The following is a 72,089-nucleotide window of genomic DNA, read 5'->3' as shown; positions in this document are numbered from 1 at the left end:
CAACTTGGGTATCGACATGACACTGAATTTGTATGTCAGCTATTCCTTAGCGGCTGCAACTGGTACTGAGTATGAGGAATATCTATGGGATTTGCCTTCTGTCAATACTACAATTAGCTGGACGATGTGGAGTTCATGTCACTGTTGTACATAGTCTCTGTCCAATTTCAATAAAAATGTGCATTCATCAATGTCAAGTCCGAATTTTGTTGCTTCTTTACTATTTGGTCTGGCACTGAAAAAGCCAGAGATGGTACAATGATGGCTTAACTAGCCATTTCAATTGTTGCAGGATATTGCATGCTTTTGACATTGGATTGAATTGATCTTGGTCGAGTTCCTTTACTGATATTTTTGCTGCCTTGAAGCTTTGATGACACCACATGCACAACCCATTTTTGGTTCCCCTCGGGTTGGCTTAGTGTGGATTAATCTTGTTATCTCATATCTAGATGAGCATTTGCTAGGAACAATGTGGCTTTTGATTTTGTGTGCTTGGTGTGTTTGCGCATCAGCAATCAACAAGCACGCCTAAGCTTGTAAGAGAAGTAGAAGCCAAAGAGAAAGAAGCAGAACATCGACAACAACTTGAGATGCAATCACTGGAGAAGTAAACCACAACAATGATGAATGATGAGTAGAGAATCGAACGTTTCCATGAAAGGAGAATTGTTACATATGTATGTTTCTCATTTTCTTGTCTGCAACTGCAGGATATTTCAACAGATTGTAATGGTAGGTGGCATTCTCATCCGTGGGTTGTACCAAGCCTCCGTCACATAAGATGGTCTAATATTGAAAAAAAAGAAAGAAGAAGAGGTGAAAACCCATAAACCCGACCCGACCCAAACCGACCCGACCTGAAACACATTCGATATTCGATGTGTTTCGGGTCGGGACCCTTATGTTTTGGGTCGGGTCGGGTCGGGTCATAATGCGTGACCCTTATGTTTGGGTCGGGTCGGGTAACATCAAGACCCGACCCAACCCGACCCATTTACACCCCTACTTTTACTAATTAAGTCATAAACCTTTCGATTTTGCTAATTAAGCCGTAAATATTTTCACTTTTGCCGATTAAGTTCATCCAGCTAATTTTGGTTAGAAATCACTAATATATGTGTTGATTGTCCTCTATGGCGCAACCAATGGTGACGTGAACAAATTTTATAATCTATTGATTTTTTTTTCATATTTTTATTAATTTTTCTTTTTCTTTTCTTCTCTTTTTCCTTCTTTACTTTCTTTTTCTCTTCTTTTCTTTTTTCTTTTTCTTTTTCCCTTCGATTAACATCGTTGCCCTCATCAATGGCCCACAACCTTTGCCGCCTCGGGAGAAGGCCACCCTCACCTAGGCTACGAGGGCAGCCCTTTGCTAGATTGGGTGAGGGTAAACCATCGCCCGAGGCCAATGACCTCCACGGCCATGTGATGGCCAATGAAGGGAAAAGGGACAAAAAAAAAGAAGAGAAAATGAAAAACAAAAAAAAAAAAAAGGAAATAAGGAAAAGAGAAAAAGGAAAAATAAAATAATAAATACAAAAAAAATATTATTAAAAATTATTCATATCAACGTTGGTTGTCACTTGTCCTACATATCGGCTGTCCCATGTAAAACGGTCGGTATCGACATTAGAGATTTCCGATCAAAATTAATCAGATAGATTCAATTGGTAAAAAATAAAATAATTTATAACTCAATTGGTAAAATTAAAAAGTTTAGTACTGAATTGACAAAAAGTATAATAGATATAGAACTTTTTAAATAATTTTTCCTAATATGAGCTTTGTTGGCATGATATTCTGGCTTCGCCATTCGATCCGATCTTTTGCTAGCAAGTACATCAACCTTTTATGCTGTCTACACGGACGAGAGCCACGCTAAAAGAACTTGCTACCCACTTCCCTACTGCTATTATGAGTGGAAGGAGCAGAGACATGGTACATTCCCAAATATATATATTCTTTTTCTTTTTTCTGTTTTTTCCATTGGTTAGAAAATATTTGGCTTGTAATCAGCTGTTTGCCGCATAAAAGAGAAAGAGCCAAGTCATATGCTTTTATGTCACATTTATCTACAGGGTTAATACCCTAAAAAACCCAAAACTGATATATTTGTGACAAATTTACCCCAAAACTATTTTTTTGATCATGAAAAATCCCAAACTGGTAAATTTGTGACAAATTTACCCCGACTGACTATAAAAAACCCTACACTAGTACATTTATGACAAATTTACCCCAAGCTAATTTATTCGACTGTAAAAAACCCTAAACTGGTAAATTTGTGACAAATATACACTTTGCTAAATTGGATTAATATCACAAAAAAATCATAAAAATTGTAAACTGTGACAAATGGAGCATAAAATCTTAAATTGGTGTACCGGTTAACTGTCACGTGTCATTTAACTTAATAATTTGAGAATAAAATTTAACAAAAACTAACATAGGGTAAATTTGTCACAAGTGTACCAATTTGAGTTTTTCAGGATTTAACCCTTATCTATATGGCAACGTTGGCTCAATTATTATTATTTAGAATTTTTATTATGATCTTGTGAATGGATTATTCATTAGGTGTACGGTTTTGTGCGGTTGGCTGAGTTTTACTACGGCGGAAGCGATGGCATGGACATTAAAAGGCCCAGCGAAAGGCCCAAAATACGAGAAGGTGACTGCATATCAATATGCTTTATTATGAAAACAATTTTTTCCCCTTCCATTATTTTCAGCTGGGAAATATTGAAATTTGATGTTCACTTTCCTTAGGGGAATCCAGCCATTCTCGATCAGCCGGCCAGCGAATTTCTTCCGATGATAGTAACTATTTCTCTTAGTTTCTCCTTTATATATATATATAACAACCAAAAACCTCCACAATATATGCGGAAATTGACTGTATTGGCAGGGTGTTCTCAAGAAGTACCCAAAGCTTGGGCTGACTCAAGGAAGGAAGGTTGGTCTAACTTTGCCGTCTTGTAGTTAATCAGTAATTTAGGGCTTTTTTTTTCAGTCGTCAAATATACGGGTTTATGTGTTTTTTTTCAATAATATCAGGTACTAGAAATTCGACCAATCACCGAGCGGAACAAAGGGAAGGCCATCGAATTCTTATTAGAGTCACTTGGTAAGTCCACGTATATCTAGGACTTCATTTTCTAAATAGTGTCATTTGGTAGACCTTGAAAAGTTTTGAAGTCCTAATTGACATTGAGATGATTGGTGTTACTAACTATTTTTACTGAATTTTAATGAAAAGGGTTCGTGAATTTCTCTAATGTATTTCCGATTTACATGGGTGATGATCGGACGGATGAGGGCTCGTTCAAGATATGTAACTTTTAATCCTTCCCAATTTTCTTTTAGACGTTATGATTCTTTTATAGAGTAAAATGCTATTTTTCTTTGTCGTGGACAGTTGAGAGACGGGACAAGGTTTTGGGATTCTTGTCTCCAAATTTCCAGAGGACACCGATGCATCTTGTACTGTACAAGAACCAGCAGAGGCAAGTACAAGTCACCCGTTTCAATTCAACTTAATTTATTTAAATTTAATGACCTACAGTTTGAGTGCTCTCCTGGCTAAAGTAATCTGATCCGATTTTGTCTTGTTTATTATTTTCATGTCATGTTTTTCGGACGATTGATAGGGATAAATTTACGTAGGCAACCAAAGGTATATATTAAGGAGGGGAATTTGAAAAATCGCCCGCACAACCTTAAGAATTTGCATGGGCGTGTGGCATCATGTTCATAATATCGGAACGAAGAAATTGAACAAAAAAATTTCTAAGTACATGTTTTTTTTTTAAAACTGTTTTTGTCTTGGCTTTAAGGCCCTGTACATCTTGTGATTGGTATTCTACGAGGTTAAAGTTCGTAATTCCATCTCTCTCTCTCTCTCTCTCTCTCTCTCTCTCTCTCTCTCTCTCTCTCATGGCATTAGTCTTGGATTGAACCTAAATTGTACAGGAAATAATTATGGACTGGAAACAAGGGAACTTCATATTAAACCCACATAAGAGCATGGATTTAAAGTCCTCAGAATTATCATTAATATTGTCATCCATATATCTTATTTTGACAATATACCTATATCTATCTAGAAATATAATGATAACCTCTTCCCTTATTGTTGCCTTGTTGACTACATATGATAATCTAATTGGTAACGGATTGATCATTTTCTTTTGCGAATTTTCTTACATTCTCCACTCATTTTACAACCTATTTATTACCCTTATCTCTCTCCCTCCCCTCCCCTCTCTCTTTACTATTTCTTAATTTTGATTGTAACTTCTTTATGTATTCTCATGAGCTGTGAAGTCCTCATTATGTCAAAGATAAAAATTAACTTGAAATCGCACCTTCTCTATACAAGGGACTCTTGTCGAATAGAAAATTGAGAATTTTATTAAAATTGCACAGATCCTGAACCATCATGCCTTCAGTCTAATAATATTAGAGGTAATAATATTTCACAAATCATTTTTTTATTATAATTTTTTCAATGACACTATTATTAACAGAATAGATAAATCCATATGATAATATGATAACTAATACTGAGGCCTCTATAGTTTAGTTTTAAAAATGAAAATATTCCCATGTACGATTGTTGCAACACCTTTTCCGACTTGGTCGTCGGAAAAAAAGATGTTTTAGAGGTAATGCCCAAAGGATGAGCCAATGATCCTCAATTAGGCAAGGTCTCTTCTAAGCTCTTACCTTGCTGGCGTTGGATTCATTTTAAGTGCAAATTAATCCTAAAGAATTTTATGTGAGACAAAAGTCACCACAAGTCTTTAAAGTCGGTTAGAAACCAAGCGAGGCACGAGAAATTGCCTAACTTTTTATATAGTTGTAGTTTTTTAGGTTTAGGAACTTGATTACACTAATAGTTTTTATTAATGTCCTTTCAATACCTCTAGCTTGGTCGGGCTATTAATCTAAATGATTAAATGGCCTTTATTACCAATTATGAGCCCTAAAAGTCATCCAATTTTGCTAAGTGCTGATGCAATATTTTTCAAGAGTTTAATATGAAGCTAAGGTCTATCCTAACTGTGCTAAAAAAGGAAAAGAATTATCAACGTATTGAAAGTATGGGAATGTATTTAAAAATGCTTAAAATAAAGTATGAGAAATAACCTTGTTCTAAGCCTCAGGACATGATCCCCATGAGCTTGATCCAATACCAAGTCTGGTAAAGAATATTACATCGTCTTACTTTAACCCTTGAGATATGAACCCCATAAACTTGATGCTAAAGATTAAGTTTTTTTATTTTAAATTTGAGCTAGATTAAGGCAAGCATAAATTATACTCATTTTATTAGGAATGATGGTATTTTTCTAAACTACTTATTTATGAAGAGGGTGATTCTAAGTCTATTTTTATTTTTAATTTTCCAGCTACACTGTATCAACTCGAATGATGGCTGTTTTGATAATTAATTCACAGTGACTAAACTAGCCTAATTGATACTTAGCTAAGTTAGTGATCCTAAATCTAACCACCACCTCGGACTCCCACCATGGACCGCCACTTCGAGCTTCTTGACCGCCGGTCTTTGATTAAAATCACATTATTCATTCATGCATTCACTCGATCCACATTAGCAAGTTCACTCAATTAATCATTCTCCAAAAAATCGATTTTGATTTGTGAATTTATTGTCGATCATACAATTCGAGCACCCATCAACCTCGTAATCAACTAGGGGTTAATTAATTAATGTTGAATGATTATGAAACCCCACTTGCCGATTCCTCAAGCAGTGGACTAACTCTCTAAGCACCTAATTAAGCACTAATCACCTTCTTGATTTTTTTACCGATGGGTCATGTATCACTATCAAGATTAAAGCAAGCAATCATCAGTAAGCAAAGCCAAATAGACATGCGTTAAGGCTAATTAGCTGAACTATTTTTAAGTGATCCTAAACTAAACTAAGAATCCACAGTCTAATTTAACATGAACACACATCATCAATCAATCAATCAAGTAAATGAACAAATTACACTAACAATCAAGAAATAGAATTTCCCTAACTCTATGAATTCAAATGAAATGAAACTAAGCTAAATCAAATGTTAAAATCGAACAATTTAATCAAAACCTATTTTTCTAATCAATTTTTCAATTTTTTATATTCGAATTGTTTATTATTTTACTTAATTTTTTTTCTTTGGAAATAGGGACTCAGCCCGGCCCTTGGGCCTAGTCTGAATACGTTCTAAGTTTCACAGGCCTGGGTCGAAGGACACGATCGGGCTTTTGTACAGAGCCCCTTTTAATTCTAACCCCTCAAAGCCTATTTTAAAAAATTCCCCCCTCGAGCCCCTTTTATTTGGCCCATATTTACCACACTAACGCCAGCCCTCACACCAAGCCTTTACTCACATTAAGGGCCTTTTTGGTAAAAACTATTTTTGTTCCTCGGAATAATTATTTATAACTTTTTATGCCAGGAAACGAAAAAAAGAATACAAATGTGTTTGGTAAAATTTTTGTTCCTAATAGATTTGGAATAGAAATAAGAAGTAGAAAAAAAGTAACTTCTTGTTTTTGGGAACAATTTTTCTTTTCTTTTCTCTTCTTTTCTTTCCTTTCCTTCTTCTTCCTTTTGGCCGGTTGCCAACAACCTCGTTGGCCCCCGGTGACGCTGAGCCATGGCGAGGCTTGTCGGCTTGCCACGACGAGGCTTGGCCTTGTGTGGGGACTGCCAGGTTGGTGTCACTTAGCAATGGCTTGGAGAGGTCGAGCCTCACAAGTGGCTCGACGAGCTCGACCTTGCTAGATTGGGTGAGCTTGGCCTCACCAAGCCAGGGTGAGGCCGACCTCGCGTCGCCTGGGCGAGGTCGAGCCTCGAGGTGAGCTCGTTGGCCTTGGCCCATCTAGTCACCGGCCGCCATCGTGGTTGGCGACCAGCCACAAAGGGGGAAGAATGAGAAAAAAGAAAAAAAAAAAAAAAAAAAAAAAAAAGGAAAAATATAATGAAAATATTAAAAATTAAAAGAAACAATAAAATTATACAATTCTACTAAATGTATTTTTATCCCGGGAGAAATTTTGTACAATTATTAAGCACGTTCTTATACTCATAAATTGTTCCCGAGAATAGAAATAGAAAAAACCATTTTTGATAAAAAATTGTTCTTGACAACATAATCATTACCAAATGCACCGTAAGCCTACTTTTTCAATACAATCAAATTGAACTTTCACCAAATTCGTGTTGAATCCTATTATGGTGAAGAACATTCTATTTTATTCCCTTTTCTCTATCATTTTTTTTTCTTTTTCCTTTTTTTTTTTTGACTACTGAGTGGTCTTTGCCAAGTTTATCGTCTTCCCTATCTTACTAAAAGCTCACCAAAAATCTACAAAGCTAGGAGAACACAAACATATATTCCACTATCAGTCAAGCATATTGGTTCCAGCCCTTCATCATTGTCTACGCCCAACTATCAGACAACAGCCTCATTCATTCGCAATTTGCTAAGCAAACATCCATCTTCGGTCACCATTGATTACTACTCTCTAACTTAAAAGGACAACTGACCGAGACAAGCAAGAGAGAAATATGTACAGTGAAACCACCGCACGGAAGCCGATTCAAAGCTGCTCGGTGAAAGGGGAATCCATAAATGTGACCTCAACTCCAGCCATTTTCTCGCAAATAATCAACGTTTCACACCATTGGTTCATGGAACACAAAACAGAGAAACGTAGTGATTTAGAAACAAGTTCAAGTATCATCAAATGGCTAAAATCATGCTTACATGATCGAGTGACATCATTTAATCCAAGTTATGATACTTTCTAATTAGCCAAAAATGAAGCTGGCTTGTTCCAAGTTTTCAGGGACGTTTCATTAAAAACAAATCATGTGCTAGGGGAACAAATCTTTTCTGAAATCTCAAAGGTAATCCATTGAATAGATGATAATCACCTCAAATTACAACCCTGTACGCAATGCCTAGGCTTTTGACATTTAAATCTAGACTAAGATGTCAAGAATTGGGGGAGGGGGCTCGCCTGGGGGCGGGGGACTTAACCAACAGACAATTAATGTTAGGTGAAATGAACATTGGATCAAGACAACTTAACCAATACTCAATGTTAGGTGAGACAAATATTAGATTAAGGGAATTCGAAATGCCTATATCTAGACCAATGTAGTCTAATGAAAAATATCAAAGAACATTTATATCTAGAATGAAATATTTAACGAAAAGATTTGTGGCATTCAAATACAAACTGAGATGTCAAGAATTGATTGAAAGTTATTGGGTGAGATATCCGAATCATGGACTCTCAATTTTTGAAAATTGGTTGAGATGCTCAAATTTTACTTGGGTACTCATATCTAAAATTAGAAAATGAGTTACTTGAGTTTTATCTCTTGTACTTGAAGAGATTTGATACTTACATACGGTTTCTTACCTAAAGGCCTGATTGGATTGCTTGAAGGTTACTTGCTTGTAGTACTTTAGGAATCTAAGAGTGTTTGGACACGTCATAATGCTTCAGAGAGAGAATTGAGTATCATAGCTTCATGAGAACTTCACCTATTGAATATGGTCAGCAACAATATGTATATGCATTCATCACAGGCAATTAGTGTTATTTAAAACACACATTTCATTCCATTTGTGATTCATGCATCAAGATTTTATCAAGCCTACTTTGCCGAATCTCCACTAGAAGAATTTTAGGAGAATAATCCATTTCGAACGCATGGGTGTCATGGATGTGTCAAATAAGGGATCTTTCGGTTTGAAAGGCCTTTCACCTTTTGGTAGAAAGAAATTTTGGAATATGTAAGGCATACCCTAGATATCCATAAATTTCTCTCACCTCCTAGTAGAAAGAAGTTTTGGAACATCGAGGACTTACCCTAAATGTACGTGAAAGTCTCTCACCTCCTTGTAAAAAAAATGGAATATCGAGGACACAACTCAAATATTTGTGAAAGTCTCTCCCTTCTTAGTAGAAAGAAATTTTGGAATATCTAGGATGTACCTTATATATCCATGAAAGGTTCTAACCTCCTAGAATTTTGAGTGTATCCCAAGACTTTTGAAAGCAACTTGAATGTCAGGAGCTCTTAGGTCTTCAAGGAAACATTACCTATCAGACATGATTAGAGCAAAAATACATGCATTCACTAAAGAAATAAGCAATTAAGACTATATTAGAATGCACACTTCAAATTTTGCTAATTTTTTTTTATCAATTCAATCAATTTTTATGTAAAATGATTTTACCATATTTGCATCACCAAATTTTCATTGGGTAGAATCATCATCAAGACAATTTTCGTTCATAATGTAGACTTGTTAAGAATGATAAATGAGAGACTTTCGGTTGAAAAGTACTTTCACTTACTCTCTGTAATATCCCGATATGAAATTGTTATTTCAATCGATACACTTATTGTTATTTTACTCTGAACTGATCACTTACGAGTTAACTAATCTACTGGATAAGGCTGTAAAATGTTAAAACGAGAAAGACCAGAGAATTCGATTAAGGATTGATTGCTCGATCATAAGGATTGACAATGGTCAATACTACATTGTTATAAGTCAATTAGCGAATGGATATAAATCAATTCGATGAAAGTACGTAATCGGTTCACAAGTGATTTTGCACGATTATGATATTCACATTGAATGACAATAAACTGATTTTATATTGATATTTTATATAGAGTATATAATTGAATCCTCGCGATTAGATGACAATCAATGATCGTCCACAATTTGAGGAGGCACAAACGTTGATCGAAAATTATCGACCATGGGCCATTACGTGAGAAATCCTAAAAACCACTCGATAGTTTAGATCGTACTAAAACCATGAAATTTAATTTGATTTCGAGTATCGAACTTTCAAGAGTCGCAAGACTAATTTATTGGACATCACCTCATTGTCCGTTGAATTATTGGCAAGTTTGAAATTTTCAGAAAAGGAATTATCGGACAGAAAATTGAAAGTCGGAAATGAAAACCGAACTCTATGGAAAGGTTGTAATTTTTTTGGACCAAAAAACTTGTTTTTAAGAAATTAGAAATAAGAGAAAATAGATGGGACAAGAGACTTGGTAATGAGGGATTTAGGGGGAGTTGGTGTGAGGAAAATGATGATTTTTTGGGGAAAGATCTTCCCAAAATCCTCTCTCTCTCCCCCACGTTCTTTTTCCTCCTTCCCTTCTTCTTTCCCCCCCCTCCATTTTTTCCTCTAGTCACCATCTTCTTCTTCTTTCTTGTTTATCCTCCTCAAGCCGCCCATCTCCACCACCACACCACCACACCACACCATCCACCACTGCCACACCACCCCCATCACCACCAACACACCATCTCATCACCACTATCCCTCAATCGCAAGCCACCACCACTACCACTACCTCCGTCTTCACCCAAACTGAGCCCAAGGAAGCCATGAACTTGGAGGAGTCACCATCGCCATCTCCATTGCCACCACCATGCCACCTATTAGACCACCCACGTCACCACCACCGTTCCCAAGCCACCGTCACCGCCACCATCTGCCCGAACTGCGACCATCAAACGCCCAAGCTCAAGCCATGAGCTTGAGCTGCCGCCGCCGTCAACCTCCATTAGAGTCACAAGCGTCATGTTCTCGACATTGTCATGCCTCCGTTGCCACAAGCTCGCCGTTGCCGGAAAACCGGTGAGTTAAGTCCTAATCCATTATTAGGTAGTTAATTACGTTTAGGGGATAGGTTAGCTAAGGTTAATGACGGTTAGTATTAGTTAATTTTAGTTTAGCCTTAATTGCGATGAAGTATGGTTTAATTTAAAGTTTAAGTGAGATTAATTTAAGTAATTGCAGTCAGTCTTGATTAACCATGGTTAGATTAATTAATCATGGTTAGATCATTAATAGGATTTATTTTAATTAATCATACTTATTTTAAGTAACATTGATTAATTTTAATTAATTATAGTTAGATTAATTAATCAAATTAGTTTCATTAATTACAATTAGCCTAATTAATCACGATTAACTTAATTAATCTCGATTAGTGTATTTAATGATAGATTAGTCATTAAGTAGAATTTTATACTTGTTATATTGGATGGATTTATGCATAATTCCGATTGATTAAACTTGTTATGCCATGCTATTGATATGTCCAATGTATGTACATCATTTACTATTTCCAAAGAAGGTTTTCATGGACAAGAAAATAACAAATTTTGAGGTGTCGGGTTTGGATGCCGAATTTTATGTATGAAATGGAGCAATGGGGTTTTAAAATAGAGGTGGGTAAATTTTGACGGGTTGATTTGAAAATACGTGACCACGTATGAATATTTTCTTGGAAATTTAAGTGTAAAAATTTTCCAAAGTTGGTTTTAGGAATGCAAACTCTTTGTACTAGGCTAATTAATGACAATAAAAATTGATTTGATTGTTGATGTGCTTGAGTAGTCATTTAATCGAATCCCTCACCCAACGGGAGTTTGGGGGCAATGCCTGATTTTTATCGTATGTCCGGCGGGGGTCCGGATGCCAAGTTGCGGTTGAGGCTGATCGATACTCCTTTATGAAATGTCGTCTAGGCGGGGGTTCTAGATGATGCCGCACCTGATGGGACAGGATGATGCCCGATCATGCCAAAAGACTATCAACTTGTATGTTGGCCATGGCCAGAGAGGTCATAATAATTGAAACGCTTATTGTGATATCTGGATTTCACCGGACTTCAAGACCGTAACGCTCGTGTCGGGTTGATGAAAGTGTCGTTGGACTGCATCATTGGCACCATTTACGGATGCAGTTTCATCATCATCATCGCTGGACCAAGACGTTAGGTTTAGTGATGGTCCGATCATCGAATAAATTGTAGTCTCGTTGAAGATCTTCCCTACGTAACACTACCCAAGAGATCGAGGTTAATTCCAAATGATGTGTCGACAAGTTTCCTATCACACTAACTTCAGCCGTCCCTCATCGCATATGTACACACGACGAAGGGGCCGAGAGACTTCATTTTATGCACACATGCTGAGGAAGGATCGGAGACTTCCCCGCACGCTGGCGCCAAACGGCTTCTCCCGTTGATCACCCTTCGGACTTCTTCAGTAGACTTGGGCAGTCAACTAAATGGGGCATGTCCGCGCATGGGGAGGTGGCAGCTCACGTCTTCCCCAGCAATTGTCGCCCCCCTGCTGCCACCAAACCCTCTTCAGTTGCCTATGAGAGTCAACTAATGCAGATACGTCTCTGCATGGAGAGACAAGTTGTCTCGGCGAGAGAGAGAGCCCAGCATGCAGAAGCCACATTTCCCCCCAGCTGTTGGTTCGTCCATCTTCCCACCGAAGCACGCTGAGGGAGATGGCCTCCACTTCCCCTCTCGACACCCGTTTTTCCTCCCTCTCGGTGCTCATTTCTCGGTCATCCTCAGCAGAAATTGCATCAAGAATCCAGAAACTTTCACACCCTCTTTCTCGCTCGCATTTTTGTCCCCGTCCAGCTGCATTTCTGCCCCACCATTTTCATAGTCCAGCTCGACTTAGTGGCATGCGTGACCAGCGAGCTCCTAGATTTCCCCTCACCGTTGACACCACCGGACCTAAGGCAAGCCGAAGTCTACTAATCTATACAGTGCATTGCTGTTGTTACCTGAGGAAATGTATTACTAGATTGCATTGTTTGAGTTCTTGTGTTGAACAGTGGATTCGGGATGACTGAATTGGCTTGGGGCTAGCCTATTGAGGGAGCTTCATATTTCTCATGAGTAAATGCGATTTTGGCCTTCAAATATGCATCAAACTTTGCTGTTGCAAAGCTCTGGAAATTTTACTTGTGAACTGTTTTGGAAATCTCCTGATTTGTGTTGAAATTTCTATGTACCGAGGTGCTGCTCGCAAATGTTTCAAGAAATGTTTGGTGTCCTCGAAATTCCGAACTTTTATATGAACCGTTTTAAAACCTTGAAGTCGGGATTGAGATTTGGATTTGCCGATGTGCTGATTTCAAATTTACTTACAGTTTTGACAAATCGTTACATCTCGAGTAGTGAGGCGCGAATATACTCAAGGCTTTACATGTGGATTTCAAAAAACATTTGAGGTTAATCGTGAAAGTGGATTTTATGGATTTGGTATCGTGTTTTTGATTTTGTGAATTGATTTCATCAATATGAGAATGACATATTTTTAAAGACTATTGATGTTGTATTGGTGTGTTTTTGAAATCTTTACTTCGCATTACTTGATATCATAAATTAGAATTTTCGAAAAACTTGAGATTTTTCATGTTGGTGATTCGAAAACGTTTTGGCATTAAATTGATTTGATTACTACACCATGGTTGAAATGTTATTGATGCCGTCGGACCCTTGGGTCGATGATGCCCCGAGCGTCAGGTTGCCTGAAGGATCATAGTGGCATTGCCTCTGGAAGTCTAGGGACTGGTGAGGCCTGGAGGTTCCTTGGGTGTTGGGATGCTTGGAAGTGTGACACAACACGTTCTGGATGCTTGTGGGACATCATTGACATGGTGAGCCTCGGAGGTTCCTCGTGATGCTAGGTGAGGTGCGAGATGCCTGGAGGTGTAATGTAACATGCTTCGAATGCCCAGTGACTGAAATATGGAACCGGAGGCCTTTATGATGCCAGGTTCTGTGCGATATGCCTGGAGTGATGCAAACATTAGTCCTTCGGAAGATGGTGGTAGTGAATCAAAATCTATTGAGTCTAAAGCTTGATTGTTCTACTGTGTTATGCTATTTCGTTAGAAAATTCTATTGGTTTAATGCATATCTATTTCTCCAGTTATGTGTTTTGTTTATTTTGCATGAAATCAAGTAATGGTAGTTTTACATAATATAGTTTAGTAGAACTTTGATTGTTGAGTAGTTGTACTCACCCCTCGTGGGACTAACATATTTCAGAATAAGAAAGATGCCATTATTGCCCGTGCCTCCTGGTCTTTCTATGGGATCCCCATTGATTTGCAATGGGAACAATCGGAGCATCATGATCTTGATCTACTAGGACTAACTTTTATTCTGGTGAAAGTGATACTGACGATCGAAACGGGCCTCCTCTTGGGTCCCGTGCATCAGGAGTTTGTCATTTTGTATGTCTGGAGGAATGGACGTACTCTAGGGCCGTTACCATTGTCACCAAAGGACGATGACGGGGGCTCGAGTGGAATAAAGTGACCGAGGATGTGCGGACAACAGGGAATTTTTGGACGCCGGCACTTGATGATGGATGACATGTGAATAGCCGCTGGAAATGTTGGTCAAATTTTTGGATGTAGCCAAGTATAGAAAACTTCAGCTTTTGATGTACCGACGAACAATGTCCATCCAGTATATGTAAATAAAAAGTGCCGGGTTGTTATCTATGTGCGTATCTCGTGTGCATCATTTCAGTGTTTAGGAAGGGAGTTGTTGGATCCGTTTTCGCCATATAAATTGTGTAGGGACTAAGGAAAAATATGATAGAGACCCCTAGACTTGTGGATTCATTGAAATCCAAGGGTATCGAAACAAAGGACATCCTGGATAAGGAAAGAAGTGTGGTGACCCTAATGAATCGGGGCCATTGTGGGGGGGGGGGGGCACACTTATGTTTGATAGTGCGCCTAGTCATTGTGAATGTGTTTTGATTATTATTTGTGTTTGTTGCACTAATATTGCCATGTATGATGTATTAATGTGAAGGAGTGTGCCAAGGCGAGGTAAGTTCGTATAGTGTGCATGTTTAGGCTATCTTCGAGACAAATTCACGTCCAAATCGAGGCTTAGGTTGTTTATTCACTGAGATTCTATCTTACCCCACTATTGTTAATTATTTTCAAGCCTGTAGCATGAAATGTCATCACCTACGGTTTGGGGTCTTGATGAACCAAGACGCAAGCGTGCCTATCGTCGCTTTTGGTTAGGCTCTCGTTAGAGATGTTAGGTTAACCTTAACCCCAGCAGATTTTTGAGTTGTTCAAGAGGAAGTCACCCTTTGAAATGGGCTTGTAATTATTAAACTTCTTGGGGTTAATTAGTTAATGAATAAAGGTTGTGCCTTTGAAAATGTTTGTAGTGTTTACAATCCCTGTTCTTTATTGATTGACTAGGTGTTGTTTATATTATGCTTCTGCTTATGTCTAATCAAAATATAAAAAGAATGAGTTGGCGATGTATCCTGGGACATCGCAAATTAATCAACTACTATGGGATGTCTGTGCACTCAGAGGTTTGAGGCATGACACTCTCATTTTGAAGGGCTATTTTACGGGAATCACTTCATTTACTATCATCATATTGACAATGGTCCGAGTATTTTGGCAAATGGTACGACCTTACTAATCTAAGAGGTCTTTAACATGGACTATAATGTGGGCTTGGTCAACGACTTAATAAGGAGACTCTTTGAGCCATAGCTATTGAAAGAACAATTTATCAATCATCTATGAGTTTACAAGTCAAGGAACCTACGAAATGAAATAGAACTAATTTTTCTCGCACTTTTTCAAGCGATGCTTTTAAACAAATGGGCTCCTATGTTAATTCAAGTGTCCTAATCTAAAAATACTTTATGAAGGACATAACATATGTCAAGTTCAAGGGTTGAGAAAAGAAGGACATAACAAATGAGAGCTAATGATCATCTAGGCATTGTCGCCGGTCTTCTCCTTCACTGGGCATTGTCTTTGTAGATGCATTATTGGTCTTGACTCTTCGAGTATTGCTCCATAGGGGATATACTTTTCATAATCGATAATTATCTATTTGACTTTTTTGTTTCATTTTCTTCTATGGGCATTGGCCTTACTTTTACTAGACACACTACTTTTTTGAGCCCTTAATTTTATTTTATTTTTTTACTCTATAGTTATGGGTATCGGCCTTGCTTTTACTAGGCACATCTTTTCATGACCCCTAGTTCTATTTATCTTTTTCATTTTTGACATACTATCTACAATGCATACATTGAAGAACCACACTTCGATTTGTTTTTACTAAATGGTTCAAAATTTGGAGTTTACGAGGTCTTCATCTTCTGTCGGCACTCTTGACTATGCTACTTAAATAATTACCTTTTGCCTTGGCCCAATACGGGAAATGATCACTAACTAGGTTTAAAGAAATGAAATTTGCAAGGTCAAGTGGGCTACGCAATTGATATAAGTGTGTAGGATAAAGAAAGAAATGATCTCATCATCCTAAGCACTTGGATTATCATTTGAGTTCATCCACAATAGGATATCCAAAGAGTAATGTAAGTGAGAGCAAGAAAATTTCTATCTATTTTTCTCACCACCTAATACTGACTTACCTCTAGTTCGCCACGATGTGAGGTGGTTCTTTTTTTTTTTTTTTGATGACCTAGGGAAACCCGTAAGCCGACGGCCGGCGGGCAAACCCTAGGGCCCACAGAGGAACCCACCACCCCCGTGAAGCGGGTAAGTCCACCTGTGACGTGTTGGGGATTCGAACTTCTCCCCTTCGTGAGAGGGAGAAAGCCCGAAGCAAGCAGCACCACTCAGTGCGGTGGTCGATGTGAGGTGGTTCTTGATAAGGATAATTTGAAAGAAATCTCCATAAGTATAAGGGGCTCAAAAGCAATTAAGCAATTGATCACCTATAGTATTTGGGGTAGAGAAACAAGCTGCCCTTCATCATTTGGTCATTGTACCTTTCGCAAGAGAATTCTTTACCTATCGGATATGAAACTCCTACACTCATTTCACAAGTATATAAGAAGGGGGTTGTGCATATAATAGGGTTTGCCTTGTATCATCCTAACATGTCTCATTTAGCATGCTCAATCCATTCCACATCATTCATTAAATTAGTTTGTGCAGACAATCTTCAATGGAATTGGCGAATTAAGTAGGTAAAACTATCATGCAGAAATTTTCTTTAAAATATTACAAGAATTTCACGAAGTTATCAAGTTTGGCACAAAAGAGTTTGTATCTTTAGAAAATGATTTATCATACTCAAGAATTTTATCAAAAGCATAAAAACATCTTTGAGCATTCAACATGAATAGTCCTTTCAAGATGTGTCAAACTATCAAGCGCAAAGAGACATTTATAGAGATGGGTGTCCATAATTTGCCCCTTATTTGAATAGGAACGGACACATTTGATCAACCGATATTGGAACTTTGATCTTTGATTTGAAGAACATTCCACCTCTGCTTTTGCTCCCGCATAAGAGGACTTGCATGCATAGGGCATTATGTAACGCAAAAGGAAAATGCAAATCGAACATCCATTTTGCACAAGATCAAGACACTATTTTTTGAATAGGTCGTTATCGGAATCTATCATCCCCCAATTTGTCATCTGCAAGGAAAAGAATAGACGGTTATTTCCCAAAATTAAGTATATTCAAGGATGAGGTTGTACCTCTTTCATCAAAGGTGGATGATTCTGTTTTGACTTGCCCCTCATTTTCTTGTGGAAATGGGAAATGTAGAACACTTCGTTTGGTTCCTCAGGATTAATACCTCACACAAAGTAATGCCATTTGCCTCACATCTCACAAAGTGATCTTCTTTTGGCTTGCTCCTAGTTTCTTATGGGCATGCAATGAAATATCTCAACAAAAAGTAAGGAGATAGGGAGCATTGAACACCTTCTTCACTCTTGGGAGATGCCATCACAATCAAACAGGAAGTGACCCCTTGCCCCCACGACAATTTTCTTTCGGATGTATATTCCCAAATTTGTTTATATTCAATAAATCAACGGGTCCGCTATAATTGGAAATTAACGTGTTATTTTCATATGCCTCTTTGTTATAACAAGTTGTTGAATTGTGCTCTGAGACATGAAGTAAATAAGTTAGAAAAACAAGCAAGGCTAGCCTGATACATGCTTTTGAAAATGGCTTCAAAATGATTATTTTATTCTTTATTCTTTTTGTTTGAAATTTTTTTGGGTGAGGAAGCATGATGAAGCCGAACCCTAAGAATTTCTCAGTGCATGATATATTCTTTTCATTGTTGGATACCCTCATCGGGTTGATTTGGTGTACCCTGTCATGCTCTTAAAACAAAACTTGTAATTTTATTGAAATTCATCAATCAAATTACATTTATCGGAGTGAAAAGTGCGACAATCAATTCCTAGAAATGAAACAAAATTCTAGCAAACAAGCAAATCCTAGATAGTAACAAAAATTCCCACGTAGGGAAGGGTCCAACCGAACTTGACCATAATTAAATAAGGAAATCAAGCTACTTAGGACCATGAATCATGTGTTTTTGGGTTCTTCAACATCCTTGGTCTTGTGAGACGAACCCTACAAGTCAACTATTCTTCCTTCTAGACTTGTCACCAATTTTTTCATAGTGGCATCAAATTTGATTACCTCAGGAAATGAGATGGTTCAAGATCCCATTGACTCTTTTTCTCGGATTGAAATTTCCCACTGAAGATGATACATCCATTTGATTGTAGTGCTTTCGCTTGACAAGACAAGCTATAGTAGTGTGTAGCTTGTCAACCTAACTTTAGAGATTTGCAATTTGCTTGTTTATGTTATTGTTAAAATTAGCAACATAGTTCAGCTCTTAATTTTGATAAGTCATATTACCTCTCGACTGTGTACGGATGGGTGAACAAGATCATAATCACCTAATTCAAATGAATAAGAACATGTAAGTACATGGAATAAATAAAGAGCTGGTGGATGACAACGATCTAAATTTTTTTATTGTTTCATTTATTGGCAAAAAGTCCATAAATGAAGGGAATTTCCTAAAAACAAACTAGGAAAATAAAGACATAGGACACCCTAGCAAGGATTGGAAAATAAGGATATCAAATTCCTAGACATGAACTAGGAAAAGCAAAAGTTTGAGATTCTCCCTAATGAGGACAATAAAGGCATGAATTGAAAACAAATTCTCCGAAGTTTTTTTTGCCATTTTTTAAAACAACAAGTTTCTTGGGAAATAACAACCTATGACACGGCTATGAAAATAAAAATCTAATTAAAAGATTTTTTTTTAATTTTTTTTAAAGGACTTAATGGTTTTTACTTCTAAATCGAAATGACCATGGTACTGACTTCCTAATTGACCTATACCCATCATGGACCAACCAAATTTACGAAAAAGTAAATAAATTGCAAAGCAAAGTTTAGATTACTTACTTTACTTGATATGACGACATCAAACACATAGACATGTTGAGAAAACTCCCACGGGGTTTTGAAGTTGACAAAACTTTCTCGTTCTTGTTCTTATTCTAAAGAATAGTAGACTTCTGAAGACATATCACATACTCCTATCAAAGTTTATTTGTTCCAAAAGTCTTTTCCACTCTGACGTAATCCACACTAAAACCAAGTACAGAACGAATATATAATCAGACTCATAATTATTGATCTTGTGACAAAGATTCAACATGAACATTATAAAGATTTATTCCTTAATATCTAGCTTTCTGGTGAAAAATCTCACTTACCTTTTATAAATACATTGATGGAATCAATCACGAATTAATGAAATCAATCTCGAGGGCAAGTTCCTTTTTTGAGAAGCATTTACTTATGGAAACTTAGATTTTGATTGTATGGACGACTGGAATCAACAAATTTTCACCTGAATCTTCAAACGGCTATAAGATTTCCTTAATCAATTATGTCCAATGGATTGATTGAAAGAAATTCATCTAGAGAATGCCAACGGTTAGTAAGGCGTAGAGGAGTATTTAAGGAGGTCATTCAGTCTATTTGAGATAGAGCGTGAAAATTGAAATTCCAAAGTCTGAAGCCTTTCCAACCACTTGCTCTTCAACGACAACTCTTACAAATTGTATTCAAGAAAAAAATCACGAGAAGAGTGACTTAGTGTGAGAAAAAGAAATCTTTCATTGAGTATTTGCACTCAAAATATTGTACTTCTCTGTTGATACTTTAGTGAATTTCAGCCAAAAAGCCACCAATGTGGGAGAGTGGACATAGATTTGATCTAAGCCGAATCACTATATATATCGTATGCAATTTTCTCTTTCCTTAATTCTTTTCGGCTTTATTTGTTGCAAATTTTTAAGTTTTGCAATAATTTATTCCATCTTTTATCTAATTCTGATTTTTCACCAGAAGTCTGGTGGCTCTTTTAATTAGACTCTGACTCTTTTACAGATGTTGATTGCAACTTATTTTATTTCACATTTATTTGTCAAAGTTTATTTTAAATACCTATTCACCCCCCTCTAGGTATCAATACTAGCATTATGCTCTTCTGTTGAAGTGTTTATACTTTTGAGTTAAAGATCTTCTATGGCTAGTTGTTTAGCACTAGGAATCATGGAGGGGCAGAGGAATACCAAGCCACCTTTTTTTGATGGAAAAGAATACAATGTGTGGAAGAATAAAATAAAAGCATTTCTAAGATCTAGAGATCCTCTAGAATGGGATGTTGTAGAAAGAGAAATCAACCCGAAGACAGCTTCAGCTTCAGACGAGAAAAAAAATTCTTAGATATGGATGTTGAGGGATCCAACCAAGTAGAAAGTACCAAGAGATGGACTCTTGATGCAAAAGTCATCTATTTTTTGTATTGTACATTGTCTCCTGCTGAATATAACTGAATTTATTCATGTAAAATAGCTAAAGAAGTCTGGGATAGACTTCATGTCACCTATGAAGAAACAGATCGTGTGAAAGAAACAAAAATAAATATCTTATTTGGTCAATATGAATCCTTTAGAATGAAGCCTGGAGAGTCTAATAGAGAGATGTTTAGTTGATTTACAGAAATTGTAAATGGGTTGGCATATTAAGGTCAACCAATTTCTGCTTCAATGAAGGTCAACAAACTTCTGCAAGGACTTCCAAAGGACTATAACCATATGAAAATATCAATTCGGGAGACAAAGAATCTTGCCAATTTATGTTGATGAGCTGATAGGCACTCTTCAATCGTATGAAGTGGAATAGATCAATGATGAAAATGATCTAAAAGGTAAGAAGTCAATTGCGCTGAAGTCTAACACTGATTCAAATGATACAAAAATAGATGATGATATGGACGACAAAGAGCTAGTTCTCATGATAAAGAAATTTAGGAAACTAAATAGGAAAGGAAGAAAATTGAACTGGAAAAAGCAAAGCAAGCAAATTTTCTATCGATGGTAGATGTTGAAACTAGCAAGGATGTGATATGCTTTGAGTGCAAGAAAATGGGACAGATCAAGCCTAACAGTCCATTGTTGAAAAAGAAGAAAGAAAAGTATGAAAAATACAAGAAAGCTTTAAAAGCGGAAACCTAGAGTGACACATAATGTGAGGAAAGTGAAGAGGAGTTTGCAAATATCTGTCTAATGGCTCACTCAGAATCAGACTCAAAATTAGAGTCGGATTTTGATACAGACTCTGTATTTGACAAGGAAATTGAGATAAGTCATTCAGAAATTCTTATTAGAGTTTCTAAAAATATATAGATAAACTTTGCTTGAACCTCAAGTCTTCTTTTAAAAGGATCTCCGAATTAAAGAATGATAAGTAAAAACTCGGGCAACGGGATAATTCTTAGAGATAAAAGTTTGAGAATCTGAAAATTGATTTTGATGATTTGAAAAAAAAATGCTTTGTTCTCTTTCAAAAGAAAATGAATGTTTGAAAAAGGAGATTTCAAATATTTTTACAAATTTCTCCAAAGGATAAAAAATCTTTAGAGAAAATCGTTTAAGCTCAAATACCCTATTATAACAAATCTGATTTGGGTTTGAGTAAAGAAAGTACTCTTTTGATCGATTTTCGTAAAGGCAATGAGAAACTTAGATAAAGACCTTCAAAATCTTCTTACAAAAATCATTTCCAAAATATTTTTATAAAACCTGTTGGCTAGAATGCTTGAAATGTTCTAAGTGTAATGGTTTAGAACATTTTGAGAATGAATGTTCTAAAATTTGGAAACTTGTTAAGAATGATTGGGCAAAGGTTGTCTTTAAAACTAACTCGCTAGGATCCAAGAAAATTTGGATATTAAAGAAAGTTTGAGATTTCTTTTTGACTGTAGGTTACTATTAAAAGGAAAAGTAAATGGTATTTGGACAGTGGCTGTTCTAAACATATGACTCGAGATTCAAGCAGTTTCATAAAAATAGAAAAACAAAAATGAGGAAATGTTTCGTTTGGTGGGAATTACAAAGGAAAAATTATTAGACATGGAACATTGAGGATTTGAAGTTTGATTATCAACAAATGTTTCTCTAGTGAAAGGTTTGAATTACAATCTTTTGAGCATAAGTTAGCTATGTGATATAGGATTTAGAATCAATTTCAAAAAAGATGTTTGTTCTAGAGTTAGTCAAGATTTCTCTCAATCTTTCACTGGGTGAAGACATGGTAATATTTATCTTCTGGAAAAAATCCAAAGAGCTCTCAATGTCTTATCTCAATTCAAGATGAAACATATCTCTAGCATCGCAAGCTTGAGCATGTGAGTATGAAACATATTGCTAAACTATCGTCTAAGAAGCTAGTTCGAGGCCTTCCCAGAATGGCGTACCATAAGTCTAAGTTGTGTAAACCATGTATATTGGGAAAATAGGTCGGAAGCTCATTTAAACCTATAAATTAAGTTTCCACTAATCGCATCTTGCAGCTTCTTTACATGGATCTTTTTGGACTAACTAGAATACAAAGCATTTGTGGTAAGAAATACTGTTTCTTAGTTGTGGATGATTATTCAAGATTCACATGGGTTTTTTTCTTGGCAAATAAAAGAGAAACATTATCATATTTTTCAAAGTTTACTAAGAAGGTTCATAATGAGAAATGTTATGTCATTTCAAGCATAAGGGCTGATCATGGGGGAGAATTTCAAAATTAAGAATTTGCAAATTTTTGTGATGAGAATGATCTTCAACATGTTTTCTCCTCTCCATACATTTCAGAACAAAATGGAGTTGTGGAAAGGAAAAATAGGTTGTTACAGGAGATGGTCAAAACTCTACTAAGAGAAAGTAGAGTCTCTTCTTGTTTTTAGGCAACAGTAGTTTCAACTGCTTGTTATATAAATAACAAAGTATTTTTATGGCCCGTCCTAGATAAAAGTTTACAAAAGAAAAAAAAGGCAAGTATCTCTTATTTTTATGTGTTTAGTTGCAAGTGTTTCATTTTAAATAATAGAAATGATCGGCTTGGGAAATTTGAAGAAAGATTGGATGAATGTATATTTCTTGGCCACTCTACTTCAAGCAAAACTTATAGGGTCTTCAACAAGAATACACAAATTGTCGAAGAATCCACGAATGTCATATTTCAAGTGTGACATCCTGATTTTCAGATTCTGTTTTCAATTGGATAAGTTGGGCTTTTCATCATCGCGCCTATAGTTCTTTTCTTTAAGTTGGCCACTCACGAGATAACTAGCCTATTTGCTGAAGCCATTAAGGGATTTTAACATAATAGACTTGAGAATTCGATCAGGAATCGACTACTCGCCCGTGTTAATCTGCAAGGGTCATTATGACGTTGTTCAAATCGATCAGAGATCAGAAATATGTTGATTTGACAAAGGTATATGATTAGTGTGTGGGTAATTGTGTAGGCTGATTTTTCTGTCATTTCTGTACCTTGTGCCCGTATTTGAAAGCTGGATTTCACGATAATTAACAGTCGCCAATGTGTCAAAGATGTATGTTGTGGCTCAAAAATAATAGACCACGAGTTAATTGTGCTAAAAATTCCAAAAACTGTCACATAGGTTAGGTCACGCTAAAATCGGGTTCAATTGAAATTAACTTTCCAATTGAAAGTTCTATCATGTCACGATTTATTTTAGGAACGTCGACTCATCATTCGAAGAATTTTCGATGAGCTCAGGATTTTTATAGAGAATCAATTCAAATGATTTGGAAAAGAAAACAAATTCAGATGGGCCAAATTGAAGGTATTTTTGGCTTCCAAACTGAGCTACTTGGTAAAGGGAAATGGTGGAAATTGTGTAGGCTTTTTCCTCAACAAAATTGGACTTTAAATTGGAGAATTGGTGAAGAAATCAAAGTCCAAAATTGTGAAATTCGTAGGCTTGATGGGGGCTGCAACCTTTGGCACCAAATTGAGTTAATTGTGGGAAATTATTTACAAGAAAGTAATTGGGAACAAATGGGATATGCATGAAGACTTTTGAGGCCAAGTATTAATGAATTTTAGATATTTTGCCTGACTTTCAAGGCTTGGGTTCCCTCTCTCCCTCATCCATTCCCTCTCTTCTCCTTCGCACGTCAACTTCCCCCAATTCCCCTCCTTTCCCTTCGAGCGACCATCCCCTCTGCCTTTTCTCACGCAGCTTCATCTTCTTTCATTTTCTCTCGAAGCAGCACCCGTCTTTGAACCCCGTAGTCCCACCATCTTTCGTCTCCTCCCACTAGTGACTTCTTCCGGCCATGTTTCCACCAGTCAATTCCAGCGGTCGGTTGACCGCACACCTCCACGCCAGCGAAGCCCACCATCTGCCCATCTCTCCACCAAATATCTCTCTCACGCTACCACTCATCCATCGCCTGCACGTCCCCACCGAGTCAACCCCAGTCGCATCTCCACCGAAGCTGACTCCCTGGTTCGTTGATCCCAGCAGTTGCCTCGACGTCCCGCTCCATCATCCCAGCATCTCCGTAACTCAGTCGCAGAACCAAGGCCGAAGCTCAGCCTTGCTGAGCCGTCTTGGACCGTTTTCGGCCCGATTCGAGCCTCTGTTGACGTTATCGTAAGCTCACGTTTTGGTAGTCATCGCGGTGAACTGCTTTTCGTGCTAAATCGGTGAGTTTATGCACTAAACTCTAATTAGTAGGCTAATGACGTTTAAGGGGTGTTTAGATTAAATTAAGATTAGATTTTTATAGTTATTAGCTCGTTTAATTAATTTAGGTTAGTTAGATTAGTGAATTAGGTGGTTAGAAATTGTAATTAGTTAGTTTATTATGTAGCCTTATAGTTAGAATGGTTAGTATAATTTAATTAGTCCAATAGGTGATTAGATTAGCCTTTTTTAGCCTATGTTTGTAATTATTAAATTGATATGTATTTATTTAATTAATTTTGCTAATTATTTAATTATTATATATTTTCCAGAAATTAGACTGGGATGGCCGGTGACCGGAATTTCGTGTTGATTGCAATGGTGTGGTTAGTTTATGCAATTGGGTGTAATTCGTGCAAATTGAGTGCTGATTGGAATTTTGGTTATTTATTCCAAAATTTGTAAATTTTGATATTTATTTAGAAAATCCCAGGTGTCGAATTTTGATACCGAAAATAGTTTTAAGTACTATATAAAATAGTGGGATTTTAAAATGAAGGATATTAATTTTTTTGGTTCAATTTGACCGTGTACCCACATATAACTATTTTCACTAGGTGTTTTTAATACAATAAAAATGGGCCAAGTGCATTATTTTAATTGAGACATTTGAATGCAATGCATAGTGTCCTTGGCCATAATTGAGTGATCATGCGTTGGTTAAGAGAACCCGTCCCAGGCTATTAAGCTGGACGTTACCCCTATATGGGATGTCCCTAGACATCGGAAGTCGGTCGCAGTAGATTCTAGACATTTGCTCCTTCAGGAAAGTCGTCTAGGAAAGATGTAGCCATACTTAATGGGGTGAGATGACGCTTGGCTATGCTTGAAGACCGCCGAATAGCGAGTAGGTCGTGCGATAAGCCGAGATCAAAACTAGGAACGCATGATTAATTGAGTTGAATGCACCAGATTATGGGACAAAATTGTGTGGCACGGTATGCGACATATCATAACGATTTGACCCCTATAATCAGGATCCTTGTGCTTGGTTGAAATTGAGTGTGGCATTCCAAATGAGCTTGATTGCTGCTCATGCTTTTGTGTTGTCTGTGATATGAATTGTGCTAACATGCATGAAGAATCTGAGACGAGGTAAGTCTCATTGGTGGTGTGATTGTGTGGTTAGGATGCCTCTAAGCATATTACCCTACTAATCGGGGTTTAGAGCGTGAACTCGCTAAGATTTATATCTCACCTCGTCGTGAGCTAAATTCTTTACAGGATCATAGAATGGAGGACCGGGAGCCAAACTAAGGGGATCTGAGGTGTAGGTCAGATAGGACAGCTTCTTTTGAGAGCTGGTCTTTTGAAGTCTTTTGGTTGTAGGCTTTTGTACTTGACTCAATGTGTATATAAAAGAGTGCTTTGGTTATGAATATGTTTTCCTGCTTTTCTATCCCAAGGTGTTTACTGTCAGGGGATTTGTTTATTCGCTTATGCGTGTGCAATAAAATGAATGAGTCGGCAACGCGTCTTAGGACGAGCACACTCTCGAGGTTCGGGGTGTGACATCAAGAAAGTGTTTAGTTTCGGATGGGTCGACGACGCATCTGAATTAGTTTAGGATGTAATAAAATCTAATTCCCCTGAGGAACCTCAATCTTTTGGTGATCAAAGTCAAGCAAAAGAAAAGTCAAAAGAATTAGAGAAAACTAGCATTCATCAAACCCTTGCAAAAAGTGACAAATCTAAGAGTAACTAGAAGTAGTCAAGGGTTTGCTGAATGCTAGTTTCTCTAATTCTTCTGACTTTTCTTTTGCTTGACTTTGATCACCAGAAGATTGAGGTTCCTCAAGGGAATCGGATTTTATTACATTCGAAACTAATTCAGACTCTTCAAGTTGAGTTTGATCTTGTTGGTTTTGAACACTTCCTTGATGTCACGCCCCAAACCTCGAGAGTGTGCCCATCCTTCGGTGGTCAATAAAATTTGCGACATCCCAAGACACGTTGCTGACCATTCATTTTATTGCACATGCATAAGCGAATAAACAAATCCCCTGACAGTAAACACCTTGGGAAAGAAAAACAGGAAAACAGAAAAGCATGAAAGTTTTGTCACTATAGAAAATGAGGAGATTGTTGAGAAAACTCTTATCAGGTTTTGAAATTGACAAAACTTTCTCATTCTTGTTCTTATTCTTAAGAATAGAAGACTTCTGAAGACATATCGCAGACTCTTGTCAAAGTCTATTCATTCTAGAAGTCTTTCACACTCTAACATAATCCACACTAAAACCAAGTCCAGAATGAAGATATAATCAGACTCAAATTTATTAATCTTGCGACAATAATTCAGTATGAAAATAATAGAGATTTATTCCTTAATATCTGGCTTTCTGGAGAAAAATATCACTTACCTTTTATGGATATATTGATGGAATCAATCACGAAGTGATGAAATCAATCTTGAAGACAAGTTCCTTTTTGGAAAGCATTTACTAATCTACTAATGGAAACTTAGATCCTGATTGTATAGGTGATCGAATCAACGGATTTTTATCTCAATCTTCAAACGGCTACAAGATTTCCTTAATCGATTTTGTCCATTGGATTGATCGGAAGAAATTCCTCTAGAGAATGCCAATGGCTAGTGACGCGTAGAGGAGTATTTAAGGAGATCATTTAGTCTATTTGAGATAGAGTGTGAAAATTTAAATTCCAAAGTCTAAAGCCTTTCCAACCACTTGTTCTTCAACGACAGCTCTTACAAATTGTATTCAAAGAGAAAAAATCACAAGAAGAGTGACTTAGTATGGGAAAAAGAAATCTTCCACTGAGTGTTTGCACTTGAAATATTGTACTTCTTTGTTGATACTTTAGTGAATTTCAGCCAGAAGGCTATCAGCATGGGAGAGTGGACGTAAGCTTAATCTAAACCAAACCACTATAAATCTCATGTGCAATTTTCTTTTGCCTTAACTCTTTTTAGCTTGTATTTGTTGCAACGTTTTAAGTTTCGCAAAAATCTATTCCATCTCTTATTTTATTTCAATTTTTCATCATAAGTATGGTGGCTCTTTTAATCGAACTCTGACTCTTTTATAGACTTTGTTTGCAACTTATTTTATTTCACATTTATTTGTCAAAGTTTATTTTAAACACCTATTCACCCCTCTCTAGGTGTTAGTACTTGCATTTTCAAGACATGCACATGGTACGTGGCTTGATTTCTACTCTAGACAACTTAACAAAATGGAGCCACAATGATGATTGGACTAGCCACGGGCATGCAAATCAAGGTGGGTACTTTTGACACCAAGAAAGAGATTTAGGGATTGAGATGAGCGACTTGTATCACGGGCATGCACTCGGAGTGGTATTCATTTCAATACCATCCTAAGTGATCTTGTGTGCCCTAGGTCCAGTAGCAGGTTGTGTATGTAAGAGTGTGGTGTAAACGCCTAGGCAAGCACAACAGTTTATATGTAAACAACACTTCAATAATTCAAATTTAAAACATTCATTCCCAACTCCAACCTGCAAGATAAGGGTTAGCAATCACTACTCCCTTTATACCTCCCATTTGCAAAAACATTTAACACCTTAAATGTTTGGGGCGTACCTGGAATTCTCATTGTCAAACAAAAATATTTTTAAATAAGAGAAAATTCGGCCTAAGTCCACTAAGAGTTTTAACTCAAGTCCCTAGCAGAATCACCAGCTATCGCAACCTCCCCAAAGCGGGTGGGAGCATGTAGGGGTTTGGTTAATAGATTATTAACCCTAGACTTAACTCAGGCTCTTCTAAGCTCATACAAATTCACGACTTGGAACTTGAGTTCTTAACATGAAAATTATTTTTCAATTAGGAGTTGTCACTAATCTATTTTTAGTGGGTCGATTAAAAACTCAAGTAAAATAATGAGAAAATTACTTCACTTCTACGAACCAAAGATTAAATGAGTTTAGGGACTTAATTATGCTAGATTTCTCTAACGCCCTTTCAGTACATTTTCTTTTTTATTTCAATAAAAATGTTTTGCAGGCAACTTGCTTTGATTTTAAATTACTCCTAACATATAAGGTGGTTATTGTGGGTGCACAACCATTATTTAACATTCAATAAAGCAAAGCAATAAATAAATTGTAAGCACATGAAGGAAATACTTACCTTAGAGTAATGAAAGTATATGCAATATTAGTTTAAAAATCGCATTAGCGATCCTAGATATGATCTCTAATTAACACGCAATCACTCAAATTCTTTTAGGATTTTCACTCATTTAAATGAAACCCAATCTATGTGTAATGTAATACAATGACGTATAAAAATGTCTAATTAAAATGACATGTAATGTGCAACCTAATATGCAAACTATATGTCACGCGACATTAATTATATGACCAAATCTATGACAAGAAAATATTAAATGCAACTATCCAAATATGTCATACATTTAAGAGATCCTAAACATGCAATGACTAGATGTCGCGCAAGGGATGACCTAGTTCTATGTGACACACACGATATTTTTTAGGTTTTATTTTCCCTTTTAATAAAATTCGAAATTAAATTTTCCCAATAATTAAACATGCAATTTAAATTAAGGAAAAGAAAATCTAACTTCCTAAGGTATAGTTTTTGGTTTTTTTTTTTTTATTTCAAAAATTCGGAATAAATAGATTTCCTAATTTGAACATGCAATCTATCCTAAAATAAGTAATACTTCTAGCAAAAATTAAATCCAATTCAATTATATTTTTTAGGTTTTCTTTTATGGAAGCAAACTCAAATCAAACAAAGCCATCTAGAGCAGGAAATCATTTCCATATCAAGCATGATGCTGAATTACACAAAATATTATTTTTATCCATTTGATTTTTGAAATAAATTAACGAATCGTATCTTAAGCATGAGATCGGATTAGACATTTTTCATGAAATCACGAACCATATCTCAATTGTGAGATTGTAATTAAGATTTTTTTTGTGCAATCATGAATCATATCTCGGGCATAAGATCAAATTGATAATTATGGCACGTTAGGACATTAAGGAATAATTCTTAATTTAAAAGGTTGCTCAAGATTTTGGGTAGGGAAATATATCAGGGAATTCAACCAACATTAGAATATTTCAAGGAATGATAGCAGACTATATGGAAATTGAAGTAACCAAAATTCTTACCTAACTCTCGATGACAGTCGGATGGGTTTCCATTAAGTTTAAGACCCTTCATCTAAGTCCATCTACCATTGGTCCAATGCAAATGAATATAATTTATGCTTCAAAACTATATAATATGCAATTTTATTCTAATATTTTTGTTTAGAGGTTAAAAAATTAATTCTTTTTTTATGCAATAAATTATTAAAGGGAAAATTCCAAATAAAAACCCGAAGTAGACCAATTCTCTCAAACAATGACCAGAAATGAACTTTGTCAGATAAAGACCTAAAGTGTATCCATTGTCTCAAATCAGGACCTTAAGTGATTGAATCAATTCCAAATAAGGACCTGAGCTTGCTGGTTAGCCAAATATTCCCTGGTTATCAAGCATGTGACATTTCTGATGATCGAAGTTTGGACAATTTCGTCCAAAAAAAATCTAGGGAAAAATTAACAAATCCTAAAATGGAAAAAAAAAAAAAAAACCTAGGTTTTCTACGGTATCCCCATCCTTGTACCCATCATCTGCAAAGTCAAACGATGAAGTTCTCCCATTCCTTGTACCTATCCTCCGCAAAGTCGAAGACCCAAAATCTTCGCCAGTTGAGGCACGAATTCAAAAATAAGAAGAAAACCATATGCTTTTTTCTTTGTTTGCGGAGACCCAAATCTTCTATTTGACTTTTCTCTATTCGCGAGCATACTTTACAAGTCAAAACCTTCAACTCAGTACATACATGTAATAGAACACTACAAGTTCCTCAGATAAGCACTAAATGGCTAGCAAATAAGTACTGTGATAAGCTGAGAAACAATCCTACATGGCTAGGTGCTTCAATGAAAAAAACAATGGAGTTTGAGAATGTTTTGAAGCTGTCAAGGACAATGGTTTATAGAGCTAGGGCAAAAGCAATGAGTATGATCACGGGGAATGAGGAGGAGCAATTTTGGATGCTTAGGAGCTATTGCCAAGCACTTCTTGATGCCAACCCAGGATCCACGTGTATAATCAAGACTGAGCAATGTCAAGACCAATTCAAGTTTAAAAGAGTCTACATTTGTTTAGATGCATTAAGGAGGGGCTTTGTAGAAGGATGTAAGGGCTTGGTGGGTTTCGATGGTTGCCATTTGTCATCAGGCTATATGGGGATACTTCTAACGGTGATGGGCGTAAATGGCAACAATCAGATGTATCCCTTTGCATGGGCAATTGTTGGACAAGAAACATACAAGACATGGCACTAGTTTATTAGTTTGATTGCAGAAAACTTGGGAATTACAAACCCTGAAAATTCAAAGTACTAGACTTTTTTTTTGTGACAAACAAAAGGGATTAGTGCAAGCACTGGCACATCTAACGCTCGAAGCAAAACATAGATTTTGCTGAAGGTATCTTTATGAAAACTTTAAACTGCATCACAAAGGAGTATAACTTAAAAAGCTTCTTTGGAAGGCTGTCATGGCAACTAAAGTATGTGATTTTGACTTGGCAATGGCACAACTGAAGGCAATTGATGAGAAAGCTTATGATTGGTTATCCCAAAGGCCTCCAGTGTAATGGAGCAAGTCCTACTTTAGGACAAGTTCAAAATGTGACATTTCCTTGAACAACTAGTGTGAAAGTTTCAATAAAAGCATCATTGATGCAAGGGACAAGCCTATCATCACAATGCTTGAAACTATAAGAGCGCAGCTCATGGAGAGAATTTATAAGCAAAGGGATGGGATGACCGAATACACTGGTGTGATCTGTACTAATATCAATACGATATTAGATCTTCAAAAACAATTTTCGGCATCATGGATTCCAACCTGGAATGAGAGGATGAATTTGAAATAAGTGGGCTATATGGAGACAAGAGAGTTGTTAATATTAGAAATAGATCTTGTAGCTGTAGAAGATGGGACATCAGCGGGATTCCTTGTTGTCATGCTGTGGCGGCTCTTATATACATGAGGGAAGAACTTGAAAAATGGGTTCACACCAGTTTTAGTAAGGAAACATTCATGCAAATATATAGTCATGCTGTGCATGTTGTAGATTCTAAAGACACGTGGCCTGCTAGAGAGCCATTACTCCCACCAAATGTGCCCAAGCAAGTTGGCAGAAAGAATAAACAAAAAACAAAATCAGTGAATGAAAGAACTGATAGAATTTAAAGACAAGAAAGAAAAAAATCGTGCAAGAGCCGGTGGGAACAAAGTTGAAGAGACATAATATCACAATTACTTGTGGAAAATTTGGTGCTTTAGGCCTTAACTAGTAGCATCAATAGCAACAACATCAGCCCCAGTAGATTTTATGGTTGCCTCATGTTCACAAGATATGGTAGAAAGCACTTCCTTAGACCCGACATGTTAACCTGAGATCGTGGAATTGCTTGCATCAATTTTTGGCAAAATTTCAAGCTCAATATCATCTATGGGAAGAGAAGATAAAGATAGTTATTTATGCTTGACTTGGTCACAAAACTATTCTTACTTATACTTGACTTTATTTTAACTAATTATTTATTTTGTGTTTCAAGCGTAGGTAAAGAGAAGGATGTAAGGACCTCAACTTACAAGTGGTCAAAGATGAGCAGCTTTTTTGGAGATACGCAAGAGCAACAAGACCAATAAACACAAACTCTTTTTGTTTTACCGTTGGTTGATATGGATGGAACTATTTTGGAAGCATCTTAAAATGTGTAGATAAATTTTGTTGAAAAGATTTCTTGTGTTGGGATGTCTCAATTCAAGTTTATCTAGTGCTATTTACTTTGCTATGAATGTCCTAGCACTTCATTGTAATATGGTGGTACTCACAACATATTTAAATGAGCTTATCAATCTAATGAGAAAAAAAAGGAAATATAAAACAACAGCATAAAAGAAATGACCAGCGAAGAGCAACAAACAAAACAGTCCAACAACATACCCAATTAAAATGCACTGTAGTATAGGCCAAAGAAAAATATAGAACGTCAACGGGCTCTGTCAAAGCTTGAGCTCTGTACAAAACGAAATATAGAATATCCTACTTAAATGAAACCAAATATAGCTTGTAGTTGATAGGGCTAGTAAGGACACCTAGAAGGGGTGAATATGTGTTAAAAGAAGTTTTGCAAGATTTAATAAATTAACTCGTCTTTTGAGGATAATAGACTGAAGATGTAAAAGACTATAAATAGTTATACAAAACTACGAAATAAAGAGTCCAGGGAAAGGAAATTGAAACACAAGATTTATAGTGATTCAGCTTAGACCAAATCTACATCCACTCTCCCGCATTGACAGCCCACTGGCTGGATTTTACTAAGAATCAAAAGAAATTTTACGGTCTCACATCCTTGATTCTATAGTGTAGAAACTCTACTACACTTCCTCAAGGTCTCACAAGTGTTTGATCCCTCTTTTGAGTACAACTTAAGCTTAGCGATTGAAATAACAAAGAACTAAGAGTTTCAGACTTTAGAATTTTTCTTTCACGCACACACTCGAATAACTTGAGAGTCTTCCTTATATACTCCTCCATGCCTTAATAACCGTTGGCACTTTCCAAATGAGATCTTACAATCTACCTGTTGGACAAAATCAATCAAGGAGATCTCGAGTTATTTAAATAATGTGATGATAGCTCACCAATCCTGCTCGCCCATACAATTAGGATCTAGGTTTCCATAAGTAAAACCTTTCAAGTATATTTCGCTTTTCAACAGATCTTGATTATTCGAATGGATTCCAATAAGAATAATTGATCTCGATGTGCTATCTCTAGCCATAAGATCTTCTATAAACCGTACGAACCGAATCCTTGAAGATAAACTCGTATTTGGATAAGTCTTATCTTCATTGGTCTAGAAACTGTTGGTGTGGGTTGACTTTGAGTCTTGAGTCTTGTGGTCTTCAGACTTTGACGACAAGGTCTAGAGTTCATCAGACTTTAATAGTTGAGTCTTGTAGTTTTCAAACTAGACTGATAGAAACGTTTTGTCAACTTCAAAATAATAAGGAAGTTTTCTCCAACAGTAGTACCAAAAAGCATCATCATTAATTCATCATTGAACACTTGAGTTAATTGAACTTCAATATTTCCATTACAAAAAGAGAAAACCAAATATGATTTTCCAACTTTAATATGTGTACATATAACGCACACAACGCTACAAGAAAGAGAAGAAGCAATTGAATTTACAAAACAAACTCCCATTGATCATATGCAGTTATCACATCCCATCCTCTACTACAACCAATCTAATGTTGGAAGACTCCACTACTGAGCTAATGAATTGATGCGATTATAGTTCTTTGGGTTCCATCTCTTTGGTTAAAGATGGCTATTCTGCTAATGACATAATAAGATGTTGTGCCGTCGAGTCCACTGGTTGGTTTCATCAAGGAAGAGAAGCTCCAGGCAAGTGACAAGCTTCAGGCAAATGCTAACTCTTCTCTTTTGACCATCACTTAGTCTTTTGGTCCCTCAAACTCAGATTCTTATGTCCATGGCATTTGCAGTCCGATTGCCCTTATTGCTGTTTTTGCCCTTTCCCTCTTCTCAGATACTGGTATGGAGTTTGGCAATTGTAGTTGAGCTTTGTAGTAAACAACTTCTCTCACAGTAGCATTGAGATCAATCCATTGTCTTGCATCACATAAGCCTGAATTCATAAAAATAGCGAACCCTGATAAGTTATGAGAAGATAGTTGCTTATCATTTACGAATGAATATTATATCACCTCAAAATATAGGACAGTTGAATCAGGTTCAATTTTTTTCATGTGAAGTCACAAATTATTTCATAAAAACCAGAGAAATGAAGGATTTGAGGGATTTGGTTAATGAGTATGATAAGTTTCGCGCTCAATGTAAAAACTTTGTTTTGATAGTATCGAGTGGCGCTTTAGAGTTAACAAAGACGAAATTTTGAAAAGCAAGCCATATCAAGTAACCATCTCCAAATAGGACAATGCATTATCCACAGAACATCCTCAAAACAAATAGAAACCTATCAAAGGAAAATTAAATTCCTTGTGCACAAGAGTGAGTCCTTTAGCAGTTTGCTTCAAACTTGGATGAATGTGAATTTCCACCCAACCTTCTAGAGATGGAGCATGTCTCACCATATTTAACAAGAAATCAGCCAATACTTGTTGAATTAGTAACAAATTACCGCAGACAGCCGGAGTTTTGATTTCATCTATAATATCACGAATCAATTGCAAACCCCGTTGTCTTAGCAATATCATTACTTGGCTAACAACAACATTATAGCACTTCCAACAAATAATTTGGCCTTCTCAAGCTCCAATGAACTAGCAATCTTTGTATTGATAACAGAAGTCAAATTTACCATAATACAAGGCAGAATATCCCTCCCCACCACGCATTAAAGCATTGAATACTCTCAAGAACTCCAAAATCCCAACAACAAAAAATCACACTCTTTGATTAAATAAAGCATCTGCAGCGGAGATCGACGAGTAGAATGCGACTAAAATTTAGTCACCTTACCTGGTTGCCGACCATTGCTACCAACGGAGGTGCCTCCTAGAGAGACAACCCCTCGCTGCTGTGGACGCCCAAGTGGTGCACTCGAACGACGAATTTAACCTTGTCGACACCGAAACCCTAGAAAAAAGAGATGACAGTGTACAATAGACCGATGCTTGCAAGGAGCAGGTGAGAAGCGATGAGAATCGAGCAAGGCAAGGAAAGACGACAATCGAGTTGCAACGATGATCGGGCAGCGATTTGGTTGAGGAGTAGTGAGGGAGAAGAAAGAAGAAAGCATAAACATCTAAATGAATAACCTAAACTTAATTAATTTAGAATTTTCCCTTTTTTTCCAATCACAAATTTCTGACAAAATTACCCTTATTTTAATTGTCGAAAAATGTCTGCTGGCAAGCTGAGGTCCTCCATAAAGATTATGTTGATTATTTCGGGTCCTTATTTGACACAAAATTTACTTTGGATCCTTATTCAAGACAATGAGTCCACTTCGGGTCCTTATCTGACATAAAATTCATTTTGGGTCCTTATTTGAGAAAATAGATTAACTTTGGCTTCTTATTTGAAAATTTTCCATTATTAAATGATTAGTAAAAAACTAGGTGTCAACAATAACATGGACGAAAAAAAAAATGAAGGCTATTGTGTCAAACCGCTCGTCAACTCAATGAATTCTCCAAATGCATTTAAAAAATTGGAAATTTGTCTTGGGGCACGATTTGAGGAAAATTAAACAAATCTTTTTTAATTTTTGATCGTCTCAAGGTGAGACTAATCATGGTCGTTCCCCAAGACGTGCTTCTTTATGGATGATTCGCTGGCCCCACGCCATAATCACAATTGGCATTTTTCATATTTACTTGGATTTGTTGTTTTTTCGTGAACATTTTCTACGGTCCTATTGAAATTGGCTAAATTATACGGTTTGATTTTTTGTTTTGTTTAAGATTTTGAATTTGAATTTCGACGTTTTAGATGCCTTAGATGCTTGGTATGCATTTTTAAGGATTCTTTGTGCAGTTTTTTCCCATATGTATTCATGAAACATCACAAATCATGGAGAGAGTGACCCTCACAAAATAACTGTTTATTCATTATTTTATTTTCCGAATATACATCATCAGCCCCTTAAAGGTGATGTAACTAGATGACCCATTGATCGATATATCGAAATTTGAAGATAAAGAAAAGACCCATTCATTTTAATGAACGACTGAAATTATTCCCACCTTTTTTTTATTCCCTTTTTCTTCTTTGAATTTTACCCACGACCCCGACTATTTAGGGACACCCCGCATTCCTTCCGGGTCCTCCATAGAAGAAATAGTTCCCCCAGGCATCGGTCGTCCCTCCTTGGATGTCGTAGCAATTTGAGTTATCCGCCCAGGTCTGGAGGTTTTGCACAGGGATGAGGTAGTTGTTCCCATTCACCACTTGTAAATTCCGAAAATAGGCCGCTTTTTCAAACCCTTCGCCGGCGAAATGCCCGCTCCCCATCTGGGTGCTCGTATGAGAGCCCGAGGGGCTCGAGTTCAAGATCTCCCCGCCAAAGTCCACAATGTTCGCGGGGCCCCCGAGGTGATTGAACAGGACCGATGGCCAGTACCCGACCCAGATCATTGGTTCGACTAGGAGCCACCAATTCCCGGAGACCGGATCCTATGCAAGGTGATAAAGAAGGACCATATGAGTACTTGATGTCCAAGGCAATCAAATCAACCTCACGCTCACCAAACTCTCTTTTCATGGAGACATTTCAATGGATTGGATGAGGACATCCTTATATTAAGTAGGTCTCACCAACTTTTCCGAACCTGCTAAATTCCATAACTATATAGAATTTTAGTATATTCACTCAATCACCTAATAATTTCTTCATTTCAAGTGCCCTATTGCATACAAATAAATCGATGCTCACAAATGGAAGCCCAAGTGCATTGTGGTCCATCGGATCGACTTAAAACAATTCAGAATGTGTTTATTTACTTCCCTGTCAAAACAAAGAGATTATTCTTTATTTTTCAAGACACAACCATAGAAAAATTCACACGTTACTTCAAATGACTATAAAATGTGGAATTTCTATTTTTAAAGATTAGTGTTGTTTTTATTAAACAAAATCAACAGTTAAAACAAGAAGAGCATAATAAAAGCAAAAGATCATCTCAATCACACTAAAAATAAATTGATATTTTCCTTTCCTTGTATGCATTTGGTGAATGACACTACGGTGTCCAATTTTCAAGAAACTATTCAAAACCTTGAAATTTTCGAATAAATTGTGAGAATTCCGCTTGCCGATACTCCATCACAAGTTAGAAAATAAAGTTGCATTTTCCTCAAATTTGATTGCTGGAGAGACTTACAAAATTTCAAACTTGACTTGGAAGTACTGAAAATTCCATTTTCCAAAATTGGTATCAACACAAGCCAAAGTGATTAAAAAAAAAAAAAAAAAAGGAAAAAGTGGGGAGAATTTTGGAGCACAAAGCAACAAGGCAATCACGGTAATTATTCCAAGTTTCCAGTGCAAGTGTGAATATATTTCGAAACTGTAGCTATAAGCCTTTGTAGGGTGACCATCAATCTTATTTTATTTTAATCAATCTTATTTTATTTTAATTTTAGAGGGTTCTTGTTTTCCACCTAAATTCAACACCTCTTTCAGCCTCTAAAACAATTTCTTTTCATGTCTGATTAAGGCAAATGGTGTTGACATCAGATGGTCCAAGTTTTCTTAGCTTATAAGACCGACAACTTTTGTCCATCGTCAGTCGCGAAGGTGCCCGCGCCGCCACCACCCCCCCCCTCAAATCTCTGCTGTTAGATCATGGGGATTCGATGCCACGTTTAAGGATGAAGATCATCTCAGGTTGCCTTTGTTACAGCCAGGTGATGCAAGTATTGCCAAATAACGATAAAAACTGCCAGTAGGTTTAACAGTTCAAGCACCCTCTAGTGTTTCCCTCTGTAAATAGTAATTCTTGGTTGTTTGTATAGTTCCGCTTTAACTTTATTACCATAAAAGCAAAAAATATTGCCCTCAATATTGGTATATTCCGACCATTGGTATCTGTTGATTGGTATTTTAGTGCCTAATTAATATCCAACGTGTGACTTTACACAAATAACGTACACAAGCTACTTAATCCAAGGATCGAGATGACATCAAAGATGCTAGTCTCCATCTTATATCAATTCGACCATCTTATATCAATTCGAGCATTACGACAATTCTAATTTTGTAAATAAAAAAGTAGTTTTCAATTATCGTGGAAGCGGAAAGTAGTTTTTCTCCGTTATGAGCAAGGTTATTTTCATTCTACTTTTTGACAAGAAGAATTACATCATTTTCATTCAATTTTGAGCAGGTTTTGGATGGTGGGTGATTCATAAATAAATAAATAAATAAAGCAAATGCATAAGCGTGGACTTTGAATCCATAATATCTTTTTTATTTTTTCTAATTAACCGGAAAAAGTAGGGCTCTAAATTAATTATTACCTTATAAACCATCAAGGTAAATTCAAATTGACCAGCATTGTAGAGGGACCATGGATTAGCTGTTCCCCCAAGTACAAAACGATTGTTGGTCTGGACAAATCCTGCGCACAGCAAGTTGTAACATCCTGATTGGTAGTTATCATTCTGCATGGAATCAAAGTTGCAAAAAAAACGTTAATCTCATGATTTTAGGAAACTATATATGTAGGAAAATTATTTTATTTTATTTTTGTTACTTACAGTCCAATAAATGAAGAACCTCGGATTGCTGTCCCCATACAATTGTGGAAAAGTCTGAAGAAAATAAAAATAAATGTATTCTCTAATTAGTAATCCCGTTTGACACAGCAACAATGTCAATTAACCATTAATGCAATTAGCTGGGAAACTAAATTTTGTTTTTTACGTGTTTGTATTACATAGTCAGTGACTTGCCAACTACACAATAGTTGCATGCCAGAATAAATTGGCCCAAGAAACATAGGATTTTTAATGATTTTGCTGAATATATACATAAATATTTTGCTTCTTCGATTGGACCATCCAATAATGATAACCCTTTGCTTTCCTTAATTTCCCCAACGTTGGCACAGGCAGATAATATTCTAGTTTCTATTTGAAGTTCTGGGCACTTAGTTTTAAAAACACATTATTATATATTTTAGATTGGTTCAGTATATTTGAGTTTGGCACTACTCCTACCAAAGAAAGAAAGAAAGAAAGACAAGAACTTGATTAAAGAACCCAACTTCTGGGGAAAAGAATTCAAAATCTCTCAACTCAAAATTAGCCAAACATTAAGATCAAATTTCCATTTAAGAAAAGAAAAATTACTTCAAATGTTTCAATTGGTATCTCGGAATTTCTTAATCAAGAGACGGGTTGACCTAAAATAAACTACTCATCCGTGACTCAAGGACCATCCACAAATCGAGAAATACATGTGAAAATTTAGTTGTTTTCTCTGACCTATTGAGATTGTGAATTAAAACACTAAATTTACTTTGTAGCTAAAAAAAAAGGGGGCGAGACCAAGAGTCAAAGCTAATTATCTATTAGGAAATGTATAAAAAAAAATTAAAACTTTTATTGGGGAATGGAGGAGGAGGAGAAGATGAAAGAGTACCTGCCAGCCAGCTTCAATGGTGTTAACATCAACGCCTTTAGTGCCACCGTTGACCCACAACTGGGCGAGGCTAAATTCATTTTGTTCAGCCACATTAGGTGCCCACACATTTATGCTTGCTCGGGCTCCATAGTATTGATCTCCACTCACATACCCCGCCGCATACTGCCCAAAAAAATATATAATAAATAAACGAAATCAACCATTATAAAAGAAAAACACGATTTATAATATAAATTTAAAAGAATAAAAGGAGGTGACTTTTTCATGATCCTAGATTGAAATTAAATTTTAGTAATTGTCTGTAAGAGTCTAGCTACACTAGTTGCCACTTTGGAAGATTGGCACATACAAAAAATAGAAAACAACCTACCGAGGAATTTCTAAATATAATAAACATTGAGTTGGTAAATCCAGTTTGACTTGATCGAGTTCATAACTAGCATGTACCGTATGTTTTTTCTTCTTTTAAAAAAAATGAAAACAAATGAAAATATATTTTTGGTACAAAGTGAATGAATATGTTTCGCTAGCTTGATAATAAATAGCCCACAAAAATTGGAGGAAAGCGCAAGCAAACATAATGTCAAAATTAAAAACCAGTCTGAAAGGTACAAGCCGAAAATAAAAAGCAGTTTCCTGTCTTCATGCTATGACTTTTCCTCGAAGCTAAATTTGACCAACTAAAAAAATTAAAAAGAAAAAAAAAAGGGAAAGAAGCAGAGAGACTGAACACCAACATGAGGAGGGAACAAAGAGGCGATTGTGTCTGAATTTTCTCCTCTACTTTTGAGACAAAAATAGGCAAAGAGACTTATTTTCAGATATAAATTTCATTTAAACTTAGATGATAATAAATTTTCAAATTGAAATGAAATTATTATGATTTCTCTTAAATTACTCAGAAAATAAAGAAAATGCTTGAGATGCACTAATCTTTGCTCAACTTCAATGGCAAGGTCTCTTCGTGTTACCTCATGAGCAATGCTTGAATCGTCTGTTGTGAGATGTCTACTCACTTTCTTCCCAAACATCTGAAATGAAGAAGCCCTCAACATGTCTGCTTCACTCGTCCTCCGAATCGGCACCGTCCCTTCTGGGCATGCCTCGCCTGACATTCTCCACAGTTGTAACGTCTCCGTGGCCGTAGCGGTCGAATTATGCCCATTCGGCCTCTTTGGTGGATCCTGCGAATTTCGTAAAAAAAGAGGTAAAATTCAGGGGCCTCAAAAGTCACAGAATTCATTTTCTTGTTCTAGGTCAAAGAAACTGGGGTGATACCAATGGCTTTTGTCCCTTTAATAGAGGATGATCAAAGGCTGGTTGCTGGTGAGATAGAACGCAGTCTATTATATCTCCATCAGGACTCTGCAAACAGGAAAAAAAAAAAAAAAAAAGCAGAAACAGAGGGACAAGAATGAGGGAAAATCAACGTCAGTTGGCAAAGAAAATGTAGTTTAGCGGATGATATTAGTTATATGACTAGTGCGGCATGCGATCGATGGATTCAGGTGCGATGGTACAAGTTATTTTTCTTTTCTCATGATGATGTGGACCATTTGGTGTCCAAGGTCACTAAAAACAGAGCGGTTCTCTTTCTCGAAAGCAAAAAGAGAAAGTTAGATATGAGATTTTATGAGATCATAGTTGAGTATTTTAAAGCCATTAAATAAATCAGTAATTTATTATTTAAATATTCTAATACTCCCCATCATGTTTACTATGGTCTTTTGCCTAGTACTAAATATGAAAATTTAATTGGAGAGGAAAATAGAATTTGATAAGATTTGAATTCAAAATCTTCAATTATGATATCATACGAGATTTGGGGGACCAATGCCAATTATTTTAAAAACTTCAACTGTTAGATAGATGAAGACGTGGTTTATTATTTAAATATTGTAAAAGTGGGTTTGCCTGAATTATTTTGACAGGAGGCTTGTTGATGTCCTTGAGACGAGCCCTTATCATCTTCAGCTTTTGCAACTCATCCTCGGGCTGGACAGTCCGATTCGTGGCGCGGGAGTCAGCAGTTTTCAACGAACGAACGTGACAAAAGAAGGAGAAGGGACAAGGAGGAAGAGAAGTAAAATGGGAATGATTGGCGACGGGGAGAGGGATATCTTGAAGGAGGAGAGACGCCAGGGACAAGCGCGACAAAAAGAGCTGCTCGTGCCACGATCCATAATGGCCTTTGAGTAGCTTCCTGCGAGGGCCTGTCGTTTCTCTCTTCGGCTACACCTGGTCGCCCGCTCGTCTCTATTGTAATCCCCCCTCCCCACCTTCGGTATTTATAGTCTGACACGCCTCGAACATCCAGAGACGAGAGGAGCTGCTTATTTCACTTACTATATTCGCAAAAAGCCAACGAGGAGCAACGATGGGGATAGAAAAGAAAATTATGTTTTTCGCCTTCTAAACATGCTTATCTTTTTAATTCGGATTAGTACCATGAAAAATTTTAATTTAATACATCTATGACAAACTTACTCCTAACAAATTTTTGTGTCATCAAAAACCTCATATTGGTAAAACTATGATAAATTTACCTCGAACTAATATGAATTTTCACTTGAACTTGCCATGTTAATAAAGTTGTTGCCAGATGTCATTCAACTCAACAAAGTCATGGTAAAATTTGATGGGAGTTTATAGAGGATAAATACGTCACTAGTATATCGGTTTGGGATTTTTAGTGAGCTCAAAAATTAGTTTTGGATGAATTTTTTAAAAGAGTGTCAATTGGGGGTTTATGGTGACCCAAAGATTAGTTTGAGAAAAATTTATCGTGGATGTATCAATTTGAGATTTTCCGTGGTAGGAAGAATAATGCATAATAAATCTTCATAAGAATGGAACCGGGGAAAATTATTTCATTTGTTAAAAAGTGAATTAAATGATTTTTCGGTCGATATGTGCATGGAACAAAAAGGAGTAAGTAATTTAGAATTATTAAAAAATGAAACGGGAAGAATAGTCCTTCCTTAATGTCAAATTCAAGGAGTTGGCTAGAAGAGCGGTGTTTTTGGTCGGATTCCCTAGCCTTGACATAGTTTTAATTAATGAGTCTTTTGAAACTATTACAATAAGTTGCGAAGGCTCAAGGCTCGCGGCGCAACAACCCCTTCACACTCCTTTTTGGTTCTACGGATAATTCTCAGTGGTACCGACTTTTCTCACCATATGAAATTTTCAAAATCAAACCTTCCTTTGCCAAATATGCTTGATAGTACCGTCAAGGCACTCGACACTCATAAACTTGACCACAGAAAATACTAATTATTTATTTTTTTGACTCTATTTCCCTTGTGGAAAGTTTCTGAATACTTTTCCGGGTATTTAACCATTGTACCAATCCTTTTTTGCTATGGTGCCGTGAGCAAGCAAATTGCACATGATCAATGGCTGCAAGTTTCTGCACGTGCAACAGTTAGATTGTGGAGTAGGTGCATGCTCATGTCTGACCTCCCAGCCATGTATCCATCTAGATCATGGAGGGTTTGCCGTCCATAATTAAAGTTAAAAAAAAGTTATTTATTGGTATATCAAATTGTGACCTAACAGCTTTCAGCATGTAGAATAAATATACCATTGATTTTTCTAATGACCACACAATTTCCACCAACCTTTTATTCTAGGGATAAAAACTCATCATTAAATTTTCTATCCAAGCAAGATGCTGTGACACATGACGTGAATAAAAATGACTTTTTAGAAAAATAAAAATAGTTAGAAAAAGAGCTGATCAATCTCAATAAAACTATGTGAGGCAAGTAAGTCCTAATCAAGAAGAATCATTGATGACGACAGCTTAGATAAATGAAGTCTTGGGGCTTTTACGATCATGCCCATGGTGTGTTTTTAGGTATAGCTGAGGTGTACTTTTGTACACATTAGTCTAATTAGCCTCGTCATTTGCCACGTCAGTTGTATCAATGGATTTTTTGTCCATCAAATAAAAGTCTACGATTTCTTTCTTTTTGGATCATTTGAAAAGTTAGGGTATTTTTGTCTTTCAAGTAAAAGTTGGTTTTTTTTTTTTTAAGGAAGTGAGATTGGATTAAACCATAACTTACACACTACAACAATAATGACTTATGTATTGGCTTTTGAAGCCACCCTTCCAACATGGAAGGGGGAGCTGAGGGGTTCAAATCCCCACATTCTCAAGGGGGGATGGGGGTGGGGACGCGTAAATTTCAGAAGTGGGTTTCGACTCCCACGCCTTGCAAAAGGCAGGGCAAAAGTCTGAGAGTGAGTGTAGAGTAAGAATAGAGTAGGACTGACAAAAAAAAAAGTCAGATATTTGTCCCGAAAATAGATATTGCCATTTCAAAATGTCTTTAGTGAGGTCAATGATTCCTCTAATTATGACCTTTAGCTATCATTTATGCGCCTCTGGATCATTTTTCTAAAACACGTGTCTTATATAACTAAAATAGAAGCATAAATATTTGCCTCTAAAATAACATTTTTAAGAATGTGAATTTCCCTCTAAAGATCTGTTTGACCAGAATGTGCTTTGCTAATTACTGAGTACGATTGTACTTTTCCCATGTTTGTTGAATGATTGATGTTTGGAGGTAAATGAATATTACCAATTTCAAACTAATCAATTCAAATTTCTTGTAGACGCGCTCCACAATTAAACCTCTATCTCTTACAAAATTATTAATCGACTTAATTTAGAAATATGGACTTGTGGCTATGGTGGTTGAGGTCGGCAGCGCCAAGGTGAGGTGGATGCTACCGTTGGTGGCTAAAGGGTGGAAAGTGCACATAAATTAGGGGATTTAAAATTAAGGTTTTGGTGATGATGGCATTGGATCATGGTTTCAAAGAGAGCGGTGAGAGCGACAAAATATGAGAACCTTAGACCTAATGGAGCTCAAAGTAACATATCGTCACAATCGAAAGGATGTATAACTAATTTATGAAATTTTATATGGCCCGATATACTAAGGAGAATACACAAATTTCAAATCATTACGTTATAAGCCAACCGCATATGATATGTGCTCTTATCGGAATCAATTATTTGAAGTTTGATCCTATTTTACAAGTACCGTTATATCTATGTGCCCTAGAAATATATGCATAGAGACAATGCATCTAAGACGATGAAATGACACAATCAAAGGGATAATAAGACATTAAGCCCTCCTTTAAAAAAAATATGCATTTTATCTATTGAATAAATCCCATGACGGTAACACATGAATAAAGAAGTCAATCATACAAGAGAGTTCTCAAAGTTCAAAGCAAAGTTAGTCTCAATTCACATCACCTACAAAATTGAATGGTCAACATGCACAAGAGTATGTTTTCCATGAATTTTTTAAAATTAAAACTTCCTTCGTAAAAAAAATGCTTGATAGGTACTGCCGAGGCACGAGGCACTTGTAGACTTGACCATGGAAAATATTAATTATTTATTTTTCGACTCTATTGTCCATATCGAAAGTTTCGAATACTTTTCTCAATTATCTAACTAACCATTTCACCAATCTTTTTGTTATGGTGCCATGAAGAAGCAAATTGCATATGATTAGGGCTTGCATGTTTCTACATGTGCAAGAGTTAAATATGGAGTAAGCACATGCTCATGTCCAACTCCCCCCTTCCCCAAGCAATGCATCCATTTGAATTGTTGAGGTTTTCCGTCCATAATTAAAGTTTAAAAAGTTATTTATTGGTATATCAAATTATGGCCAAACAACTTTCGGCATGTAGAATAAAAAGACCATTGACTTTTCAAATAACCAAACATTAAATAAACAAATTAGTAGGGAAAAGAGATGCATTGATCTCAAGAAATGTATGTGAAGCAAATAAGTCCTAATTAAGAAGAATCATAAGTGACTAAGGTTTAGATAAACGATGTCTTCGAGCTTTTGCTAATGTGCTCATAGTGTCTTTTTAGCTCAAGCTAAGGTCTATTTTTGTACCCATTACTCTAGTTAACCTCGCCATTTACCACATCAGTTGCATCGGTGGATACTTTTGTCCATCAAATAAAAGCCTACGATTTCTTTCTTTATGGATCACTTGAAAAGTTAGCCAATTTTTGTCTCTTGAGAAAAGTTGATTGTTTTTTTTTTTTCATTTTTAGTTAGTGAGATTTAATTAGACCAAAAATTACACACTACAATAATAATGACTCTGGTAGTAAACAATATTTGCTTTTGAAAGATAGACATTAGCATCTCCTTTTTTTAAAAGAAAAAATGCATTTTGTCTATTAAATAAATCGCATGATAGTAACACGTGAATAAAGAAGTCAATCATATACGAGAGTTCTTAATGTTCAAAGCAAAGTTAGTCTCAATTCACATCACCTACAAAATTGAATGGTTGACATGCACAATAGTATGTTTCAAATAATTTTAAAATCAAACCTTCCTTCATTAAATATGCTTGATAAGCACCACCTAGGCACAAGGCACTCGTAGACTAGACCACAGAAAATATTATTTATTTTTTTCAACTCTATTGTCCCTATCGAAAGTTTCGGAATATTATCTAACCATTTCACCAATCTCTTTTTATGGTACCATGAGAAAACATATTGCATATGATTAGGGCCTGCAGATTTTTGTATGTGCAACAATTAAATATGGATTAAGCATATGCTCATGTCCAACTCCCCCTGCCCCCACCTTCCGCAAGCCATGCATCCAATTGGATCATGGAGGTTTGCCGTCCATAACTAAATTTTGAAAAGTTATTTATCGGTATATCAAATTGTGGCCAAACAAGTTTCGACATATAGAACAAAAATACCATGGATTTTTCAAATGGCCAAACAATTTCCGCCAACTTTTTATTCATGGAATAAAAACTCACGATTAAATTTTCGGTCCAAACAAGATGATGTGACACATGATATGAATAAAAATGACATTTTAAAGAAACAAATCAATAGGACAAAGAGGCACATCGATTTCAAGGAATGTATATGAAGCAAATAAGTCCTAATCAAGAAGAATCATAAGTGACTAAGATTTGGATAAACAATGTCTTTGGGCTTTTGCTGATGTGCCTACGGTGTCTTTTTAGCTCAACCTAAGGTGTAGTTTTGTACATGTTAATCTAGTTAACCTCGTCATTCATCATATCAGTTGTATCGGTGGATATTTTTGTCCATTAAATAAAAGACTGCAATTTCTTTCTTTTTAGATTACTTGAAAAATTAGGATATTTTTCTCTCTGGGGTAAAAGTTGGTGATTTTTTTTTTTATCATTTTTAGGAATTGAGATTTGATTAGACCAAAACTTACACACTACAATAATGATTTCTGTAGTAAACAATATTTTCTTTTGAAAAAGAGAGATTTCAGTCTCGAAATAGAATAGAATAGGAAATGTCTTTAGTGAGGGAAATGACTCTAATTATGACATTTAGCTATAATTTATATGCCTCTAGATCATTTTTCTAAAGCTTATGTGTCTTTATATAACTAAAATGGAAGCATAAAAAAAAACATTTTCAGGCATGTGAATTTCCCTCTAAAAATCTGTTTGACAAGAATGTGCTTTGCTAATTGCCGAGTACAAATGTACTTTTCCCATGTTTGTTGAATGATTGATATTTTGAGGTAAATGAATATTACTAATTTCAAATCAATTCAAATTTCCTCACATACGCACTCCATAATTAAACCTCTATCACAATTATTAATCGACTTAATTTTAGAAATAAGGACTTGCAGCTATGGCTGTCGATGACGGCAATGCCAAGGTGACCTGGATGCTACCAATACTGGCTGGAGGGTGGAAAGTGCACATATATTATGGGATTTAAAATTAAGGTTTTGGTGATGATGGCATGGGATTATGGTTTTGAAGAGAGTGGCGAGAGAGATAAACTATGAGGAGCTCAAGGTAATGTATCATCAAAATCAAAAGGATGCATAGTGAATTTATGACATATTATATGGTTTGATATATTAAGAAGAATGCACAAATTTCAAATCATCACGTTATAAGTCAACCGCGTATAGTACGTGCTCTTATCCGAATCAATTCTTTGAAGTTTGATCCTATTTTACAAGTACCATTATATCTTTGTGCCCTAGAAATAAATGCATACAGACAATGCATCTACAGCGATGGTATGGCACCATCAAAGGGATAACGTGACATTAGCCCCTCCTCTCTCTTTTTAAAGAAAGAATGCATTTAATCTATTGAATAAATCGCATGGCAGAGACTCATAAATAAAAAAAGTCAATCATATATGAGAGTTCTCAAAGTTTGAAAGCAAAGTTAGTCTCAATTTACATCACCTACAAAATTGAATGGTCGATATGCACAAGATTATGTTTTCAATAAATTTTTTTAAAATTGAACCTTGTGTTGAATGGTCAATATGCACAAGATTATGCTTGATAAGTACCGCCGAGGCACTAGACACTTGTAAACTTGACAATAGAAGATGTTAGTAATTTATTTTTTGACTCTATTGTCCTTGTCGAAAGTTTCGGAATATTTTGCTCAATTTTATTACCATTTTACCAATCTTTTTGTTTTGGTGCCATGATCATGCAAATTGCCTATGATCAGGACCTGCAAGTTTCTGGACATGCGATAGTTAAATATGGAGCAGACGCATGCTTATGTTTAATTCCCCCTCCCCCAACCCGAGAAAGTTTGTAGTTTTTTTTGTGACGTGAAATTTCTTTTAATTTAAAAAAAAAAAATCTCTTCTTCCTCCTTTAGCTGATTGCCGGGCGGTAGGTGGGAAGGAAAGAAAAAAAAAAAGACAAGAAACTGTTGTTACCAAACGAATTTATGCTTCTTCTTCTTTTTTGATGCTTATTTTAGAAATTATTCTCGGGGACAAGAAACCAATTTTTCTACTTCTTATTTCTATTTCAAATCTATTCCTTGGCCACTTTTCTATTTTAGAGAATAGAAAAATTAATTGATACTACTTAACGAATTTATGTTCTTTTACTATTCCGAGGGGCAAAAGAACAAAAGAACAGAAAATGAGAAATGTTACCATGCAGACCCTTAACGATAACTTACGTGCGACATTTCAGAAATTTTTACTCCTAACTCCTATAGGATTTGGGGTTTAGGGTTTAGGAAATGCCCTCGGCCTATATAAAATCTAATAAAATTTATATTATTTAAGTTTCCATGACGTTTTGCAAAACACCGTAAGCTATTAAAATTACTATTTCAATTTTTATATGAAATTCTAAACTGCGTCATGGCAAGATTTATGCATGATTTTCTACACTGGGTTAGGACAGATTCTACTTTTCTGAATCATGCACAATATAGGTGGATAACTTTTAATTATTTTGGACATATTACATTAGCAAATTGATTTGTTTTATGAGTGCAAAACATCATAAAGGTAAAAAAATATTTGTGACATCCTCAATTTGACTTCTATCTAAGGAATGGAATTACAACGGTAATCGACAAATCATAGAAAAGTAAGGGATGACTACTTGAGGACAAAATTTTAATTTTACATTGGCGAACTGTGAATTTTTGGAAAAGCAAAAACGGGCCGCAAATGAGGAGCTATGAAAGCCCAAGCCACAAATAGGCCCAATGGGCCTCACACCCATCATTGACAGCCTGAGTGGGCCCATTAAGACGAACTAAGCACACACCTGGCCTTTTGGAAGTTTGTACATTAATTACCTATGTGCATGAATAGTGTTTCATACTATAGTTTAATTAAATTCCTAAATTACCCCTTCTAGAAGCTTGTTGGCTTAATAAGACAAGGATTGTTGTCTTTCATGGAGGGGCAAATGCCTATTTGAAGAAGAAAAAGGAAGAGACCAAGCTAGCTAACTTCCTTAGCTTATTTCCAAATAGAGCACATGCTTGAAATCCAGCATTAAATGAAGAATGGATAGAAAGATTTTCAAGAGCTCTTGGTGGTCATTCAAAGGATTTGGCCAAGAGTAATTTAGAGATTTTTGTACTAAGCTCATTAAGACTTTGAGCAAACTTGGAAGAGAAACTCCTTTCTCTCACTCATTCTTTCACCATTTCCCTCATCTCTCATTCGCTCACTCTCAACACTCTATCTCTCTCAAACACTCTCATGCTCAAGCTCTCTCTAGCCAAGAGTAATTTAGAGATTTTTGTACTAAGCTCATTAAGATTTTGAGAAAACTTGGAAGAGAAACCCCTCTCTCTCTCTCTCTCTCTCTCTCTCTCTCTCTCTCTCTCTCTCTCTATACAGTGCACCTCACCGTCATCTCATGCTTGCCATGCCGCACACCACTGCCACAGTCTATCACCGACCACATGCCATAGTCATTGCCGGCACTCGTCGTTGGTCCCATGAGTGACTTCCTAAATTAATTAAGATAGTAGTTACACTCGGGATTAGGGTTATGATTAATGTTAATGATAGTTAGATAAAGAGATTGATGGATTAGGTGATAGGTTATCTTGAAAGGCACTTGTGATAGCTTATCTTGAAGAGTGATAAATGCTCATGATAGCTTATCTTGAAAATTGATAAGTCCTTGTGATAGCTTATCTTGAAATGAGATAATTATCAGTGATAGCTTATATCAAGAAGTGATAAATTCTTGTGATAGCTTATCTTGAAATATGATAAGTACCAGTGATAGCTTATCTTGAAAATTGACAAGTAATTGTGATATCTTATTTTGAAAAGTGATAAGTTATGTCGATAAGTAAACTCATGGTGTGATATTGTGTGGAATTGAGGGGTGACTACCATGAGGATATAATTTAGTAATTTTTGTTCTAAATTATTTCTGAAAAAAAAAAACTTCAAAAGGCATAATAGGGTTGATTCATGAAGTACCAAGGTGAGACGTCAAGTTTTATGTGTTTACATTGATAATAAGGGAATAAAGTTACCGTATGATTATTTTGGTGGATAAATAATCAACGGGTGATCACGTGGGATTATTTTATGCCACTTTTGTGTGTAAAAATTTTCTAGTGTATAACATGGGAGCACTAAACACTCTTGCATTGACTAAATTGGAAGATAAAAATTGATTCAAGTAGTTGGTGTGGTCGTGTAATCACTTAAATGGTTTCGTAGTCATATCACTATGAGGGACGGTGCCTTGGATTTTGGATGCCCGACGGAGGTCTAGATGGCATTCAAGGATGGGTTTCGGAATGATGCTCTTAATTGAATGCCATCTTCGAGTAAGGTCGAGACGTTGTTGTGCCTGATAATGTGGAACGATGGCCATTTACCCGGAAAGACCATTGATGCGAGTATCAGTCATGGCCAAGAGCAGTCGTAATAATCTAGACTCATGTGGATGCATTGTACATGAAAGTGAGAATGGTTGTGTCTAGATTATTATTCGTATTTGTCATATGCCTACTGGAATTGTGGTCTCACGTGGAGAATTATTTATGTGATTATTGGATACGTTGTTAGGGCGTTGTATAATGAGTTGTTATTTCATATTTATGGATTATGCAAAGCATAGGCTTTGCTATTGATCTGCCATCAACAATTAAGCCACACGTATAGGGTGTTCTTAAGGCAAAGTATTCTCTTATGCGAGATTTAGAGGGTTTACTCACTGACTTTTCTCACTCGTTAGATTCTAACCATGAATAGTCCAGTCTGCCACGTGCAAGGTACCCGTAGATCAAGACACCCAAGTGACTCCCTTCCTGATAGAGGGGATCGACACCATATATGAGAAATTCGTGACCATCATTTGGGTGGACGAGTGGCTGATGAACTTTGTGCTGGGGTTTTGACAGGCCACTTGGCGGGGGATCCAGGGGTGCCATATGGGACCATATGGTGGTGGATGTCCCCGAAGACTCCATCACTAACCCGGAGTTGAACCTGAACACAGAGTCCGATCCTGAGCTCGAGTCATGGTACTATGTCCACATAGGTGAAATACCACTTTTTGATATGTTTTCCTTGCTATTCTTATTGGTGTGTATGTTTGGGTGGAGTTAATTATGCTTACGTTTGTATTTAATCAAAAGATAAAATAAATAAGTCGGCAACGTCTCTTGGGACATCACAATTAAATGACCAAACGAAAGAAGAGATGCCATGCATCCAAGAGTCGGGGTGTGACAATGTGAAAATTCCTAATAATGTACAATAAGGGTACATGAAAAGTATTAAAAATGAAAACATAGAAAAAAAATATTATGTTCAACATAACACCAAAGATTAACTTAAGAATTATCTTACATGCCCGTATAACATCTTTAATAAACGTTAAATATCTATGAAATTTAACATCTTAAAAGTTGACGTCATAACAAAATGTTGTAAAAAATCAAAGATGTTTTACATAGCAAAAAATATTTTCGATGTTTCAGTTTGGATTACAAGGGAACAGCCCTTACTAGAATATCGTCAGATATTGTTGAAATAGGTATGCACTGTTTTGCAATAGCTCATGTCAAAACATAATAAGCCTTTGCCCAAATTCATAAACTACTAAAAATAAGCTAAAATATTTGCGATATCTTAAGCCTTTCTAAAACACCGTAATGGAAAAATCACATTAAATTAATATTTTCGGCGTTTTCGCACTAAGTCACAATAATACGCCATGAGCCGTTGCAAAACATATTAAAATACTAAAAATTATATTATTTAAATAATATGCCATAAGCCATTGCATAACTCCATATCAGCCGTGCCATGCACGTGCACGTAGCGTGCACAGTACGTGCAAGTGCATTCCACGTGCATTAATATGCAAATGTTGGAGTTTTTTTTTGCTAAATTTTTATCGGGCTTTCTTTTCTCTCACTTAGATGCTGTCATGAGTTCTCAACCTTCGACTTCTGAATTGGCGGTATCTCTAGGGGATGAAAAGGACACAAACATATGTTCCACGATCAGTCAAGCATACCGATTCCAGCCCTTCATCATCGTCTACGCCCAACCATCAGACAACCAGCCTGTTCTCGGGAATCCATAAATGCCATCAGTTGTACCAAATTACTATAGAAGGACCTTGACCAGAGAAAAGCCCGTCTAAAACCTAACCAGCAGCCTCCATATTGTCATTACTTGCTCTTAGATGCTCTTGCCGAGCAGGCAAACATCCTTCTCCGCCAAAATTTCAGCATATTTTCCCTTCATGAAAACTAAGGAGGTCCTATTAGGGTAATTCTAAATCTCGGCATGAATTGTCTCCCAAATCTAGCCCTTTGTTCGTGTGTCTATGCATGGTGGAGGGAAAAAGCTTTAGCTAGGTGTGAATGAATTGTACCTTGGCCTTTGATCTGGCATCAATGTGTTCACCACACGGCAGGCTAATCCTCCTTGAACTAGCTCCCATAAGTTTCCTATAAGTCGATAATGAGCTAAGAGATGCAGCAGATTTCAGGACAAAGGCTATAAAGGACCAAATGGTGGCCCTATATTACAAATTTCTCACTTTTACAATCGATGGACACTCTAGAAAGTAATGGAAAGAAGTAAATGAAAATTCGCTCCGCTGGTTATGCGAGTATGGACTGAGAGAGCTTGACAAAATAAAGATGAATCAACAGAAAAAACTCGCATGCACTATCATTCACTTGACTAAGAGCTTTTGGAGGAATAGCTTTGGTCGGCCTCAAATCAAGGCAGCGGGGGCACGGCATTGGATCAGGAGGCTGGGAGGATGTGCGTCAAGGATAAATGGAGACGATGAAGACTGCAACGAGGAAAAAACGAAGACAAAGAGATGGAAATGGCTTGCTTAGATCAGACCTGAGTGAGGAGAAGAGAAATGCAAATGGCTTGCTTAGATCAGACTTGAGTGAGGAGAAGAGAAATGCAACGGAGGCAGGCGACGGCAGGTGCTGCAGTTGCTTGTGAGTCGCGAGGGCAAGATTGGTGGTGCTTGCGGAAGCTGTGTGACCCAATCGATGACTTAATTTTTTAGTGACCCATTTTCAATCAATGTAATTCAAACGGAGATTTTGAATCCTGACAACCCATATACAACCCATTTATAAGAAATATGATCCAAAAATGGGTCATGGACCCATTTTGATACCTAGAAATAGCAAATTGGAAGAAGCCCTAGCTCAAATTGAAGATTAAACCACGCAAATTTGAGCAACTGCAGTTATGTTATGCAGATGCACTCATCTCCAGATAAACCTGGTCAGACAGTTGCATCATTGACAAACCAGGCACATGCCCATGCTTTGTATAATATGTGAGTAAAATATAAATATCAACTACTTTATAATATTTAGAGCAATTAACACGTAAATGAGTATAGCATGTATTTCGTACAGCAAAATATGTCTTCTTGAGAAATAGTTTAGAAATTCTTCCTTATATCTAAAGATATCTACTTCTTGTCTTAAACATCTGAAATGTTCATTTTATATGGATTGAAAAGGAATGATTCTTATATGAGAAGAGGGCACAGATGAAATGATGATATAAAGAGGGAAGTGAGAGGATGCAAAGATAGTGATGAGATCACAAATGCACGAGAGCTAAACTCTATAATTGCTGTCGCGACCTAAATTTGGGGTGAACCACTTAAAATTTGGCTAATGGATTATTAAGCCCAGACTTAACTCGGGCTCTCCCAAGCCCATACCAATTCGCGACTTAAGTTCAAGTTCTTAACATGCAATTGATTTTTTTATCAGGAGTCGCCACTAATCTATTTTTTGGTGGATCGATTAGAAACCCAAGTAAAGTAATCCTACAAACCAGAGTCTAAGGGTACGAGGACTTTGTTACACTAGATTTCTCTAATGCCCTTTCAGTACCATTCTTTTTTAATTTTCAAAAATGTTTTTGCAGGTAGTTCGAATTGATTTTAAATCTATTTCCTAACATGTGAGATGATCATGCGGGTGCACAAACCACCAACTTAACACCCAAGAAAGCAATGAAAATAGAAAAATGCGGAGACTTACCTTGTAGCAATGAAAGCATCTGCATAGTTAGATTAAAAATTCACATCATTAACCATAGATATGATTTTTAATTAACACGCAATTTCTTTTATTTGTTTTCACTTCATTAATGAAAATCATGCAATATGCAATGCAATATTAACTAAATGACCTAATTCTAAAGACATGTAATTTCTAATTAAATGGGCCTAGCAAAAATACTAAATGACATTCATCTTAATGAATCTAACCCTAATGACGTGCATATGACATTTTTTTCTAAAAGAATGCATTTTATCCTAAATAATAAAACTAATTTTACCTATGACATTTTTTGTATTTTTTATGAATTCGAAATTAGAAAAATGTGAAAATTATCTACTTAGATGAAGATCCTTTTCAATTTGTATTAGGAATTAGTTGAACTAAATTCTAATTTAAACTAAAATATTATCTTAACCCAAATAATCCTAAAATGCAATCTATTAAAAAAAAAACCTAAACTTATAATAAATTAAGAAAAGTATTATCTAAAACTAAACTAAGTGCAGTTTTACTCTAATATGCAAAGTGACGTACAAAATATGCCATAAATCTACATGACATATGCATGATTATTTTTTGTTGTGTTTTTGTTTTTATTAATTTTGAAAAAGAAAAAAAATTAAACATGTAATTTAAGCTAATGAAACAAAAATCTAACATCCTAAATTCATTTAAAAAAAAATTGATGATAAATAAAATGTCTAGTCTAAATATGCAAATGACCCTAAAGTACACAATATTCTAACTCAAACATATTTCAAGATAATTAAAACAATTAGGATAATCGAAAATATCACACATCATTCAGATCATAAGGTAATATTCTGCTAGTAAAATCGATAAATTGATCTTAAGCCTTAAAAATCAAAATATCAATTTTATTCCGGCTTGATTAATTATTTCATCTAAAGCCTTATAGATGAAATAAAAAAATCCATGTGCATTTGCGAATCAGGTGATATGTTGGAATTTCCAATCATATATTAAAGACTAATTATACTAAAAAAAACAAGATAAAGTAAAATAAAATAAAATAAACTAAAAAGAAAAAAACTACCTAATGTGCTTTCTTTTTTTTTTGTTTTTTTTGTTTTTTTCCAAGCAAAGATGATGGTTGCTCCGGTAAGGGGATTCACCGGCAACGGACTCCGGCGAGAGCAGCAAGGGTAGCTAGATCAGGGAAAGGTTGTTGCTGGAGGTGCCGGAGGACAAGTATTGCTCATAGATTCGCTGGGATTACGGGGGCGGTGACTGGATTCGGTCAAGGAAGACCTGCACTAATAAAAATTCAAACGAAAGCAAAATAACTGGATCGGTGGAGGTCTCGAGCACGTCAAGGACGCCTGGAAAATCTGCAAGAAAATCGTCAAGCGTGGCCATTGAACTTTGATTTTACCGATGAGTCACCAAATCAGGTGAGAACTCTCGGATATACAAATCTCTTCGTGAGTCTGAGCCTCCAATGAAGACCTTGACCAAGCTCTTAGCCCACTTCTTTATCTCAAAAGGAATAAAAAATATGACGTCTTCTGTGCATGCAATGAGCGATGAAACCGTGGGATAACATGCCAAAAAGCCTATAGGAACAATGAAAATCAGGACTTCACAGGATCGGTCTCCATCGTATGGAACCAAACACGTTGCCGCAACTTGATGTGACCCGACCAAAATTGCTCGTTGCAGGAAACTCGCTGGAAAGACCCGCAAGAGACACCTTCACACAAATCTGAAATTTTAGATGGCTTGCTGGTGTCGTCAGCGACGTGATGGGCAGCGGCGGCACACCGGAGCAGCAAGCTCAGTTGTCGTCAGCTCGGGCTGTGGATCACAAACAGCAGCAACTTGGGCTTGCGGAAGCAGTGCAAGTGGTAAATCGGCAACAAGATCCTGCAGCGTTGCGTTGGCGTGAAGCTTATGGCAAAAAAACTCGTCGAGTCGCGGAGATGTAGGGGCTCGGTAGCAGTAGTCTAAGGAAGAAGACGACCCACACCCTGTCTCTCCATCTCGAGTGTTCTCTCTGAAATTATCAATTTCCCAGCCACCACGATTTCTCCTTTCGACTTTTTCTCTCTAAAGCTCTCTCTGTGCTATCTCGCAGATGTAGCTTTTTACCTAAAAAAGAAAAGAATTTTCCCTTCCTTTCTTTTGTATTTTTTTTAGAACTCTCTCACGCACGAATTTTTTGCTCAACCGATTCGCTCTCCAATTTTTCAAAAAAGTCCCCCCTTAGTTACGAAAAATGAAGCTCTCTTTTATATTAATTCCGAACGGCCGCTTTGTATGGCATTTTTTGAGTTTCCATCTTCTGTTGCATTAAATCAAGAATACAAATCGGAGCATGATTTCGCAATCAACTCGATTTTGCACCAATTTCTTCAATTTTATCAAAATCATTGCCTTTTGTTCACCTGATTTTTAATTGTTTCTGCATTTATCAAAATCTGAACATCCATCATAATTTCAAATTTCCATACATAATCAATCAAATCAATTTCCCCCATTTTCATTATTTTCTTTTTATTTGTTCAAAATGCAATTTTATTTTTCCAAAATTAGGTGTCAGCAATTGCCAATTAAGCAAAATGACTAAAAAGGGTTTGTCAAGCTCTGAGATTCCTCCATCTGAAACAGCTCTCATTATATATACGGAAGTAGCAGGATGAGCACAAGAGCAGGACACCCATGTTGCATAATACCACATATTATCGATTCATGGCGCTTAAGAAAGCGACAAGAAAATGCATAAAGAAGTGATCGGAATACTACAAAAGCTTAAGAAGACAATCTCACATTTGTAGTTTGATCTGCAATTCCATCTATCGAAGAAAAGAGCACCAGGAATGTGAGCAACCTGGAAAAAGGAGATCATTCAAATCAAGTTCAATAAACGACACCAATTATTAACATATGGCCATCGTGTTTATCTCAGCATAGTCCAAATTAAAGCATGACGCATTCGATTTGTCAACTGGTGCTCCTGAATTGCATTCAGTTGCTCATCTGGAGCAATTTCTCTTAAGTCGAAAATTAAAGTGTTACGAGAACCATGGAGTGCAATCAAGTCACGCCAAAACTAGATATATTCCCCTCATCTATGCTCTTTCCAGGCCCTAACACAGGTGAAATTCTCATGGTGCGGCTTGGAACTAATTGAAACAGAGCTCGTATGCAAAAAATTCCTTCTCTCTTACTTGTGCCCGCCTACTTACTCTCATTGTCTCTCCACACTCTATTCACTTTCTTCTTCTTCCATCTTGTTCTTGACTTGATCATCAAATTCATCACCCATATGGATTGATTCCACAAATTCCTGACCCGAGAGATGGACAACCTCGAGCAGAGCTGCCTCGCCGCTGGCACGAGGGTCATGTCGATCCAGTTCCTGCAGAGGGCGCTGACCCTGCTCAGCTCCTTCCTCTCCAGCCTCGCCGCCACCCCCCCCCCCCCGGCGGGTGCAGAAGCACAACCTCCCCGTCGGTGACAAGTGGCTCGATGAGTACATGGACAAGAGCTCCGAGCTCTGGGACGTCTGCCAACTCCTCCTCAAGTCTGGCGTCTCTGCCCTGGAGTCCTCCTCCTCCTCTGCCCTCAATTACCCCCTGTCCCCCCATTTCTCTTGCCAGGTAATTCCCGGAAAGAAAAAAATACCAGATTATATTCTGCAACTCTTCTCAAGTCGGTTCGATGAAGCTCTGGTCACTTTCAGTTGTGCAAGAAGACTCTGTTTTTGATGATCTGACTGATATGACTCCGATTGGCGGATTGAACAGTTGGGCGCGGGCAATCTCAAGGTGCAGGAGGGAGGCGGCAGTGCTGGAGGCACAGAACAGGAGGCTGCTGCAGGAGGCAGGGATGAGGCAGCTGTTGCAGCTGCGGTACGACGAGTGCTCCGCCACCTTTGCCAACGGATTCTTCGGGTTCCGCGGCGTCCTCCGTGAGATGCATAACGTGAACTCGCTCCTCCTCACTGTGCTCCTCTCGGGGCTGCTCTACCACCGCCCGGGGGAGGGCTTCTTCTCCAGCCGGCCTCACCGCAGCAGCCACGAGGACGAGCAGCCGCGTATGCTGCCCTGGATACTGGCATCGGCGGCACGGCTGGAGCAGAGCATGGAGATGGAGATGAACCGGACGGGCAGCGGCGGGAGGGCGACGATAATGGTGGAGGAGTACAGGAGGGTGAAGGCGGGGATGGAGGAGATCCGGGGGTGCCTGGAGGAGGGCGGGAAAGCAGCGGAGGACGACGGAGGACGGATGAGGGAGAGGGTGGAGGACTTGAGGGGGTGTTTAGGGGTGCTGAGGGACGGGGCGGACGGGATGGTTTGGCAGATAGACGAACTCTTCGATGAGATCACGGAAGAGAGGAAGAAGATCTTCCATCTCTGCGGATAAAACTGGAAAAGAACCGGCGCGACCGGGAAACCCGACAGCCACAAATCCTTTTATAAGGAAACCGGAAGATTTCCCCAACCGGTTTCAACTTTCGACTGCTACGATTCCTTTCTTCTTCTTCTTCTTCTTCTTCTTCTTCTTCTTCTTCTTCTTCTTCTTCTTCTTCTTCTTCTTCTTCTTCTTCTTCTTTTCTGACTTCTAAATTCCCTTGTTGCAAGCTAAAATCTAGATACAAAATTAGAGCAGGGCCCGCCGCATGGATTTTCCTGAATATGAAGAAGGAAAAATAAATAAATTCGAAAGAAATCAAGTAGAAAAATAATTATCACCTACTATGAGAAAACCCTTCATTGTCATTATAAAAATCTATCAAATTTAAAATATTTAAAACTACTTGGCCTTACAACTAATGATGAAATAGTTTCGGATAATTATTCATCATGTCTTCGTCATAGCCATTATTTTCATTAGTGAAACCACCTTCGATAGGAACTCCATTAATCTAAACTAGATTTTGAGGGGAAAAAAACTATGATCGTATGTCTAATATATATAGACACAAAATAAACTCGACGACATTGAATACCTCCTACTTTCTTACATCAAAGAAGCAGAGTTCAACCAACCTTTTCTCCACAATTATGACTTTATCTATTACGAAATCCTACAATAAATCAGTAGGTCCACTTCCTACTCTAACGGCATGCTTATATAAGCATTTTCCAAAAAGAAAAAAATAAGGAGGGTGTGGTGGTTTTTTTCCAGGTTAATACTATGAAAAATCACAAACTTGTACATCTATAACAAATTTACCTCAACTAAACCATCAAAATCCTCAAACCAGTACATGTGACAAATTCACCCTCTATTAATTTCTATTAAGTTTTACTAGCTTCATTTCCATGCGACTCCCCTTGGTTGGATTGATATTTTCATTCTTTTTTAAAGGAATGGGAACAAAGAACTCTGGATTATCCCATAAAGGATAAGAACATTTTTGAGCAAATTCAAAATGAGATTCCGAACAAAATTCTAATAACTTTTGCATGATCGGATCAAACAGACTCATTTGAATGGAAAAAAGTCTTTGAATATTGACGAATTCAGAGAAATGGTCTTTATACTTAATACATTTTCCAAGAATGATACGAAGCTGAGAAATATGAGTCATAATGTCCCAACCAATATTCAAATCTTTGTTGGGGAGACTGGATCCGAATATCTTTATGGTTATAGAACATTGTGGAAAAAGCTGAACAGTTATTGGGGTAGTTTTCACATTCGTAGAAAAAGTATCTCCTAAGACAAAGTTGAAATATCGAACATAGGAAGTCTAATATTCTTTGGGAAGAACTTTAGTATCTAAGATTGAAGAACTCGCACCAGTGTCTATGAGAGCAATGACAGTGATAGGATTGGCAAACTTTGAAGTGAAGATTTTCACAGGAAAATGGGGACAATAAGTTTGACTTGAAAATATGTCAGTGCTTTGTTCTGAAGATGTGAGAGATATGTGAATAATATCTTCAGAATCTGAATCTGAATCAGTTTCACTGGGAGTTTGGTAACAAGGAATGACACAAAGAGTTTATTCAGATGATTCTTCGTCTGTAGAGAATAAAGATTCGATGTCATCATTTTCAAGAAAAATACCAATTTCATTCTTTATATGATGTATCAAATGATTCTGATTTTTTCTAGCTTGGGGACAATTTTTTGCAAAATGTTCTTTCTGATTGCAAATGAAGTATCAATTTGATTTCTTGTGGCCTAAGCAAAATTTCATTCTCCGTAGGTATCGCCATTTCTTCTTTCTTCGAAAATGCTTAGAGCCATGTCTGGATTTCTTTATCTAGAGCTTTTTGAAGTGCTTCTTTTTCCTGGAAGATTTTCCACAAGAACCATCACAGTCTTGCTTTGAGCACTTGATGTTTAGCTTTTGGCAAGAATAGGCCTTGTCGAGTTCTCTATTATCTGTGAGATAAGTTTGGACCATTTGGCGCTTTATACACAAATCATCAAGGCACAAATGAATTTCTTGTTGTATTTCTCCCAACGGAATATCTTGAATTCTCCTTTGCTGGCTAAAAAAACATCTCCCAACCTGTTGGGATAATTCTTTGAGGATGGAAGTAAGGAAGATGTGCTTCAAATTTGGATAAGCTCTAATACCATAAAAGAGCTTAATCATTTCTCGATAATGTTTATTAAGATGCTTTTTCTAGAGAAAGCAACATCTTCTTTCGAAAAATTCTCTCATTTTAAGCTCTTGGAGATCATAAGGTTTTCCAACGAAAAATTGATATAAGAGGGTAATGACATGGCCAAAGTCAAGTGAGAGTAAAACTAAAGCTAGTCTTGTTCTGTCACCAATTGCCACCAATGTTTGAGGCTACCTGTAAACCTTCTGACAAAACCAAAAAGGACATCATGTTTATCTTGGTAAGAGCTTGGGCATTTAATCAAGTGTGAAATTCCTCAAATCTTTTTGGCCATTTGTGATAAGGAATATCATCAATAGTCAAAAACTGTTTGAGTTCATAAGAGTTTGATTCCATATCTTGGTCTAGAGGATCGAGCATAAATATCGACGAAGTTATTGGTACAACAAGAAAGGAATCAATAGTAGGAATTGAGAAGGATGAAAAGATGAGAGGGATACCGAATCTGATTCAGTATCAAAGATATTTGGAAAAGCTGGTTATGTTGGAAATAGAATCTGATCTGTTGGAATAACAGGATTAGGCTGTGGTTCCTAATTACCCAAATCTTTCAAGAATGCTTCTAATGGGTTCGATAGAATCATTTGGTTCAACTTTTCCTTTATGACGAGTGAAGATTTTGCAGGCATCTTCTCTTTTCTCTTTTCTTTCCTTATTCGGTCCAACTCCTTGAGGTGATTTTGCATCTCTACCACATCCGTCTTGTCTTGTTTGATAGGAACATCTGTGAGAGCAGCAAAGATAGACATTTGAGGTTGTGGAGGCAAATGCTCTGTTCGTACCGTAGTCGAAAATGGGTTGAAAGGATTGAATCTTCCTTCTTCAAGGAATTGGATCTATCTCTTGAGCTTCTCTATTTCCACCTTAGGACTTTCAAGATGATGGTACCCTAAATATTGTTCGGATTCCAAGGCATGAAACCTCTTTTGGAAGTCTGAAAGCATTTTCTTGCTGGTTTTATCATATCTTCTAAAATATTGTTGCACATTTACAATCTTGGAGTCAATTGCTTTGAAAGCATTCTTATGTGCCAAAAGAGTCTTCAACAACAGAAGTTCTTTTCTATCTTCCATGTTCGTCAACATCAGTGGGGGCAGGTATCTTAGGAGCATGCTAATATCTGCCTTATGGATCAATGAATGCTTATGGATCAATTTGGTGTTTTACTATCTGTTTGTGACAAGTGTATCTTTTTTCTTTCTTTTTTACGTTATTAATCCAATTTAACGAAAATTTACGAAGGGTAAATTTATCATAAATGTATCAATTTAATATTTTTTTATGGTCAATAAATTATTTGAGATAAATTTGTTATTAGTGTACTAATTTGAGATTTTTATGATATTAATATTTTTTTTTTCATTTTCTTCCTTTTTGTCATATACTCATTTTTATTTTATTTTTTATTTTTTTATAGTCTCTTCGTTGCATATTTTTCGGGTTCAGGTTCGGGTTCGGGTTCATGTGGGATGAGCTTGCATGGCCTTCGAATATGGCGTGTGTACATTTACTCGAGAAGCCAGTTGGAGAAGGAGCGAGATGGGAATGCATGCATGCATCTGTCCAAGTGGGGCAAGAATACATGTAGAAGTTTCGCTAGCTAGATACGCAAGAGCCCACAGGAAGGTTTGGTACTGTCATATCCTTATCCTTTATGTTTGGATTCGGAATGTCACAGCACCCTTACCTACTTTTTTTTTTCCTAATCTGATATTATAAAAAAAAAAATGGTACCTTCATAACTTTTATGTCGCTACCTTCTTTTTTCCTTTTTTTTTTTAGATTTTTTTTTTTTGGTGGATTGGTTTTATAATCTATCGCATTAGTGGAGAAGAGAGCGATGGAGTGTTGATTTGCCAAAAGGACGGAAAACCACAACATAGATGATAAGCCATAGGTGAAGGGCACACGTGATTTATAAACTTGCCAAATGTGGTGACCAAACAAGGAGGTTGGGATACCTGGAATGTCATAACTTGGCACGGAGGGACACTTAAGTGCCATAACTTTAAAATGGTACACTTAAGTGCCAATATCGGAGTAAAATATGACACTTAAGTGTCACTCCGGCGAAAATCCGGCCAAATGGCTGACGTGGCAATTTTCCAACGAGTTTGGTCCAAAACGGCGTCGTTTTGCACATTGAAATGGCGGAGAAAATGCAAAAACGACGCCGTTTCTTGTCTGACGTGTAAATAATAATATAAAAAATTAATTAAATTATATTTAAAATTAATTTTATTTAAAATATTCAAAAATTAAAAAAAAAAAAAAGAATTTTAAAAATTTTAAAAAATTAAGAAAATTTTAAAAATTAAAAAAAATTAGAAAAGGGGGAGGGGGAGGGGAGGTCAAATGGGCGGCTGAGGTTGAGCCCTCGCCGCCGCCACCTCCCCTTCCTTTTGATTTTGCATGAGTCAAAACTCATTTTTAAAGTGTTAGGCCGTAGTTCTCATTGAGACAAGAAAAACGATCGGTGGCACGCCGCTGGGAGCTGCCACATGTGCCACCACACATGGCCGGAATGTGTAGGCATCATCGGCGTGTGCTGAGACAGTTTCCCTAGAGCATGTGATGACTGTGGATTGCATGTGCCCTATGCGCAGGCTAACGTCAACCAACCAAGTCGGTTGGCCTTACCCGACTCGATTTGACCGACCTGTTGACCTCACCTGATTTGACCGATAGTTGGGAAGCATCTACTTATGAATACTTAGATTCTAATTGTATGGGAAATTGGAATCAACGGATTTTTATTTCAATCTTCAAATGGTTATAAGATTTCCTTAATCGATTCTGTCCAACGAATTGATTGGAAGAAATTCCTTTGGAGAATGCCAACGGCTAATGAGGTATAGAGGAGTATTTAAGGAGGTCATTTAGTCTATTTGAGATCAAGTGTGAAAATTGAAATTCAGAAGTCTGAAACCGTTCCAACCACTTGTTCTTCAACGACAGCTCTTGCAAATTGTATTCGAGAGAGAAAATCACAAGAAGAGTGACTTAGTGTGGGAAAAAGAAATCTTCCATTGAGCACTCGAAATATTATACTTCTTTATTGATACTTGAGTGAATTTCAGCTAAAAGGCTATCAACATGGGAGAATAGACGTAAGCTTAATCTAAACTGAACCACTATAAATCTCGTGTGTAATTTCCTCTTCCCTTAACTCTTTTCAGCTTTATTTGTTGCAATGTTTTAAGTTTTGCAAAAATCTATTTCATATCTTATCTAATTCTGATTTTTCACCAAAAGTCTAGTGACTCTTTTAATCAGACTTTGACTCTTTTATAGACTTTGTTTGCAACTTATTTTATTTCACATTTATTTATCAAAGTTTATTTTAATCACTTATTCACGCCCCCCTCTCGGTGTTAGTACTAGCGTTTTCAAGACATGCACATGGCACGTGGCTTGATTTCTACTCTAGACAACTTAACAAAATGGAGCCACAATGATGATTGGACTAGTCGCAAGCATGTGAATTGTGTTGGGTCCTCATCCTCCAGCTTGGTCAAAGAGCTAACTCAGGTCATGGGTATGCGAATCGAGATGGGTACTCTTGACACCAAGAAAGAGATTTAGGGATTGAGATGAGTGACTCGTATCACAGGCATGCACTCAGAGCAGTATCCATCTCAATACCATCCTAAGTGATCTTGTGCAGCCTAGGTTCGACAGCAAGTTGTGTGCGTAACAGTGTAATGCAAATGCCTAGGCAAGCACAACAGTTTATATGTAAACAACACTTTAATAATTCAAATTCAAAACATTCATTCCCAACTCCAACCAACAAGACAAGGGTTAGCAATCACTACTCCCATTCTATCTCCCATATGCAAAAACATTTAATACCTTAAATGTTAGGGGTGTACCTAGAATTCTCATTGCCAAACAAAATATTTTTGAATAAGAGAAAATTCGGCCTAAGTCCACTAAGAGTTTTAACTCAAATCCATAACAGAGTTGCCAAGCTATCGCAACCTCCCCAGAGTGGGTGAGAGCACGTAGGGGTTTGGTTAATAGATTATTAAGCCTAGACTTAACTCAACTCTCTTAAGCTCATGCAAATTCACGACTTGGGAATTAAGTTCTTAACATGTAAATGATTTTTCAATTAGGAGTCACCACTAATCTATTTTTAGTGGGTCGATTGGAAACCCAAGTAAAGTAATGGAAAACTTACTTCACTTCTACGAACTAAAGATTAAATGAGTTCGGGGACTTAATTATGCTAGATTTCTCTAACGCTCTTTCAGACATTTTTCTCTTTTATTTCAATAAAAATGTTTTGCAGGTAACTTGCATTGATTTTAAATGACTCCTAACATATGAGGTGGTTATTGTAGGTGCGCAACCATTATTTAACATTCAATAAAGTAAAGCAATAAATAAATTGTAAGCACATGAAGGAAAACTTACCTTAGAGCAATAAAAGCATCTGCAGTGTTAGTTTAAGAATTACATTAGCGATCCTAGATATAATCTCTAATTAACACGCAATCACTCAAATTCTTTTAGGATTTTCACTCATTTAAATGAAACCCAATGTACGTGTAATGTAATACAATGATGTATAAAACTGTCTAATTAAAATGACATGTAACATGCAACCTAACATGCAAACTACATGTCACACGACATTAATTATGACCCAATCTATGACAAGAAAATATTAAATGCGACTATCCAAATATGTCATACATTTAAGTGATCCTAAACATGCAATGACTAGATGTTGCGCAAGGGATGACCTAGTTCTATGCGACACACACATGATATTTTTTAGGTTTTCTTTTCCCTTTTAATAAAATTCGAAATTAAAATTGTCCAATAATTAAACATGCAATTTAAATTACGGAAAAGAAAATCTAACATCCTAAAGTATAGTTTTTGGTTTTTTTTTTATTTCAAAATTCGGAATAAATAGATTTCCTAGAACATGCAATCTATCCTAAAACAATTAATATTCTAGCAAAAATTAAATCCAATTCAATTATAATTTTTAGGTATTCTTTTATTGAAGCAAATTCAAATCAAACAAAGCCATCTAGAGCAGGAAATCATTTCCATATCAAGCACGACGCTAAATCACACAAAATATTATTTTTATCCATTTGATTTTAGAAATAAATTAACGAATCGTATCTTAGGTATGAGATCGGATTATACTATTTTTCATGAAATCAGGAATCATATCTCAAGCATGAGATTGGAGTGACGATTTTTTTCATGCAATTGTGAATCATATCTCAAGCGTGAGATCGAATTGATGATTATGGCATATTAGGAAATTAATGAATAATTCCTAATTTAAAAGGTTGCTCGAGATTTTAGATAGGACAATATATCAGGGAATTCAACAAACATTAGAATATTTCAAGGAATGATAGTAGAATTTATGGAAAATGAAGCAACCAAAATTCTTACCTAGCTCTCGGTGTCAGTCGGATGGGTTTCCATTAAGTTTAAGACCCTTCATCTAAGTCCATCTGCCGTTGATCCAATGCAAATGAAAATAATTTATGCTCCTAAAACTATATGATATGCAATTTAATTTTAATATTTTTGTTTAGAGGTTAAAAAATTAATTTCTAATTTTTATGTAATAAATTATTAAATAATTAGTAAAAAAATTAGGTGTCAACAATAACATGGACGAAAAAGAATGAAGGCTATTGTGTCAAACCGCTCGTCAACTCAATAAATTCTCTCCGCATGCATTTAAAAATTGGAAATTTGTCTTGGGGCACGATTTGAGGAAAATTAAACAAATCTTTTTTAATTTTTGATCGTCTCAACGTCAGACTAATCATGGTCGTTTCCCAAGACGTGCTTCTTCATGGATGATTCGCTGGCCCCACGCCATAATCACATTTGGCATTTTTCATATTTACTTGGATTTGTTGTTTTTTCGTGAACATTTTTTACGGTCCTATTGAAGTTGGCTAAATTATACGGTTTGATTTTTTGTTTTGTTTAAGATTTTGAATTTGAATTTCGACGTTTTAGATGCCTTAGATGCTTGGTATGCATTTTTAAGGATTCTTTGTGCAGTTTTTTCCCATATGTATTCATGAAACATCACAAATCATGGAGAGAGTGACCCTCACAAAATAACTGTTTATTCATTATTTTATTTTCCGAATATACATCATCAGCCCCTTAAAGGTGATGTAACTAGATGACCCATTGATCGATATATCGAAATTTGAAGATAAAGAAAAGACCCATTCATTTTAATGAACGACTGAAATTATTCCCACCTTTTTTTTATTCCCTTTTTCTTCTTTGAATTTTACCCACGACCCCGACTATTTAGGGACACCCCGCATTCCTTCCGGGTCCTCCATAGAAGAAATAGTTCCCCCAGGCATCGGTCGTCCCTCCTTGGATGTCGTAGCAATTTGAGTTATCCGCCCAGGTCTGGAGGTTTTGCACAGGGATGAGGTAGTTGTTCCCATTCACCACTTGTAAATTCCGAAAATAGGCCGCTTTTTCAAACCCTTCGCCGGCGAAATGCCCGCTCCCCATCTGGGTGCTCGTATGAGAGCCCGAGGGGCTCGAGTTCAAGATCTCCCCGCCAAAGTCCACAATGTTCGCGGGGCCCCCGAGGTGATTGAACAGGACCGATGGCCAGTACCCGACCCAGATCATTGGTTCGACTAGGAGCCACCAATTCCCGGAGACCGGATCCTATGCAAGGTGATAAAGAAGGACCATATGAGTACTTGATGTCCAAGGCAATCAAATCAACCTCACGCTCACCAAACTCTCTTTTCATGGAGACATTTCAATGGATTGGATGAGGACATCCTTATATTAAGTAGGTCTCACCAACTTTTCCGAACCTGCTAAATTCCATAACTATATAGAATTTTAGTATATTCACTCAATCACCTAATAATTTCTTCATTTCAAGTGCCCTATTGCATACAAATAAATCGATGCTCACAAATGGAAGCCAAGTGCATTGTGGTCCATCGGATCGACTTAAAACAATTCAGAATGTGTTTATTTACTTCCCTGTCAAAACAAAGAGATTATTCTTTATTTTTTCAAGACACAACCATAGAAAAATTCACACGTTACTTCAAATGACTATAAAATGTGGAATTTCTATTTTTAAAGATTAGTGTTGTTTTTATTAAACAAAATCAACAGTTAAAACAAGAAGAGCGTAATAAAAGCAAAAGATCATCTCAATCACACTAAAAATAAATTGATATTTTCCTTTCCTTGTATCCATTTGGTGAATGACACTACGGTGTCCAATTTTCAAGAAACTATTCAAAACCTTGAAATTTTCGAATAAATTGTGAGAATTCCGCTTGCCGATACTCCATCACAAGTTAGAAAATAAAGTTGCATTTTCCTCAAATTTGATTGCTGGAGAGACTTACAAAATTTCAAACTTGACTTGGAAGTACTGAAAATTCCATTTTCCAAAATTGGTATCAACACAAGCCAAAGTGATTAAAAAAAAAAAAAAAGGAAAAAGTGGGGAGAATTTTGGAGCACAAAGCAACAAGGCAATCACGGTAATTATTCCAAGTTTCCAGTGCAAGTGTGAATATATTTCGAAACTGTAGCTATAAGCCTTTGTAGGGTGACCATCAATCTTATTTTATTTTAATCAATCTTATTTTATTTTAATTTTAGAGGGTTCTTGTTTTCCACCTAAATTCAACACCTCTTTTAGCCTCTAAAACAATTTCTTTTCATGTCTGATTAAGGCAAATGGTGTTGACATCAGATGGTCCAAGTTTTTCTTAGCTTATAAGACCGACAACTTTTGTCCATCGTCAGTCGCGAAGGTGCCCGCGCCGCCACCCCCCCCTCAAATCTCTGCTGTTAGATCATGGGGATTCGATGCCACGTTTAAGGATGAAGATCATCTCAGGTTGCCTTTGTTACAGCCAGGTGATGCAAGTATTGCCAAATAACGATAAAAACTGCCAGTAGGTTTAACAGTTCAAGCACCCTCTAGTGTTTCCCTCTGTAAATAGTAATTCTTGGTTGTTTGTATAGTTCCGCTTTAACTTTATTACCATAAAAGCAAAAAATATTGCCCTCAATATTGGTATATTCCGACCATTGGTATCTGTTGATTGGTATTTTAGTGCCTAATTAATATCCGACGTGTGACTTTACACAAATAACGTACACAAGCTACTTAATCCAAGGATCAGATGACATCAAAGATGCTAGTCTCAGGACCATCTTATATCAATTCGAGCATTACGACAATTCTAATTTTGTAAATAAAAAAAGTAGTTTTCAATTATCGTGAAGCGGAAAGTAGTTTTTTCTCCGTTATGAGCAAGGTTATTTTCATTCTACTTTTTGACAAGAAGAATTACATCATTTTCATTCAATTTTGAGCAGGTTTTGGATGGTGGGTGATTCATAAATAAATAAATAAATAAAGCAAATGCATAAGCGTGGACTTTGAATCCATAATATCTTTTTTATTTTTTCTAATTAACCGGAAAAAGTAGGGCTCTAAATTAATTATTACCTTATAAACCATCAAGGTAAATTCAAATTGACCAGCATTGTAGAGGGACCATGGATTAGCTGTTCCCCCAAGTACAAAACGATTGTTGGTCTGGACAAATCCTGCGCACAGCAAGTTGTAACATCCTGATTGGTAGTTATCATTCTGCATGGAATCAAAGTTGCAAAAAAACGTTAATCTCATGATTATAGGAAACTATATATGTAGGAAAATTATTTTATTTTATTTTTGTTACTTACAGTCCAATAAATGAAGAACCTCGGATTGCTGTCCCCATACAATTGTGGATAAGTCTGAAGAAAATAAAAATAAATGTATTCTCTAATTAGTAATCCCGTTTGACACAGCAACAATGTCAACTAACCATTAATGCAATTAGCTGGGAAACTAAATTTTGTTTTTTACGTGTTTGTATTACATAGTCATTGACTTGCCAACTACACAATAGTTGCATGCCAGAATAAATTGGCCCAAGAAACATAGGATTTTTAATGATTTTGCTGAATATATACATAAATATTTTGCTTCTTCGATTGGACCATCCAATAATGATAACCCTTTGCTTTCCTTAATTTCCCCAACGTTGGCACAGGCAGATAATATTCTAGTTTCTATTTGAAGTTCTGGGCACTTAGTTTTAAAAACACATTATTATATATTTTAGATTGGTTAAGTATATTTGAGTTTGGCACTATCTCCTACCAAAGAAAGAAAGAAAGAAAGACAAGAACTTGATTAAAAAAACCCAACTTCTGGGGAAAAGAATTCAAAATCTCTCAACTCAAAATTAGCCAAACATTAAGATCAAATTTCCATTTAAGAAAAGAAAAATTACTTCAAATGTTTCAATTGGTATCTCGGAATTTCTTAATCAAGAGACGGGTTGACCTAAAATAAACTACTCATCCGTGACCCAAGGACCATCCACAAATCGAGAAATACATGTGAAAATTTAGTTGTTTTCTCTGACCTATTGAGATTGTGAATTAAAACACTAAATTTACTTTGTAGCTAAAAAAAAGGGGAGAGACCAAGAGTCAAAGCTAATTATCTATTAGGAAATGTATAAAAAAAATTAAAACTTTTATTGGGGAATGGAGGAGGAGGAGAAGATGAAAGAGTACCTGCCAGCCAGCTTCAATGGTGTTAAGATCAACGCCTTTAGTGCCACCGTTGACCCACAACTGGGCGAGGCTAAATTCATTTTGTTCAGCCACATTAGGTGCCCACACATTTATGCTTGCTCGGGCTCCATAGTATTGATCTCCACTCACATACCCCGCCGCATACTGCCCAAAAATATATAATAAATAAACGAAATCAACCATTATAAAAGAAAAACACGATTTATAATATAAATTTAAAAGAATAAAAGGAGGTGACTTTTTCATGATCCTAGATTGAAATTAAATTTTAGTAATTGTCTGTAAGAGTCTAGCAACACTAGTTGCCACTTTGGAAGATTGGCACATACAAAAATAGAAAACAACCTACCGAGGAATTTCTAAATATAATAAACATTGAATTGGTAAATCCAGTTTGACTTGATCGAGTTCATAACTAGCATGTACCGTATGTTTTTTCTTCTTTTAAAAAAAATGAAAAAAAAATGAAAAGATATTTTTGGTACAAAGTGAATGAATATGTTTCGCTAGCTTGATAATAAATATAGCCCACAAAAATTGGAGGAAAGCGCAAGCAAACATAATGTCAAAATTAAAAACCAGTCTGAAAGGTACAAGCCGAAAATAAAAAGCAGTTTCCTGTCTTCATGCTATGACTTTTCCTCGAAGCTAAATTTGACCAACTAAAAAAATTAAAAAGAAAAAAAAAAAGGGAAAGAAGCAGAGAGACTGAACACCAACATAAGGAGGAGGGAACAAAGAGGCGATTGTGTCTGAATTTTCTCCTCTACTTTTGAGACAAAAATAGGCAAAGAGACTTATTTTCAGATATAAATTTCATTTAAACTTAG

At 36.5% G+C, this 72,089-nt stretch overlaps 3 protein-coding genes across 3 annotated transcripts in view; 1 reads left to right on the top strand and 2 right to left on the bottom strand.

Annotated features, from left to right (window-relative positions):
- Nucleotides 1-36,545: 36,545 nt before the first annotated feature.
- On the bottom strand, nucleotides 36,546-50,385 carry LOC104417150. The gene is made up of 8 exons (XM_039299940.1): nucleotides 50,293-50,385; nucleotides 41,981-42,229; nucleotides 41,345-41,431; nucleotides 41,038-41,250; nucleotides 40,064-40,228; nucleotides 39,178-39,231; nucleotides 38,938-39,081; nucleotides 36,546-37,092 (listed from the first exon to the last, which is right to left on the bottom strand). The coding sequence occupies exons 1-8, from the start codon at nucleotides 50,383-50,385 to the stop codon at nucleotides 36,715-36,717; spliced, it is 1,383 nt and encodes a 460-aa protein (XP_039155874.1). The 3' UTR covers nucleotides 36,546-36,714.
- Nucleotides 50,386-58,482: 8,097 nt separating this feature from the next.
- Nucleotides 58,483-59,371, top strand: LOC120287214. Its single transcript, XM_039299939.1, has 2 exons — nucleotides 58,483-58,605; nucleotides 58,673-59,371. Exons 1-2 carry the CDS (start codon nucleotides 58,483-58,485, stop codon nucleotides 59,369-59,371), a joined length of 822 nt encoding a protein of 273 aa, XP_039155873.1.
- An 11,695-nt stretch (nucleotides 59,372-71,066) lies between these two features.
- The window catches only part of LOC104417152, a 2,380-nt gene continuing 1,357 nt past the window's right edge, over nucleotides 71,067-72,089 (bottom strand). Inside the window, exons 4-5 of the mRNA XM_039299938.1 lie at nucleotides 71,239-71,403; nucleotides 71,067-71,084 (exon numbers count right to left, since the gene is read on the bottom strand). Of these exons, the coding sequence (XP_039155872.1) occupies nucleotides 71,067-71,084; nucleotides 71,239-71,403 (183 nt within the window). The remainder of the gene's footprint in view (nucleotides 71,085-71,238; nucleotides 71,404-72,089) is intronic.

The sequence above is a fragment of the Eucalyptus grandis genome, chromosome 8 (genome assembly GCF_016545825.1).
Source record: "Eucalyptus grandis isolate ANBG69807.140 chromosome 8, ASM1654582v1, whole genome shotgun sequence".
In the NCBI taxonomy this organism is placed as follows: Eukaryota; Viridiplantae; Streptophyta; class Magnoliopsida; order Myrtales; family Myrtaceae; genus Eucalyptus; species Eucalyptus grandis.
This window is presented reverse-complemented; position numbering and strand designations above follow the sequence as displayed.

What these genes read in the sequence shown, in the direction of transcription:
- LOC120287214 (XM_039299939.1), top strand. Translation starts at nt 58,483, where the DNA reads ATGGACAAGAGCTCCGAGCTCTGGGACGTCTGCCAACTCCTCCTCAAG. An exon ending in CCCCCCATTTCTCTTGCCAG is followed by an intron (nt 58,606 to 58,672) that starts GTAATTCCCGGA and finishes GGTTCGATGAAG; the next exon opens with CTCTGGTCACTTTCAGTTGT.
- LOC104417150 (XM_039299940.1), bottom strand. Translation starts at nt 50,385, where the DNA reads ATGGGACCAACGACGAGTGCCGGCAATGACTATGGCATGTGGTCGGTG. An exon ending in CTCCTGTCAAAATAATTCAG is followed by an intron (nt 41,432 to 41,980) that starts GCAAACCCACTT and finishes TCCTGTTTGCAG; the next exon opens with AGTCCTGATGGAGATATAAT. An exon ending in GGTTCTTCATTTATTGGACT is followed by an intron (nt 39,082 to 39,177) that starts GTAAGTAACAAA and finishes GATTCCATGCAG; the next exon opens with AATGATAACTACCAATCAGG.